Source organism: Amblyraja radiata, chromosome X (genome assembly GCF_010909765.2).
Source record: "Amblyraja radiata isolate CabotCenter1 chromosome X, sAmbRad1.1.pri, whole genome shotgun sequence".
Classification (NCBI taxonomy): domain Eukaryota; kingdom Metazoa; phylum Chordata; class Chondrichthyes; order Rajiformes; family Rajidae; genus Amblyraja; species Amblyraja radiata.
Window position 1 is genome coordinate 8082248 of NC_045999.1, and position 65000 is coordinate 8147247.

General features: G+C 45.8%; 1 protein-coding gene across 1 annotated transcript; it reads left to right on the forward strand.

The window, feature by feature from the left end:
- Nucleotides 1–20920: 20920 nt before the first annotated feature.
- Nucleotides 20921–37398, forward strand: LOC116968363 (ornithine decarboxylase antizyme 2-like). Its single transcript, XM_033015154.1, is given in 6 exon segments — nucleotides 20921–21123; nucleotides 32251–32323; nucleotides 32325–32405; nucleotides 33785–33957; nucleotides 36130–36215; nucleotides 36870–37398. Coding segments are annotated over 6 exon segments (651 nt in total). The 5' UTR covers nucleotides 20921–21016; the 3' UTR covers nucleotides 37001–37398.
- Nucleotides 37399–65000: the final 27602 nt, after the last annotated feature.

The following is a 65000-nucleotide window of genomic DNA, read 5'->3' on the forward strand; positions in this document are numbered from 1 at the left end:
CCAAAATTCTAGAGTCACTCAGCGGGACAGGCAGCATCTCTGGAGAGAAGGAATGGGTGACGTGTGAGGCTGTGGAATTCTTTGCCTCAGAGGGCGGTGGAGGCCGGTTCTCTGGATACTTTCAAGAGAGAGCTAGATAGGGCTCTTGAAGAAAGCGGAGTCAAGGGATATGGGGTAAGACAGGAACGGGGTACTGATTGGGGATGGTACACAAAAATGCTGGAGAAACTCAGCGGGTGCAGTAGCATCTATGGAGCGAAGGAAATAGGCAACGTTTCGGGCCGAAACCCTTCTTCAGACTGATTGGGGATGATCAGCCATGATCGCATTGAATGGCGGTGCTGGCTCGAAGGGCCGAATGGCCTACTCTTGCACCTATTGTCTATTGTTTATTGTTTCGAGTCGAGACACAATTGTCCCTAGTGTGTGTAGGCTTGTATTAATGTGCGGGGATCGCTGGTCGGTGTGGACTCGGTGGGCTGAAGGGCCTGTTTCCGCGCTGTATCTCTAAACTAAACTAAATCAAGTTCTACTTTTAGACGTGAACACAAACTGCGTCTCCTTGGGCAACGGCTTGCTGGAATGTGTCAAGGTTCAGTTTTCACAGCAGATTCTCCCATTTCCCATCAACATGGTCCCATGGGAAAATCCCTGTGAAAGGAACAAGCAACAGGACTACATGAGAACTTACTATAAATACCTCTCCACCCCGCTGGGATTTGCCCAGATATTTTACTCAAACAAAGTATATTTTGGTCTTAATTCTATTAGTGGGAGCTGGTGTTTCTGAATTTTCATTTAGGTTTGTTGCATTTTTTCAGGTCACATGAGGCAAGAACCCGGGTCTCTGGCGCTGTGAGGCAGCAACTCTACCGCTGCGCCACCGTGCCGTGTCGCATCTGCAGCATGTATGTCAGCCCGTACTTCAATGATGTTTCAATCTTGTTCATGCAGACAATGCACTGCAAACTCCGTGCAGGCAGCACCCGTAGTCAGCATCGAACTCAGCATCCAGCCTGAAACGTCACCCAGAGACTGGTGCTGGCACAAAGGGCTGAATGGCCTCCTCCTGCGCCTATTTTCTATGTTTCTATGAGATGCTGCCTGACCCGCTGAGTTACTCCAAACACTTTGTGTCTATCTTCAGTGTAAAGCCCCTGTCCCACTTAGGAAACCTGAACGGAAACCTCTGGAGACTTTGCGCCCCACCCAAGGTTTCCGTGCGGTTCCCGGAGGTTGCCGGAGGTTGCAGGTAGTGGAAGCAGGTAGGGAGACTGACAAAAACCTCCGGGAACTGCACGGAAACCTTGGGTGGGGCGCAAAGTCTCCAGAGGTTTCCGTTTAGGTTTCCTAAGTGGGACAGGGGCATAACCCAGCGTAAGCAGTTCCTTTCAACGCATCATCTGCTCCGTCATTTTTCAATACTGGCTCATCTATTTTTTCCTTCTCAATCCCATTCTCCTGCCTTCTCCTTGTAACCTTGAGAATCAGGGGACATGGGGAGAAAGCAGGAACGGGGCACTGATTTGGGATGATCTACCATGATCATATTGAATGGGTGTGCTGGCTCGAAGGGCCGAATGGCCTGCTCCTGCACTTATTTTCTATGTTTCTATGTTAATCTTTGACACCCTTAACTAATCAAGAACCTATCAATCTCCGTATTAAAAATACCCATTGACTTGGCCTCCACAGTCAGGCTAAAAAATTCCTCCTCATCTCCATTCTAAAGGTGTGTTCTTTTATTCTGAGGCTGTGCCAGAGGCAGTGAACCCTTCCTGGGCTTAAGGAAGACAGAATTAAGCTCCATTCCAATAGCTCCTTTCACTATCAGATCCATGAAAATGATCAGGAAAAAAGTTCTTCTGATTTAGCAAAATCTCTAAAGGGCCTGTCCCACTTTCACGAAGTTATTCACAAATTCTCCCGAGTTTTCCCCTTGATTCAAACTCGCATAATGTTCGTAACGAGTCCGTAGGAGTTCGTAGATATATCGTAGTGGCCCGTCATGCCAGCCGTAGGTACTCGTGGCATCAGGTAAGTCGGGACGTTTTTTCCAGCCCGATAAAAAATGTCCACGAGTACAAAAATGGTCGGGATGAAAGGAATTGCAACTTTTTACTCGTAAGGAGGGCATGGAAATAGTAATTCGTAGACATACTCGTAGGAGTTTGTGAACAGAGTCGTGGAAGGTCGAAGGAGTTCGTAGATTACCGCGATCTTGATTTTTTTAGGTCCTTTACACTCGGCAGAGGTTTTGAATTAAGTCGTGAAAGTGGGACACGCCCTTAAGTCGTGAACTATTTATACCATCCCCATTAAACCAGTTCAAAGGCTGGAACAATTATACACTTGTGTCTTCAAAATGTTTTATTTTAAACAGCTAGTTAATATGTAAGTAGCTGTGTTTTGCATATGGAGTTATTTATTGTAAGTTTGTAAATTTAGTTAGGTAGTTAGATAATGCTTTGGGCTAGGCTTTCTAAGTTGAGATAGAGAGTTGCGATAAGTTGAGTGCTTAACCTGGAGTTATAGCACAAGCATTTTGTGTTTTATTTGTAATTTAATTTATCAAAACTGTGCTGAAATGTTTAAAAAGTAAATGTTTTCCAAATTCACACATTTAAAGTTTAAATATTAACACTTCGTACAAGGAGACGGACTTCAAGACACAAGGAACTGCCCCGGTCCCACTTAGGAAACCTGAATGGAAACCTCTGGAGACTTTACGCCCCACCCAATGTTTCCGTGCAGTTCCCAGAGGTTTTTGTCAGTCTCCCTACCTGCTTCCACTACCTGCAACCTCCGGCAACCACCTGCAACCTCCGGGAACCGCACGGAAACCTTGGGTGGGGCGCAAAGTCTCCAGAGGTTTCCGTTCAGGTTTCCTAAGTGGGACAGGGGCGTTACAGCGCCGGAGACCCGGGTTCGATCCTGACTACGGGTGCTGTCTGTGTGGAGTTTGCACGTTCTCCCCGTGACCCGCGTGGGTTTTCTCCAGGTCCTCGGGTTTCCTCCCGCACTCCAAAGACGTGCAGGTTTCTCAGGTCTCAGTTTAGTTGGTTGTGACGTGTACCGAGGAACAGTGAAAAGCTTTTTGTTTGCAGGTTAAATGTATTGTAGGTTTGTGGGTTCATTGGGTGATGCTAGTGTGCGGTGTGATCGCTGGTCAGCACGGACTCGGTGGGCCGAAGGGACCTGGTTCCACGCTGTGTCTCTAAACTAAACTAAACATGGTAAAATCGCCGCAGGCAGCTACAAAATGACCCATGTTTGGTTGTTGTAAACAGCACACTTCAACCAAGCCCAGCCTCCCACTTTAACTGGCAATATTTAGTCTTCTGCATTACATGGATAACACTCCTCTCGGCCTGTGCGACGAGATTAGACCACATTAAGCTGTGTATTTATCTGAACACTTCCATTCCCATGCTCTCCTCTTTCCCATTCCCAACCACCTGCAACCTCCGGGAACCGCACGGAAACCTTGGGTGGGGCGCAAAGTCTCCTGAGGTTTCCGTTCAGGATTCCTAAGTGGGACTTGGGGCATTACAGCGCCGGAGACCCAGGTTCGATCCTGACTACGGGTGCTGTCTGCATGGAGTTTTTATGTTCTCCCTGTGACCGCGTGGGTTTTCTTCGAGTGCGTCATTTCTGGCTTCCTCCTGCACTCCAAAGACGTACAGGTTGGTAGGTTAATTGGCTTCAGTAAAATTGTAAATTGTCCCTGGTGTGTAAGATAGTGCTAGTGTACGGGGTGATCGCTGATCAGCATGGACTCGGGGAACTGAAGGGCCTGTTTTCATACTGTATCTCCAAAGTCTAAAAACTGAAGTAAATGTACACTTATGGCATTGAATGGTGGAGCAGGCATATGGTGTTAATCAATATATACATCATGAATGGTGTTCGTGACGTATATATTGATTAAAATATATACGTCATGCACTGCACCGAATTTGTCACTTTAGGTGGACAACCTGCCCTGTGTATCGTCAAGGAGACAATTTTTTTGTCTAATTGTAATCCTGTAGGTCTGTGTCCAAGATGGCTGCCGTGAAGAGAGAGTGGACGCTGGTGCGCTTTGGCTCCCGCTGCTCTCTCTTCACACTGTGTTTTTGATTTTCTGTTTTTGGATTGAATTCTGTTTTTAATTTGTGTCTCTGATGTCTTTATTACTTATTTTATTCCGATTATATGTTTTTATTCCGATTACTATGTAAGGTGTCCTTGAGATGTCTGAAAGGCGCCCATTAAATAAAATTTATTATTATTATTATTATAGTAACGACAGATGGCACAATGGGATAAGTGTTCGGCTGGCAACCGGAAGGTAGCTGGTTCGAATCCCGCTTGGAGTGCATACTGTCGTTGTGTCCTTGGGCAAGACACTTCACCCACCTTTGCCTGTGTGTGTCCTTGGGCAAGACACTTCACCCACCTTTGCCTGTGTGTGTCCTTGGGCAAGACACTTCACCCACCTTTGCCTGTGTGTGTCCTTGGGCAAGACACTTCACCCACCTTTGCCTGTGTGTGTGAATGTAATTATGTGAAGCACTTTGGGGTCAATGCAAGTTGACTAAAACTGTGCTATATAAATAAAGAAATAAAAAATAGTCATAGAGTCAGAGTCATACAGCGTCGAAACAGGCCCTTTGGCCCAACTTGCCCAATACCGACCAATATACCCTATCTACACCAGTCCCACCTGCCTGCATTTGGCCCATATCCCTCTAAACCTGTCCCATCAATGTTTCGATAGGGCCAGCCTCAACTACCTCCTCCGGCAGTTCGTTCCATACACCCACCACCCTATGTGTGAAAAAGTTGCCCCTCAGGTACCTATTAAATCTTTCCCCCCTCACCATGAACCTATGTTCTCGGGTTCTTGATTCGCTTCCTCTGGGCAAGAGACTCTGTGCGTCTACCCGATCTATTCCTCTCATGATTTGGTACCATCAGATGCAGGACAGAACGCCACAGGAGATCCATCTTCCCTGTGGCTGTCAAACTGTACAACTCCTCCCCCTTCTGTCGTGGGGTAGACTGACTCCCCTCCCTCATCTCCCCAATTCTCTCCACTTGTCACTTCAATATATGACTAAGATACTGTATAGTATATGAGGGTTTTTTCTTTTTCTTTTACTTTTATTTTTATTTTTATTTTTTGTATGGCTTTGTAAATATTTGATTAGTGTATAAATGTAAATAATTTGGTGTACATATAGTGGCTGGTGTACATATAGCTGCTAAATTTGTGTAAGATAATTACAAGCAGTTGAATAAGGGGTGGGAATTAATAAGCTTTGGATTCTTCCTGCTCCTTTTCGGACACAAACAATTTCATTTATTTATAGATATTGTTTATGACACTTTATAAATATTTTTGTTTTGTTTTTTGTATGCTGTTTCACACTTGCTTTTTATTCTTTTATTCTGTTCAAAATAAATAATAAAACAAATAAATAAATAAATACATTCCATGTTTCATATATTTTGTGTTGTATGGCTTGGCAGATCAATTTCCCGCATAAGGTTCCATTGCATCGTATTGTACAAGATCACCCCTCATCCTCCTGCACTCCAAGGAATAGAGTCCCAGCCTACTCAGCAGCAGCAGCTTCTTCTTCTTCTTCTTCTTCTTCTTCTTCTTCTTCTGTAGTGTGTCTTTTAGACCTGCAGCTCCGTTGAGGCGAGCCAGGCCAACGTGTCATCGCCCAGGTCAATCAGGCCTCGTTCACCATTCGGTGGCTGGTGTTTGGGGCAAATGGTGACCATGTGCTCCACTGTCTGTGTTGGGTCCCCACGCTCGCAGGAGGCGCTGTCCACGAGGCCCCACCTCTTCATCGCTACTCCATGGCGTGCGACGCCTGTCCTCAAGCGGTTGAGGGTTGTCCACTGCTTTCAGGGCAGGCCCTGTCCATGGGGTCATCGATGTATTGGTGTAGCCTAGATGGTTTCGTTGACTTCCACTGGTCTCTCCATCTCGTCTTGACCCAGGCGGCCTTAGAAGCGTCAGCCGTGTTGTGCAGAGCAGCTCTTGGGCTTGCGTGGCAATGGATGCCGTGACTTGAGGTCCCTGTAGCTCAAACATCTCGAGTCCTTTGATATCTGGCACAAGCTTCAGCGCAGCATCTCCATCAGGGCCCAACGCGACCAACTCTTCTTCTGGTGGAAGGTCAGAACAGCGTTAGATCGTGTCACTGGATCCTCCCCAAGCCACCAGCATGTGACGCCCAAAAAATTAATTACTCGGCTTTCCACAAATAAATCAAAGGAAGGCGGAGAGGATAGCGTTGCAAAGGCAGGGAGCATAAAACACGAGGTCCCAGAGAAGGAATGGTGAGCATTTACAAAGCATCAAATTTCCAGCTCCTCTCCCCCTCTCGATGGCAAGATACAGCATGGAAACCGGCCCTTCAGCCCATCGAGTCCGCGCCGAACAGCGATCTCCCGGTCACACTGGTTCTATGTTGTCCCACCTTCTCATCCACTCTCCACACACAAGGGGCAATTTTTAGGGGGTCAATTAACCTGCAAACCGGCATGTCTTTGGGATGTGGGAGACAATAGACAACAGACAATAGGGGCAGGAGTAGGCCATTCGGCCCTTCGAGCCAGCACCGCCATTCAATGTGATCATGGCTGATCATTCCCAATCAGTACCCCGTTCCTGCCTTCTCCCCATATTCCCTGACTCTGCTATTTTTAAGAGCCCTATCTAGCTCTCTTTTGAAAGCATCCAGAGAACCTGCCTCCACCACCCTCTGAGGCAGAGAATTCAGAGCACCTGGAGGAAACCCATGCGGTCACAGGGAGAACATGCAAACTCCACAGAGTCAGGGATCAAAGCTGGGTTTCTGGCGCTGGGGGGCAACAACTCTGCACCACTGTGCCGTGCATCATCTAATGTCCAGACCCCTACTAATCTAACTAGACTCTTGTTTAGAGATAAGTGCGAAACAGCCCCTTCGGCTAAACGAGTCCACTCCGTCCAGCGATCCCCGCACACCAACACTATCCTACATACTGGGGACAATTTGCAATTTTTACCAAAGCCAATTAACCTACAAACCTGCACGTCTTTGGAGTGTGGGATGAAACCGGAGCTGACCGGAGAAAACCCAACGTACAAACTCCATACAGACAGCACCAGTAGGGAGGGTCGAACCCGGGTCTCTGGCGCTGTGAGGCAGCAGCTCTTCTTGACGTAATTTTTCTCTTTGGTTTGAACACTAGCTCTGGAGAAAGACCATCGTGGACAGACCCATAGGGAGCTATTGTAGTCCTTGTAACGGTTCGTTCTCGATGTGGACTCTGCAACAACTTACGTGAAACAAAAGGAATGACCTTGCCAGGAAGCAGATTGCACCAGCAGTAGTAATTAAATAATATTTTGCAACAGGGTACAGGAAGTCAAAATAACTCCAATCTGTCAATATCTGCACAATATGTGGGTTTTATTTAAAGCACCAGCCCAGATCCATTCACCGTACAAAACCTGCACAAAGTGGTTTTGCAGATAGTGAAGATGGTTGTGAAAGATTGCAGCAGGATCTGGATCGATTGGCCAGGTGGGCGGAGGAGTGGTCAGTGGAGTTTAATACAGAAAAGTGTGAGGTGTTGGGAAGTCGAACGAGGGCAGGACCTACACAGTAAACGGTAGGCCTCTGGGTGGTGATGTCGAGCAGAGGGATCTAGGAGTACAGGTGCATGGTTCCTTGAAGGTCGAGTCGCAGGTAGATAAGGTGGTCAAAAAGGCTTTTTGCACTTTGGCCTTCATCTGTCAGAGTATTGAGTATAGAAGTTGGGAGGTCATGTTGCAGTTGTATAAGACATTGATGAGACCGTATTTAGAATGTTGTGTTCAGTTCTGGGCACCGTGTTATAGGAAAGATATTGTCAAGCTTGAAAGGGCTCAGAAAAGATTTATGAGGATGTTGCCAGAACTAAAGGGTGTGAGCTATAGGGAGAGGTTGAGGAGGCTAGGTCTCTATTCCATGGAGCGCAGGAGGATGAGGGGAGATTTTATAGAGGTATGCAAAATCATGAGAGGAATAGATCAGGTAGATGCACAGAGTCTTTTGGCCATAGGGGAATCGAGGACCAGAGGACATAGTTTTAAGGTGAAGGGGAAAAGATTTAATAGGAATCCAAGAGGTCACTTTTTCACACAAAGGGTGGTGGGTGTATGGAACAAGCTGCCAGAGAAGGTAGTTGAGGCTGGGATTATCCCATCATTTAAGAAACAGTTAGATAGGTACATGGATAGGACAGGTTTGGAGGGATATGGACCAAACGCAGGCAAGTGGGACATTGTTGGCCGGTGTGGGCGAGTTGGGCCAAAAGGCCTGTTTCCATACTGTATGACTATGACTATGAAAATTCACTAGGCACAAAATTCTGGAGTATCTCAGCGGGTCAGGCAGCATCTCTGGAGAAAAGGAATAGGTGATGTCTTGGGTCGAGACCCTTCTTCAGAGTCAGAGACAGGGGAGAGGGAAACTAGACATATGAATAATAGGTACAAAGAACGAAAGAGTGAAAGGTGTGAAAAGAACAAATTCAGGCCAGCAAGGGAGATTGAGGAAATGTGGAGCCCACAATGGTCCATTGTTGGTTGAGGAAAAGCTGATAACAAGTGGGGTACGAACAGTGAAATTAAACAAGATGACAGTGAAACTAGTTGGACGACTAGGGGGGGGGAGGAGGGGTGGAGAGAGAGGGAATGCAAGGGTTACATAAAATGTAGAGAAATCAATATTCATATCGCTGGGTTGTCTACTTTGTCTGGGCTGCGTCCACAACTCTCTGTCTCGGATGACGCTGTTCCCAAACCATGCTGTGATGCATCCCGATAAAATGCTTTCCACGGCGCATCTGTAGAAGTTGGTGAGAGTCGTTGGGACATGCTGAACTTCCTGCATCTTCTAAAGAAGTAGAGCCGATGGTGTGATGTTGAGTCACATCCCCAGAATGATCAACTTGAAATCCCACGGCACGCCCTTGCCGAAGGATGTTATCGTGCAAGCAAATGTCCATAAATAGCATAAACCACAATGTATTCACCAAGTTTAATATTGGCCTTGAAAGAAATGTAGTTCTGAGCATGCAATAATTGTTTGTCACTAGTCCCTAGGCTGGCATGTACACCGTAGAATGCCGTCACTGTCAACATTTATTACATTTTTTAAAAATTTAATCTGACGTCATAAACTCAGCCTCCCGCTGAGTTTCTCCAGCAATTTTGTCTACCTCCTTAAAGAGCCTCAGTCTTGGCTTTGCATAGTCACATTACTCGAGGCAGTGTTCCTTTAACATGAAGTAACAAGGGTGCAACCGCAACAGATGCAACACTTGTCCCTTTACCTCCCCCCTCGACTCCATTCAAGGACCCAAGCAGTCGTTCCAGGTGCGACAGAGGTTCACCTGCAACTCCTCCAACCTCATCTACTGCATCCGCTGCTCTAGATGTCAGCTGATCTACATCGGTGAGACCTCCGCTCGGTCCGCAATAACCAACCTGACCTTCCGGTGGCTCAGCACTTCAACTCCCCCTCCCATTCCCCATCCGACATCTCTGTCCTGGGTCTCCTCCATGGCCAGAGCGAGCAACACCAGAAATTGGAGGATCAGCACCTCATATTCCGCCTGGGGAGTCTGCATCCTGCGGGCATGAACATTCAATTCTCCCAATTTTGTTAGCCCTTGCTGTCCCCTCCCATCCCTCAGCCCTCGGGCTCCTCCTCCTCCTTTTTCCTTTCTTCTCCCCGCCCCCTCCCCCCCCCCATCAGTCTGAAGAAGGGTTTCGGCCCGAAACGTTGCCTATTTCCTTCGCTCCATAGATGCTGCTGCACCCGCTAAGTTTCTGCAGCATTTTTGTGTACCTGCCATAAACAAGATCCATGTTTAGTCTTCCAGCTTTTGAAGGACAGCAGCAGGAGCAGCCAGTGATTGCCGTGAGTCATAAACCAGAGTCTGAAGAAGGGTTTCGGCCCGAAACGTCGCCTATTTCCTTCGCTCCATAGATGCTGCTGCACCCGCTGAGTTTCCCCAGCAATTTTGTGTACCTTAGTGATTAACAAGACATGCTCCTACCTGCACACCTTGACAAGAAGATCGACACAAAAAGCTGGAGTAACTCAGCGGGACAGGCAGCATCTCTGGAGAGAAGGAATGGGTGATGTTTCGGGTCGAGACTTCTTCAGACTGGTTAGGGATAAGGGAAACGAGAGATAGACGTTGATGTGGAGAGATGAAGAACAATGAATGAAAGATATGCAAAAAAGTAATGCTGATAAAGGAAACAGGCCATTGTTAAGCTCTTTGTTGGGTGAAAACGAGAAGCTAGTGTGACTTGGGTGGGAGAGGGATAGAGAGAGAGGGAATGCCGTGGCTACTTGAAGTTAGAGAAATCAATATTAGACAATAGGTGCAGGAGTAGGCCATTCGGCCCTTCAAGCCAGTACCACCATTCAATGCTGGTCATCCACAATAAGTACCCCGTTCCTGCCTTCTCCCCATATCCCCTGGTTCCGCTATCTTCAAGAGCCCTATCTAGCTCTCTCTTGAAAGTATCCAGAGAACCGACCTCCATCGCCCTCTGAGGGAGAGAATTCCACAGACTCACCACTCTCTGTGGGGTGGAAGATTGCAACCTTCACGTGGTCTGCCCTGTTTTGACTAATGCAATCAACCCGGCGTGCACATTCAAATAAGATCAAATAGAACAAGTTGTCCTACAACTTTAGACTGTGCACGCCATACGCAAGAAGAAGAAGGGAACTCACTGTGTGAAAAAGTGTTTCCTCATCACCGTTCTAAATGGCTTATCCCTTATTCTTAAACTGTGGCCCCTGGTTCTGGACTCCCCCAACATCGGGAACATATTTCCTGCCTCTAGCGATTGAAACACTCAATAATCTTATACGTTTCAATAAGATATCCTCTCATCCTTCTAAATATTCATACCACTGGGCTGTAAGCTTCCCAGGCGAAATATGAGATGCTGAAGATAATGTCTGAATAGAAAGACCTGTTTAAAGCAGCACTACCAGCTGCACCACTGAGCCTCCTCGTAGAACGTTGACCTTCTGCACACCTTATCCCCGCACCCTTCTTGCCCCCCTTGCTAAGTACTCGCTCTGTTTGTTCAGCTAGCTTTGGCCTAATGTGCAGCCCTCCTTTCAGAATTTCCTCTCCACTGACCTCCAGTTTAGATCTTGACAGCTGAGCAAACACAGTTGAGGTTGGCTACAACCGTTTTGTTTGGCCTGCAGCAAGTACAGGAATACAGTACAGTCACAGCTAATGTTTTCTTACGAGGGCGCACATGGCTTTGTTTATAAAACTGTTATTGCATTAAGATCCTGATGGCACCAAACTCCCAAAGAAACCTCTTCCACATTCTGCAACGTTGAGAGGTTTTACAACAGGGCATGGAGCTAAGGGATTTTTCAATGTCTGCGTGAAAAATGTCACCTTCACCCTGACTGGTAGGAATCAGCTTAGTTCATTTTTGGAGATAATAATAATAATAATGGATGGGATTTATATAGCGCCGTTCTAATACTCAAGGCGCTTTACATCGCATTATTCATTCACTCCTCAGTCACACTCGGTGGTGGTAAGCTACTTCTGTAGCCACAGCTGCCCTGGGGCAGACTGACGGAAGCATGGCTGCCAATCTGCGCCTACGGCCCCTCCGACCACCACCAATCACTCACACACATTCACACACAGGCAAAGGTGGGTGATGTGTCTTGCCCAAGGACACAACGACAGTATGCACTCCAAGCGGGATTCGAACCGGCTACCTTCCGGTTGCCAGCCGAACACTTAGCCCATTGCGCCATCTGTCGTCCCAATACAGCGCGGAAACAGGCCCTTCGGCCCATCAAGTCTGTGACAACCACGATCCCCGCACACTGACACTATCTTCAGTCTGAAGAAGGGTCTCGACCCTAAACGTCGCCCATTCCTTCTCTCCGGAGATGCTGCCCCACCCGCTGAGTTGCTCCAGCGTTTTGTGTCCACCTGCCACTATCCTACATGCACTGGGGACAACTTACAATAATAGCAAGCCAATTATTTCATTCTTTTAATCAAAGAATTTTAATTAAAGAATTTCATTCTTTTAATCTGGATTTTTAATTCATGTATTGTGTTTTTTTTAATATATAATTAATGATGCTTTTATAAGTGATATACTAAGATTTTATATGTACTTCATGATATTTTTTAATATGTAATGTTGCCCCTTGTCTGGACCTCGAGTCTAATAAAGTATATTATTATCATTATTATTATTATTATTTCCTATTAATTAGCCTGCAAACGTGTACGTCTTTGGCGTGTGGGAGGGAACCGGGAGATCCCGGAGAAAACCCACACGGGTCAAGTCAAGTCAAGACAGTTTATTGTCATGGGGTCACGGGGAGAACGTGCAGACTCCGTTCAGACAGCACCCGTTGTCGGGATCGAACCCGGGTCTCTGGCGCCGTAAGGCAGCAACTCTACCCTGCGCTACCGTGACATTAGAAACATAGAAAATAGGTGGAGTAGGCCATTCGGCCCTTCGAGCCTGCACCGCCATTCAATATGATCATGGCTGATCATCCAACTCAGTATCCCCTACCTGCCTTCTCTCCATACCCCCTGATCCCTTTAGCCACAAGGACCACTCCCTCTTAAATATAGCCAATGAACTGGCCTCAACTACCTTCTGTGGCAGAGAATTCCACAGATTCACCACTCTCTGTGTGAAAAATGTTTTTCTCATCTCAGTCCTAAAAGACTTCCCCCTTATCCTTAAACTGTGACCCCTTGTTCTGGACTTCCCCAACATCGGGAACAATCGTCCCGCATCTAGCCTGTCCAACCCCTTAAGAATTTTGTAAGTTTCTATAAGATCCCCCCTCAATCTTCTAAATTCTAGCGAGTATAAGCCGAGTCTATCCAGTCTTTCTTCATATGAAAGTCCTGACATCCCAGGAATCAGTCTGGTGAACGGCTACCAAGAGCAAATGCTCAGCTGTTGATGTTAAGCCCAGGCAAACAGGAATCACAGGGTGAAGAGGTGGCCGATGTTTCTCACTAATGGTCTGCGTTCTCACGCTCTTTATCTGGCACGACATTACTAAGGAAAAATGTTCCCAATGTTGGGCGAGTCCAGAACCAGGGGCCACACAGTCTTAGAATAAAGGGGGGGCCATTTAAGACTGAGGTGAAAAAAAACGTTTTCACCAAGAGAGTTGTGAATTTGTGGAATTCCCTGCCGCAGAGGGCAGTGGAGGCCAAATCAATGGATGGATTTAAGAGAGAGTCAGATAGAGCTCTAGGGGCTAGTGGAGTCAAGGGATATGGGGAGAAGGCAGGCACGGGTTATTGATTGGGGAAGATCAGCCATGATCACAATGAACGGCGGTGCTGGCTCGAAGGGCCGAATGGCCTCCTCCTGCAACTATTTTCTATGTTTCTAATGTCACGGTGACGCACCTATTTTCCTCCTGCACCTATTTTCTATGTTTCTATGTTTCTATGTTCTATGTTTTACCTGAGGGAGTTCTCGAGTATCCAATGTTAATCCTTGCGAGGTCTCAGTTACCCTGTGTTTGAACAATTGGAAGCTATCCAGCTATCCTCTGTGATTTTGCTGCAAGGTTAAATCATTTTCTGCTACCAATTTAGTTGTTTTTTTAAGGGAAAACTAGCAATGCGGTGAGTTGTGCCATGGTTGAGAGAAGGTAAAATTGAGAGGAACTGCAGATGCTGGTTTACACCAAAGATAGACATAAAATGCTGGTGTAACTCAGCGGGGAACCGACTTCAGTTAAAAACAAACAGGTCCTTGAGGGATGATTCCTGGCTGACATCCAAATAACTTTGAATCTCCCCTCCCCTCCCCTCATACAACTTGTTTTGTTACATTCAGGTTGTACTGGAAATGCAACCTGAATATTTGAAGCTAGTGTTCCATCCCAATGCATCTATGTTTAGTTTTTTAATTTAGAGATACAGCGCGGAAACAAGCCCTTCGGCCCACCGGGTCCGCGCCGACCAGTGATCCCCGCACATTAACACTATCCTACACCCACTAGGGACTATTTTTTAACGTTTACCAAGCCAATTAACCTACAAACCTGTACGTCTTCAGAGTGTGAGAGGAAGTTGAAGATCTCGGAGAAAACCCACGCAGGTCACGGGGAGAACGTACAAACTCCGTACAGACAGCACCCGCAGTCGGGATCGAACCCGGATTTCCGGTGCTGCATTCGATGCAAGGCAGCAACTCTACCGCTGCACCACCCTCATGGCCATGTGGCCAATGTCACACGACATGCAACCAATGTATTTTAATTTTTGTTTTGTGTGTTGAAAGTTTGTTTGGAACTTTTGGTCGGGGAATTCAATTGTACCGGGAGTGTCTAAATAGATGAGGTCAGCCTAGCACGAACATTGTGGGCCAAAGGGCTGTACTTTTAGTTTAGTTGAATTTAGAGATACAGCGTGGAAACAAGCCCTTCGGCCCACCGAGTCTGCGCCGACCAGCGATCCCCGCACTCTAACACTATCCTGCACGCACTAGGGACAATTTTACATCTCCACCTAGTCAATTAACCTACAAACCTGTACGTCTTTGGAGTGCTGTACTGATATCCTGTGCTGTTCTATGCCCGAGGTGACAAAGAGGGTCTCGACCTGAAACGTCACCTATCCATGTTATCCAGAGACACTGCCTGATCCACTGAGTTACTCCAGCACATTGCGTCTTTTTTCGTTGTAGAGGTCACTCCTAGCTGGAAAGCACTCCTTAGTTTAGTCTAGTCTGGTCTACTTTAGTTTAGTCCAGTTTAGTTTAGTCTAGTTTAGTTTAGTTTATTAATATAGCCTGGAAACAATCACCAACCCTGGCTGTGAGTACCAGGCACACACATCTCCTTTACACATTGTCCCTCTCACCTCAAAGCTGGGCCCTCTTGTATTTGATTTTTTCCATTCTGGGTTAAAGGTTCTGACTGTCTGCCCTATCTATGCCTCTCATCCTGATTATGCACTGCGACTCTTGATTGCTACGTCACTTTTACACGCAGTACAACAAGCCCCATATGTGCTAACCAAAAATCAATCCGTTTTAATGGTGTCTGCTTTTGCCTTTGACTGTTCATCCTTGGGTTATGCAATCGAGTAAGTCTATCCTCATTACTGAGTGGAAATAGGAATTGAATCTGCAGGCACGCAACTCGTAATCCCAACGTCCCATTAAGGCACAGCTCAAGTATCTCTGGAAACGTGCCTGATGCAGTTTTCATTCCAAAGAGTGTCCAACCTTCCACAATACTGGGCATGTGGGTGAGGATTAGCTGCCCTGTATATTTTCTCTGAACAGGTCTGTCACAATTCCAGGAGAAAATAGGCATCCCAACCTCCTGGCAGCCATGTCAAGAATACAAACAAGAGTTGTCTGTACTTCATAGTGGCGCAGAGGTAGAGTTGCCACCTCACAGCACCAGAGACCCGGGTTCGATCCTGACTATGGGTGCTGTCTCTACGGAGTTTGTACGTTCTCCCTGTGACCGTGTGGATTTGCTCTGGGTGTTTCCATTTCCCTCCCACACTCCAAAGACGTGCAGGTTTGTAGGTTTTGGTAAAAATTATAAATTGGCCCTAGTATGTAGGATAGTGTTAGTGTACGGGGATTGCTGGTTGGGGTGGACTCGGTGGGCCGAAGGGTCTGTTTCCACGTTCATCTCTAAACTAAACTGAATTAAACTAATCTGCTGACCGGTCGATTGGCTCTCTCTCTGATACTGAAATAAAAATGGAAGGAATTAGCCAGACCCTCTCATTTTCTGCCATTGAGAAGAGGACAGTCTTACTTTCACAAGTCAGCATGATATAAACACAGCGCAGAAAACATCAAGTGCCAACCAAATGAGAAACATTCGCACTGCTAAACGACTGGAATTTGAAGCTGCTCTGCCAGATGCATGGAAACAGGCCCGTCGAGTACATGCCAACCATCGATTATCTGTTGATACTCAACAGACAATAGACAATAGACAATAGGTGCTGGAGTAGGCAATTCAGCCCTTTGAGTCAGCACCGCCATTAAAGGTGATCATGGCTGATCATCCCCAATTAGTACCCCGTTCCACCCTTATACCCATATCCCCTGACTCCGCTATCTTTAAGAGCCCTATCTAGCTCTCTCTTGAAAGTATCCAGAGAACCGGCCTCCACAGAGGCAGAGAATTCCACACTCACCACTCTCTGTGAGAAAAAGTGTGTCCTCATCTCCGTTCTAAATGGCTTACTCCTTATTCTTAAACTGTGGCCCCTGGTTCTGGACTCCCCCAACATCAGGAACAAGTTTCCTGCCTCTAGCGTGTCCAAACCCTTAATAATCTTATATGTTTCTATGTCGTCCCACTTTCCCATACACTCTCTGCACCCTAGGGGTAATTTACAGAGACCAATTAACCTACAAAGGGCCCACTTCAAAATGTAATCGCTACGCTACTCACTCCGATAACCACTGAGGAGGTGTTTGTGGAGTAATCAACCAGAACCAGAGCAAACTTGCACATCTTTGGGATATGGGAGGAAACCAGAGCAACCAGGAGGATGTAAGTTTAGTTTAGAGATACAGCATGGATACAGGCCCTTGAGCCCACACCGACCATCGATCACCCGTTCACACTAGTTCTATATTATCACACTTTCCTGTCCACTCTCTACACACGTGGGGCAATTAATAGAGGCCACTTAACCTACAAGCCTGCATGCCGTTGGGATGTGAGAGGAAACTGGAGGACACCCACGTGGTCACAGAGAGAACGTGCAAACTCCACACAGACAGCACCTGAGGTCAGGATCGAACCAGATTTCTGGAGTTCTGAGGCAGGAGATCTACCAACTGCGCCACTAACCTTCACATCCCATCCTTCATCTTATCTGCTATCATTTCCAATAACATGTCTTTTGGTTAGTAACGAATTAAGGCACAAGGGCCTAGTAATTGCATATTGCCTTTATACTTGTGCCCTAAATGGAAACATTTTAGCCCCAATGCCAAATGGCAAAATTCAAACATCTTCATTTTAAGAGATTGCCTTTCGCCTAAAAGATTTAATAGGAATCTGAGGGGTGACCTTTTACACAAAGGGTGGTGGGTGTATGGAACGCTGCCAGAGGACGTAGTTGAGGCTGGGACTATCCCAACGTTTAAGAAGCAGTTGGACAGGTAGTTGGATAGGACAGGTTTTGGAGGGATATGGACCAAACGCAGGCAGGTGAGGCTAGTATGGCTGGGACATGTTGGCCAGGCCGAAGGGCCTGTTTCCACACTGTATCACTCTATGACTATGACTATTGCTCAGTATCAGGAACTATCATTCCCCCTGAGAGCACGGTGGCGCAGCGGTAGAGTCGCTGCCTTACAGCGAATGCAGCACCGGTGACCCAGGTTCGATCCCAACTACGGGTGCTGTCTGTACGGAGTTTGTTCATTCTCTCCGTGACCTGCATGGGTTTTCTCCGAGATCTTCGGTTTCCTCCCACACTCCAAAGACGTACAGGTATGTCGGTTAATTGGCCTGGTAAATGTACAAATTGTCCCTAGTGTGTGTGGGATAGCTTTAATGTACGGGGATCGCTGGTTGGCGCGGACCCGGTGGGCCGAAGGGCCTGTTTCCGTGCTATATTTCCAAACTCTGCACAAGCACTCCCCTGCGTCCCTTTGTGCCTCCAAATTCTGAATCCTCGCACCATTTAATAAATAAGTCTATGCCTCTCTATCTTGCAACCTGCACAATCCCAATTCTTCCACAGCAATGGGTATGGTATGATCATCAACTTACTTGTTTCTATTCTCAAATACTTGGGAATTTCTTAACCAGAGGGTGGCGAATCAGTGGAATTCATTGCCACAGAAGACTGTGGAGGCCAAGTCAATGGATATTTTAAAAGTGTAGATTGACATTCTTTTTTTTTTCTTTTAATCAAAAAATGTATTCAATTATTAAAAATAATATTTACACTACAATAAAACAAGCCAGAACCCACCACCATAATACAATACAAACATGTATCCACAATAAACTACTATACAACTATGTTACAATCCTTATTGAGGATACATTCAACACCCTGCGGAGCCCAGCGGTCCCGGAACTTTGACACATTCTTGGAAGGATAGATCAGTCATGACTGAATGGCAGAGCAGATTTGATTGGCTGAATGGTCTAATTTTGCTCCTATAACTTATGAATATGAACATTTAGTGCAATATTTGCCTGATCCAACCATGCTAGTGAATGCAAAGGAGCAAAAGATAGAACTAAATGTTCAGAGAAATGGTAGCAACAAAGAACTCCAGACACTGGTGTATTCCAAAGATAGGCACAAATCAGCAGATCAGACACCATCTCTGAACAAAACGGATAGGTGACGGTTCGGGTTGTGACTATTCTTCAGACTAGTATCCGGTACACCCTCCCTCTTGTGAAAATAACACATTACAGACAAATAGACGTCATTTCAGTCTTAATTCCAAGTGGAATATTGTTACCTGTGATGCAAGTCAGCATTTTGATCTTGCAAGATTGCCCTTAAGGCTATGCTTGATTAGTTGAGAGTCATTTCAGGATCCTTCAGGAACTGAGAATCATTTGAGGTGCTATTCTAAGGCCCAAATTCATTCTGCAAGTCTTAGTTGAATGCCTTGTCAAACATCATCAGAGCCCCAAACTGCACTGGCCACACACTCATTTCACTCCTGTTATTGGGAAGAAGGTACAGGAGCCTGAAAACTGTAATGTCCAGGTTCAGGAACAGCTTCCTCCCTACAGCCATCAGGCTATTAAACACTACAACCTCAAATAAGCCCTAAACATAGACTTTGATTGTTATTATTGCCTGTTTGTCTTTTATGTGTCTGTCTATCTACATGTATGTGTGTTTATATATACACATATATATGTGTGTACATGTGAGTATGTGTCTATACACACACTGAACTTTTTTTCTCTCGATTATTTAATTGTTTACAGTGTAACCATGTTTACATATTCTGTTGTGCTGCTGCAAGTAAGAATTCCATTGTTCTACCTGGGACATATGACAATAAAACACTCTTGACTCTTACCTGAGGTGCATGTCAGTAATTTGTTCTTGCAAGCTGTTCTTAAGGCAATCCTGGACTAGTTCGGAGGGAGTGGGGGGGGGGGGGGGGGGGGGGGGGGGGGACGTCATTTCAGGATACATCTACAACTGAGCATCCTTTGAGCTGCTATTCTGAGACCCAAATTCCTTCTGCAAGTCTTAATTTGCAAGGAAATGTACAAAAGAGGTTGGACACAAAATGCTGGAGTAACTCATGGCAGCATCTCTGGAGAGAAGGAATGGGTGATGATACGGGTCGAGACCCTTCTTCAGACTGATCATAAGAGGTTGGGTTGGGTTAACATTGCCCAGTTTATCTTTAAGCTGCACAGATGCCCCTCCCCTCATGCGTATCCTTCCGCCCCCCCCCCAAGGAGACAAGGGGAACTCTGCCCTTGTTACGAGTGGGGGGGATGGGGAGTGAGAGCAGAGTTACGGGGTATAGAAGAGACCCGGGTGAGAGCCTCATCTACGGTAGTAGAGGGGAACCCCGTTCCCTGGAGAATGAGGACATCTCCGATGCCCTGGTGTGGAACACCTCATCCTGGGTGCAGATGCGGCGTAGACGGAGGAATAGGGAGTAGGGGATGGAGTCCTTACAGGAAGCAGGGTGGGAAGAAGTGTAGTCTAGATAGCCATGGGAGTCAGTGGGTTTATAGTGGAAGTTGGTCAGTAGTCTATCACCTGCGATGGAATATATGTGTGTGTGTTTGTATATATATATATATATATATATATATATATATATATATATATATATATAAAATCACCTTTATGGTTTATGTACATCATGTGAGAAATAAGATAAAAACAGAAATAGAGCGTTGCTTTACATCAAAATTGCTTCTGATCCATGAGAAGGAACTTTGAGATCTATTTATCTTTATCTTGCCTCTCGCACACAAACACACCGAAACACACATTTATATATATATGCACACATGTTAAATATATATATACACACACACACACACATTAAAAATATATATACACACAAGCATACACATGTTAAATATATATATATATAAATATATACACACGTTAAATATATATATATGTACACATGTTAAATTTACATATAGATATACACACATGTTAAATATATATATACACACACATACACATGTTAAATATATGTACACACATGTTTATACATAATTTATACATAAATATACACACATGTTAAATATATATACGTTAAATATATATATACACACATGTTAAATTTATACACACGTTATATATATATACATGTTAAACATATATATATATATATATACACACATGTTAAACATATATATATATATATATATATATATATATATACACACACATGTTAAATTTATACACACATATTATATATATATATATATATATATATATATATATATATACATACATGTTAAATGTTAAATGTGTGCATAGTGCATGTTAGAGCAATACCAGGGAAACGACACAAAATGCTCTCTGATCCCCACCCCTCCCCCAACAGCGAGGCGCTGACGTCACCGGCCAAAACAAAACAAACACGGCGCGAATTCCGCGATTAAAATGTGTACAAAATTACCCTGCGGGGGCCAGTGATGTGTTGGGCTGGGCGTTGGGTGGAATAATGGTGCGGTTGTGTTTTTGTTTTTTGCGTGGGGGGGCGGCCGTGGCCGTGATGCCCCGCGCGGGTATATAGGCGGCGGCGAGCGGGCGCGGCGGTGCTGAAGGTTCTGGAAGCGGCGGCGGGAGGAGGGAGGGAGGGAGGCGGGGAGAGTAGAGAGTGTGTGTGTGTGTGTGTGGGGGTGAGTGTGGGGTGAGTGAGGGCGGCGACATTACCCAGGACGCGGCCTCCGTCTGCGGCCGGATGGTGAGGAGCTCCGTCGAGCGGATACTAAACAGCCACTACTTCGGTAAAGATAGAGAGCAGAGCCCAGCGGCGCCCGGCGGCGGCATGAGGGACGGCCAGGAGAGGTGAGGGGGTTAAAGATGGGGGGGGGGGGGGGGCGAGAGAGAGTCGGCGGTTTGGGGGGGGGGGGGTGGAGGGGGTTGTCCGACCGTGGGGGGGAGGGTCGAGAGATAGTCGGCGGTTTAGGGGGGGTCGGCGGTTTAGAGGGGGGGGGGGTTGTCCAACTGTGGGGGGAGGGGAGGGGAGGGGGTTGTCCGACCGAGTGTGTGTGTGGCGGGGGGGGGGGGGGTGTTGTCCGACCGATCTGGGAGGGAGGGATGTTGTCCGGGGGGGGGGGTTGTCGGTTTTAGATGGGGGGGGGGTTGTCCGACCGACCTGGGGGGGGGAGGGGGGGGGTTTATGGGGCCAGGAGGAGGGCGGAAGGGACTTATCTGAGGGGGGGGGGGGGGTAGAAGTGGTCGAAGGTTGAGGAGGGGGATGGGGGGAGGATCCGACCGATTTAGGGGGGAGGGGCGTCCGGGTGTTGTTCGCCCGGGGGGGGGGGGGGGGGGGGGGGAGAGGGGGTCGTCGTTTTAGGGGGAGGGTAATTCACTGAGGAGAGAGGTGATTAGCGGGGGGGGGGGGGAGGGGGTTCGCCTGTTTAGGCGAGGGTCTGACCGGGGGTGAGGGTGGCAGGGAAAGGAAGAGGGAGGGAAATTAATTCGGTGAGGTAAGGGGGGGGGGGGTGTAGGGGATTGTCCGCAGGGTGGAGGTGGCGTCTGGCCATGTGGATGAAAGAGGTCACAAGGGGAGAGTGGAGGGGGTGGGGAGCGGTCGGGGGGAAGGGGAGTGAGGGGCGATGGGGGGGGGGGTCGGAGTAAAAGGCGGGTGAGGGGGAGGGAAAGGTCCGTCTTTGGGGGCGGAGTCGTCTCACTGAGGGGGTGAAAGGTCACCGGGGAGGGGGTGGAGGAGAGGTGTTTTGCGAGGGGGAGTTGGAGGAGAGTTGGATTAAGGTGGGGTGGGGGCCTCACAAGGGTAGGAGGTCGGTGGTTTGTGGGGTGGTCCGGTCTATGAGTGGGTAGGGGGGTGGGAGTGGATTCAATGGGAATAGGGTAGAGGAGTTGACCATGGGGAAGGGGGTTGTGGGATGAGTGGTGGGTGGAGGGGTGAATCGGAGGGAGGGTGGGCTTGCTGGTTGACGGGACGGGAGGGGGGCAGCGGGATGAGACTGGAGTGTGGATAATCGCATGGGGAGGGGAGCAACGGAATGAGGGGTTTGCTGGGTGGAAGGGAGGAGTGGTAGGTTGAGGGTGTGGTTACTGTCGTGGGGGGAGGGGAGGGTCACTTGGGGGACTGGAGGGTTGGGAGAACAGGGCGCCCTGGGGTAGGGTGAAGTAGAAATGGGAGGGTGGGTGGGTGAGAGGGTCTTGGAAGGGGGTGGGGAGTTTGGGTAGGGAGGTGTCGTGGAGGTAGATGGCCCCTGGGGGAGAGAGGGGCCCTCTGGAGGAGATGGGGGTTCTCAGGAAGAAAGGGGGGGGGGTTCTTATAGGGGTGAAGGAAAGGTTCTCGATGGGGGGTATGGGGGCTCGGGTGGGAGAGAATGTTGGGGGGAAAGGGATGGAATGGGCCCCGGAGTGGTGATGGGCTTGGGGGGGGATTAGGGGTGAGGTTGAGAGAGATGTGAGGATAGGGTTATTTGATAGTGAGGAGTAGGTAGGAGGGGTTGCTGTCTGAGGTGTTGTCTTCTGTACTCTGGGCATGATGATGGTCTCCTTTGGGATGTACTTGGTAATGGGAAGTGTATATGGACTTTACATTAGTCATCTCTAACAACGTGGTTTGGCTATGAAGCGGGCTTCTGGGGTGCAAAGGGCAAAGAAAAACATGAAATATTCTGTGCAAAGAATATTTCACGCATAATGGAAAAATTTATCAGAACTCAATTGTAGCGTGTAACCTGTATTGTTAATTTCTCTTACTTTACTCCAGTGGGCAACATAAAAGTTGTATGTTGAAGATTGTGGAGGCTGGGGAGTTGTGTTTGTTTGAATGAGGATTGAGCTTTGAAAAAGTTACTCTTAATAAATTTGAATTTGTTATGTGACATATTTTATGCACCTAGCTGCAGTTTTTAATCTAAAGTTTTCACCCAACACATACATTAACAATGTAGAGGCTGAAATTTTGAAATAGAAACAAAAATGTTGGAAGCACTCGGGAGGTTAGGCAGCCGCCATGGAAAGATTATTGTGCCTGAGCCAAGAGGAGAGTATAATGGCTTTTAATGAGGTGATAAATAATTTAAAGAGGAAAATTTTATTGGAAGAGGCAATTGAAATGCCGTGTACATGAGATGGATAGCACCCTGTTCTTTATAATTACTTGTTGCAATATCTGTAATCCTAACTTGTACACAGGTCCTGCCCACATTACAAATAACCAAAGATAGACACAAAGCTGGAGTAACTCAACAGGTCAGACAGCATCGCTGCAGAAAAGGAATAGGTGACGTTTAGGTGTTCAAGAAGGAACTGCAGATGTTGGAAAATCGTAGGTACACAAAAATGCTGGAGAAACTCAGCGGGTGCAGCAGCATCTATGGAGCAGCGTCTGAAGAAGGGTTTCGGCACGAAACGTTGCCTATTTACTTCGCTCCATAGATGCTGCTGCACCCGCTGAGTTTCTCCAGCATTTTTGTGTACCAGGTGACGTTTAGGGTTGAGTTTCTTCATCAGACCTGTGTGTGTGTGTAGTCCCTACATACATACAAGTGTTCAGAACATCACCAGAGAATACACATGGGATGGATTTGCCAGATGCTGCAGGCATTTTCTAGTATGTGGGAACTCGGTTCAAGGCTGCATTCCCAACCTGCGAATTGTCTGTTCAAACAGTTCACAGCAACAGAATCCTGTCGTAACTTAGAATGGACTCGTATTGTGATATACCTTTGCTTGCTGTAATATTGTATGTCAAATATTCAGGCATTATGGATGCTTCCAGAGTTGAACTCTTAAGCAGTACTCGTATTTTGTTTTTTCCTTTTTGGTTCTAAATATTTGATGTTTTGTGTTACATAATTATTACAATAGTGCTTGTATACAGTACACTTTTTAGTGTATTGTCTTGGCATAGTACTAGTAATGAGAGATTAAAAAAAAAAAAAAATAGATTAGTGTTTGATCTTGGATGATGTTTTGTTCTATACATTTGTCAGTAGGGGTAGTTTGCTACATTTAAAGAAAAGTTTTCTGTGGAATGTATCCAAGAGTATTTAACGTAGTGAATAAGTTGATTTATGTTATATTGCGATTGATCGAATAGCGAATGATTAGAGTAGAAATTGGTGTAATGAATGTTATGGTGGCTGAGTTGGAATATTTTATAGTTGCCAAATCTTGCACACCTATTAAACATTCTACAGTAATGGGTGAACTCTGGAGAACATGGATTGGTGATGTTTCGGGTTGAGTCTTCAGACTGATTGTGTGTGTGTGTGGTGGTGGGGGGAGAAGGAAGATGGGAGCGGCAGGACAAAGCTTGGTAATAGGTGCACACAAACGAGTGGGGGGGGGGGGGTTATAGATGGTTGGAGCCAAAGATACTGGAACAACGGCAAGAGATAAAATCAGAAGGTGTGTGACAGGATTAAAGAGCCTCGAATGAGTATGAAGTTAATAGTCCTCATGACATGATACAGTTCGAAAAGGTGAAGGTTTTCCTTCATCTTGCGATCAAAGATTGCCCTGATTTGGCAATTTAAAAACCTCCAGTATTATTACAAATAGCTACAGTAGGATCTAGTTTCTGTTTCACTGATACTAGCAATGCTATGCTTATTTAAAAAAAATGTTACGGTAGCAAACTGCGTTACTGCAATTTGTTGTGGGGTCTGAGGTTGGGTACTCGGATCAACTGCATTGCTGAGTCATGCAGAACAGCTGGGGTATAGATGGCAGACTTCCTTCTATGAAATAAACCTGCACCTTGATGATGGTTTCATTATTACTGGTTAGAAACTATTTTAACTTGTATTTGTAAACTGGTCTAAATTGTGGCGAATGTGTATTTATTCATGAGCCAATCAATATCTATCTAATTATATACTGTGAGCACTTTATTCACGTAGGGTTGCAGTAAAATGCATTTCTCATTTGCATGAGGATCAAGGACTATCATTTGGTCACAGCCAAACCATGCAAATTTGCATGAAATAAGAAGAACAAACTCATTTTGATAAATAATGCATTTGTTCAGCTGTTGCAAATATTTATTTAAATGTACAGCTTTATGAAATCATTCAGCACAAATTCTGAAGCTTGTTCTCTTCGATGCCTTTCTATTTAGGCAAAACTGGTGTGTCAAATGGTTCTTCCAATACTGTGATCATATTTATGCTGTGATAACCTGTGCAGATTCTGAGTTAAATTGATTAGCTTCATAGTTATGAACAAATAAAGCAGTACATTTTTTTGTTGTAATCCTCAACATTATAGTTGTACCTCTACCTTGCTGATAGGAGATTCATTGATGCGCGTTTTTTTTGCAGATAATGTCTATTGCTCTGTTTTGAGTGTGCTGTTATATGTTCTCCTTTCAATTGATTTTGAGTTAATGTTGCTCAATGGGCTACAAGATTATTTGTATACAAATGAGCATTTGTTATAGTTAACAAATCATCCATTAAAAGATGATGTCCTGCACTTGCCAGCAATATCTGCCCTGTTTGCAAAGAGCTTGTGCTTAAAGACATTAAGAGAGAGCAGCAAAGTTGGATAGGAGTTTTGAGCAGTATGTGTTTATTGTTTGCCAATTATTCAAATTTTTGACTGATTAATACTACAGCAGCATACAGTTGCCATACTGGGCAGGAAAAGTTTCACAGTACCCTCCATAATGTTTGGGACAAAGATCCATCAATTATTTATTTGCCTCTAAAATTATTTGCCTTAGAAAAAAAATCACACGTGGTTATAGTGCACATTGTCAGATTTTAATAAAGGCCATTTTTGACATTTTGGTTTCACCATGTAGAAATCACAGCAGTGTTTATCCATAGTCCCCCCCCCCCCCCCCATATCAGGGCACCATAATGTTTGGGACACAGCAATGTCATGTAAATGGAAGTCATGTTTAGTATTTTATTGCATATCCTTTGCATGCAAGGACTGCTTGAAGTATGTGATTCATGGACATCACCAGCTGCTGGGTGTATTCTCTGGTGATGTTCTGTATTGCAGCCATCTTTAGTTTATGCTTGTTTTGGGGGCTAGTCACCTTCAGTGACTATATTTTATATTCTCTTCAGCATATAAAAGGCATGCTCAATTGGGTTCAGATCGGGTGATTGACTTGGCCACTCAAGAACTGACCTATTTTTGGCTTTGAAAAGCTTCTTTGTTGCTTTAGCAGTATGTTTGGGATCATTGTCTTGCTGTGGAATGAACCGCTGGACAATGAGTTTTGAGGCATTTGTTTGATCTTGAGCAGATAGGATGTGTCTATGCACTTCAGAATTAATTATGCTACTACCATCAGCAGTTGTATCATCAATGAAGATAAGTGAGCTGGTACCTTCAGCAGTAATACATGCCCAGGCCATAACACCCCACCACCGTGTTTCACAGATGAGGTGGTTTGCTTTGGATCTTGGGCAATTCCTCCTCTCCTCCATACGTTGCTCTTGCCATCACTCTAATATAAGTTAATCTTCGTCTCACCTGCCCATTAGACCTTTTTCCAGAGCATTGGTTGCTCTTTTAAGTACTTCTTGGCAAACTGTAACCTGGCCATCCTATTTTTGCAGCTAACCAGTGGTTTGCATCTTGCAGTGTAGCCTCTGTATTTCTGTTCATGAAGTCTTCTGCGGACAGTGGTCATTGACAAATCCACACCTTACTCCTAAAGAATTTCTGATCGATCGGACAGGTGTTTGGGATTTTTCTTCATTATAGAAAGAATTCTTCTGTTATCAGCTGTGGAGGTCTTCTTTGGCCTGCCAGTCCCTTTGCGATTGGCAAACTCATCAGTGCTCTTTCTTCTCAATGATGTTCCAAACAGTTGATTTTGGTAAGCCTAAGGTTTGGCTGATGTCTCTAATAGTTTTATTTTTGTTTCTCAGTTACATAATGGCTTTTTTGACTTTCATTCCTCGTGTTGATAAACAGCAATAAAAGTTTCCAAAGGTGATGGAAAGACTAGGTGCTGAGAGATCTCTTATACCTTCATTAAGGAGGCAATTAAACACACCTGAGCAATTACAAACACTTGTGAAACCATGTGTCCCAAACATTATGGTGCCCTGAGATGGGGGTCTATGTATAAACACAACTGTAATTTCTACATGATGAAACCAAAATGTATAACAATGGCCTATATTAAAATATGACAATGTGCACTTTAACAACTTTTTTTTCTTTTTTTTTCCTTTCCTATTACAAATTTCAAATTGTGGAGTACAGAGGCAAATAAATAAATGATGGGTCTGTCCGAAACATTATGGAGGGCACTGTCAGACTACATGTTTAAAAGCCAGACTGATAGTTTTTCTTTATTAATAATATAATTCAAAATTCCAAGTACTGCTGAAGGATAATATATTCGATCCTTAAATTCAGGAAGCAGCTGTGAGCTTTTTTTTCCAGCTTGCTATGGGCAATGAGTGTGGATTTAAAATTGCTGAGAACTTGTGTTACATTGTTGCAGTACTTTATTCCTTATTTGATTTATAAAATCTCAAGTTCTAGTAGATTTTAGATGTGACAATACTACTTATAACACTTTAAAGGGCCTTGACGGCACAAATGCTGCAGAGATTCTTATTGTGGTTAGAAACTATCATGTATGTTGACATCTTAAAACAATGAATTCGGCATGGATAAACAAATTTCTTCACTATTGTAACCTTGGGAAATCTGCCCCCAAAATACTCCAGATTCTCAGAGAAAATAGGTGCATGTGTAGGTGATCATGGCTGATCATCCTGTTCCTGTTTTCTCTCCATATCCCTTGATCCCTTTAGCCCTAAGAGCTAAATCAAACTCCCACTTGAACACATCCAGTGAATTGGCCTCCATTGCCTTCTGTGGCAGAAAATTCCACAGATTCACAACTCTCTGGGTGAAATGTTATTCCTCATCTCAGTCCTAAATGGCCTGACCCTAATGCTTGAAGAAGTCACCCTGCAGCCTCATAGCATCTTCCTCGCAGCTCACACTGCCACCACCCAGCTTTGTGTCATCCGCAAACCTAGAGATGTTACTGACATTTTCTGACTAATGTTAGATTCTCTTCAGTTCTTCCCTCTCATTAGATCCTCGGTCCCCTAGTATTTCATCTGGCCAATTTATATGCCTCTTTCTTGGCTTTAACACTGTCCTTGACTTCCCTGGTCAGCTACGAGGTTGAGCCGCTTTCCCAGATTTTTTTTGCCAGACGGTGATGAACAATTTCTGGAGTTCATCCATGCGGTCTTTGAATCTTTGCCATTGCATCTCCACTGTCAACCCTTTCAGTATAATTTGCCAGCCAATTCCTGCCTCATACCTTAGGTCTCCTTTATTCAAGTTCAGGACCGTAGTTTCTGAATTAACCGTGTCACTCTCCATCCTAATGCAGAATTCCACCATATTATGGTCACTGGTGCCCAAGGGGCCTTGCACAGCAAGATCGCTAACTAATCCTACCTCATTACACGGTACCTAGTCTAGGATGACCTGCACTCTAGTCGGTACCTCTACATATTGGTTTATAAACCCATCCCGTATACATTCCAGGAAATCCTCCTCAGCATTGTTAAGAATTTGGTTATCCCAATCTATATGTAGATAAAGTCACCAATAATAACCGTTGTACCTTTGCTACATGCATCCCTAATTTCCTGCTTGATGCTATCCCCAATCTCCCTACTGCTGTTTATCATATGTCCAGACACTTGTGTGTGTGCTTCAGATTGAGGCTAATGTTAGAAGTTGAGGTTGAAGCTTCTGGGATCTTGATAAATAGTTGAGCTAAATTAAGAGACTAGTTTATTCCTGCTCACTTGTTGATCAAAATGTTTTTAATTTCAGCCCCTTAACTAACTCGGCTGCCTTCATCTAGCAGTTTGACGAATAAAGCAGGATTTAAATGCACATTGAATTTTACAGAATCTTAAACCATTCTACAGAAGGATTTATTTTTACTTTACATACATTGGAAATGTTGTTAATAATGTGGTCAAGTGTTTTGTTTTCCACTCTATCTCAACAGAGAATTACTTTGTGTACTGTGGTCAGTCAACGTGGTTGAGGTGCTACACTGACAGTCTTTAGATGTCTGGCATGAAAAATATTTATAGCTTAAATTTGCAGTGTGTCTAATTTTATCACTCATCAAGGGTTTCATGAGTGTATTCTCACTCATTCATCATCGGCGGTCACTCGAAACGAGTATGACTGTCCTCTCCTCTCCATAGGGTCGTCTACTTGTGGGTCTGCAGATGTCTGTAGAGGCTGACGTGGTGCAATGTGGGCAGTGGTGACTGGTGGTGGTTGGTAGTCGTCGAGCCCCCTTCTCTCTCTCCTTACAGTGTTGTTGCTTTGTCTCTGCGACCCGGTGTAGTTCTATTTTGTGACGTGCAGCTCCTTCCCGCACGGAGTTCCTCCAGGAGCGCCTGTCCAGTGCAATATGCTCCCAGTTGCTTGATGTGATGTGGAATTTCTTCAGACTGTTCTTGATGTTGTCCTTGAAGCGTTTCTTTGGCCCACCAGGGGCTCACTGACCTTCCTTCAATTTTAGAGAGCAGGATGTGTTTATGGAGACATGTGTTGGACATGCGGATGACATGGCCAGTCCATCGAAGTTGGTGCTGCATTATTGTGGTGATGCTGGTCATGTTGGCTTCCTCCAAAACGCTGTTGTTGGTGCGTTTGTCCTCCCAGCTGATCCTCCTGACAGTGCCGTGGGAGGACCGTCTGGATGAGGCCCACAAGAGGAAGATGACCAAGTATGAAGGGCTGGTCATAGACTGCTGTAAGCAGGGCAAGAAGGCAAGGTGTATGCCCATCGCGGTTGACTGTAGAGGTTTTGCAGGGCAATCGCTCTACAAAGCCTTGAATGCACTGGGTATCAACAAAGTGGCGAGGAGAAAGGCCATCAAGAACACAGAGGCAGCGGAGAGGGCCTCGAGATGGCTCTGGATCAGGAGAGAAGGTCCATGGGGAGGAGCGAATGCCACCTGAACACAAGTCGTGGTCTGATCAACCACGGCTGGGTCGCCTGGGTGAGGGTGTCGGATGTTGAAAGACCCGAAACGCCCAATGACCCCAGGTTACATCACTGATGATGTGTTCAGGAGCATCAAGAGAAGTGTTTTTATCAATCAGAATCTTTTGTAAGAATCTTTGATGGTATTATTCCAGTGCTCTCAGGTGCCTGCTGTAGGTGGTCCATGACTCAGCTCCATACAACAGGGTGGAGAGGACAACGGCTCTGTAGACCAGCAGTTTTGTTTGAGCTTTTAGGTCTCGGTCTTCAAAGACTCTTTTCATGAGTCTGGCGTAGGGTCCGCTGGCGCAACTCAGGCGATTGTTGGCCTCAGAGTCGATGTCAGCTTTTGAGGAAAGAATGCTGCCTAGGTCTGGGGAAGTGGTCAACGTTTTCAAGAGTGGTGTCGTCCACTTTTATAGTGGGCTGGGTAGACGGCTGGTTGGGTGGAGGTTGATGTAGGACCTGGGTCTTCCTGAAATTTAAGGCTAGGCTCATGGCTCTGTATGCCTTGGCAAAGGCATTCAGAATGCCCTCAGGGCATCTCACTCATTACTGCTAGTTGGACTAAAACTCATTAGCAAGCTTTCTTAAAGATCAGGTTGTGCAGGATAAGAAATGTGAGCTGTCAGTTTCCCCAGCTCTGCAACATTTTTAAATATTTTTAAATTTTAATTTTCAGCACTGAATTATGCTCATCCCTATTTCATATCTCATTTATTGTTCAACTTGATATGGTGAGCCGTCTTGCATTGCTGCAGTTCAACTTTGGGTGAATGTAGTTATCATAGGGAGACAAAAGTGCTGGAGAAACTCAGTGGGTGCAGCAGCATCTATGGAGCGAAGGAAATAGGCAATGTTTTTTTTCCTTCGCTCCATAGATGCTGCTGCACCTACTAAGTTTCTCCAGCACTTTTGTCTACCTTCGATTTTCCAGCATCTGCAGTTCCTTCTTAATCAATAAGTAGTTATCATAGGGCATTTGTCTCAACAATCTTTTGACAAACCAGTAATTTAAGGTTCAATTTTGTCTCTGTCATTAATCTCATGGTCATTTATGTGCATGTAAGGGGAAACTGGCTATTATATTTACCTACTAAACAATGTATTACAAAAGCATCCATGATAGACCGTTTAAAAAAAAATCCCTGTGCTCTGGCCTTTAGATTACCCAAACGGTTTCTGGGTGGTATGGTTTTGATCATTAGCTATAGGGTACATTTTTCTTTAATATATTTAATGGCATGTGGACCTTTTGTTGTTTTAATTTATATTTTTGACAAAGCTTGAAAGCATAATTGAAAGGACTAGTTTAAAGCATTATATATCCTACTAGGTTGGTGATCAGGATAAGTAGAATTGCTTGTTGTCAGAGCAATAATTCAATTTGTCACATTACTTATCTACTCGTATTGTACTTGTGCGCTGACTTTTTTAAGAAATTAATTATTTGAGGTGATCACAATATTTTGTGATGGAAGAACATTTGAATCCATATCATAACCCTCGTAGGTAGCCATTTTGTACTCTTGTCAGTTGACATCGGAGGGTACTTGCTATGTTGCGATGTTTGCTAAGGAAGCAAATGTCCATTATTTCCTGGCAATTAAATGCTGTGACCTTTCTATTATCATAATTAATGTCAACTGAATTAAAATGAAACATTAGAACATATTGGCATTTGTCCTTAAAGCTTGGACTGTCCTTGTGTAAGATGTTTGTTCACTCTTTGTAACCTTAGTTAGCCAGAGTATGTAAAATGAAGGATATGTACACACACGTTTAAGCAAATGATTCTCAATGGGCTGTATGTTCTTAAATGCAAAGGTAGAATTTGCTTGAAATTAGTATGTGTTGGTGAGAAAGCTTGTGGGTGGCTGGGTTTCTGCTCAAACATTATTACTAATAGTGCATATGTGGTTGTTTTGAAATGCAAGTTCTTGACACTTTTGTTTGTTTTGTTGCAGTAATATTCCTTTGTGTAGTACCTCCCAGCAACAATACTGCAGGCACCTCGGTCCAGGGCCTCTGTGGTGCTCCTGATGCCCCTCACCCATCTTTGAAGATCCCGGGTGGGCGAGGAAACGGAAGGGATCACACTCTTACAGCTCTCTTGCATGCGGTCAGTATATTTTCTGTACATAAAATTATCTGTGGAATGGTGATGTATAGGAAAGTGTAATCCAGAAATGTGGAGTGTTGGGTGGATCTACGTAGTTGAAAGCAGTTACGGTGAGGAATGTAAATTGGTTGTGTTAGCAATTTAAAAAAAAAAAAAAAAAATACACCAAAGATTTGAGACACATTAATATGAGTTGCAGCGCTAAAGCAGTTTCAAAGGTGTTCCTGTATCACGCAGTGTGCATTGTATAACATGGGTGTGCTTGCAACAGGATGTCAAACTTTTCCTTAATTGTGTTCTCGTGTTATTTTACAAGAGATCATGTGGCAGAGGTTATCTTGAACAAAAATATCAAAGGCTAAGGGCCCACTGCTATTGTTTGCAATGAGATGGAGATCTACAATACAGCAGCCAATAGTGAAATATTGAAATCATATCAACCCATAGTCTTTGCTTGTAGATTCTTGGAACTAAAAGGATCTAATTAGAAATCTTGCAGTGCTATTTTATAGATGTGCTAAACTGTAATGGTTGGTGCTTTTCACGACCAGCGTCCAAGCAAAATACATGAATATTGGGAATGTTAAATTCCCAAACCACCTATTCTTAGTGGCTCTAGTACGACCATCTTCGCCGACTCCCTCCAACCTCTCTGGTTCCTGGTCACTTGGGTGAGCTGGGGCCGGGCATGTTGCCTTACCTCCCGGTTCCCAAGCGGGTGCACCAGACCTGCTGCTCTATGGCTGTGGCTCGCTGAGACCTTCAGCTTGTTGGAATATTGACCATTCATCCCTTTTTCTCTCAATTTTAAAGCTGTAATGTTTCATTATAAGATGAGGCACTATTTTATTAAGCAAGGTTGAACTAGTATTCTAAAAATGTTGCTGTATCATATCCCATCCGGATTGATATTATTGAATATGGAGTTAGTAATTGTCCTATAGAATAGGTGTGTGTAGGCTGTTTGGATACTACTTTGGCTTTGACCTTGGTTTTCTTGGTTGCGTGCTTATCCTGGTGTTATAACATGTACTTTGGATTTTAATTTATCATTGCTAGTTGATAATACCTCATTACTGACTTCTGCACTAAATCAAATTGGACTCCAGTCCCTATAAAGTAGTCTGCCATGGTTTCAATAGCTGTACCAAATTTGTGACTATTGCTGCATACTATGAATGGGATTTTCAAGCCCTTAAAATTAAGGGAAATTGGAACTTGATCTTTGGTATGCACTGCTTTGACCCTGAACAACAACAAATATAAACTAAAGCAGTGATTTTGGGGGGTGAAAAGCTAACATTGTACATTGGGACCAGTGATTAACACTGTAAGATAGTGGAATACCCTTTTCCAATTAGTGCCTTCCCTATTTGCAGGATGAGAAGCTAACCGTAACACAAGATCTACCAGCAAATGGAAAACAACACATCATCCACTTTCAGTACAAGTTGACAGACTCCAAGGTCTCCAAATGGAATGCAGTTTTCTCCAATAATAATCTCTTTGTGGAGATTCCTGATGGCATTTTGGCAGAAGGAAGCAAAGAAGGGTGAGTGCTGTGAAACCTGTCATGCTCTCCAAGTCCTTGCCTTTGCATTGAAGCGTGCAAAAATATTTTTCCTGTTATAACTTTCAAAGTCATCTTTTTAACACCCTCTTTCGTAAGTGTTGCCTGGGAGGAGGAGCTTGTCTGATGCAATCAGTTTTAGCATTGAGAGTGGAACTGGTAGAAGCAGGATTTCTCTTTGCAGCAAAATAGAGTGGGATGTTGATTCACTTCTGTTGCTTTGACTTTGGAAAATGAATAACGTGGAATGCCTAAGGCATTGTGATTGTGTATTGAATTTGGTCTCATTACGAGAATTTAGTCAATAAATAATACTGGATGTTTGTACTTCCAAATGGCTCCTTCTGACTAAATTAATATCTTAAACTGGTCTTGTGCTTTTTTTTACTCCATTAGAATGGTATTGATACTATCCATTTAAATGCATTGGACAAGCTTTCCTATGACGTATCTATTAACCATCCACCATTAAAACATTTGACCTTGCTCAAACACAGTACTAAATTGGGAGAATTCAATGTCGCCTATTTCCTTCGCTCCATAGATGCTGCTGCACCCGCTGAGTTTCCCCAGCAATTGTGTGTACCTTCGATATTCCAGCATCTGCAGTTCCCTTTTGAACACTATAATTAAGCTAGTTTTGATTATGTGCTTGGTTTGTTTGCTTTATTCTTTGGCTTTTCTTTGACATGTTTTGCAATAAATGAGTTCGGTATTCCGATTGCGCATGCCCAGGTCATAGGTCACTCGCCATAAACATTGTTGTTAGCAGATCTGTGTGTTATCAACTTTCATTTCATCCGTATTTTCCAGCTTTGTTTCTTCTAGGTAAGAAAATGCTGCGTTCAAACTATGAATTAGTGGTGTTTATTGTTCCTTTGTATAAAGCTATTTTGTTTTTATTGCTTTTTGCTTTGGTGAGTGCTTTATGCTTCATGCTGCTCCGTGGGGTCGGGGTCCGTGGTCGAGGTTGGGCGGGGGGGGGGGGAGGCGTTGGCTCCAGCTCTGCTCCGGGGGGCCGTAGGCTGCGACTCTCTCCTTGTCCAGTGGCTGTCGGTTTGCCCCCTCGGTGGAGTGCATGTGTCTTTACAAACAGTGAGTTAGTCAGAGCTGGGGATAGGCAGCCCCCATCTAGGTGGGGAGCCGTTTCCTCGGGAGTAGGAGCGGGGTTAGGCTGGTGTAGGCGCTTCTTGTCCACGCTGGCTGTGGGCCTGGGGCCGCCTCTGCTCCAGGGTTGGCCCCAGGCCAACTTCTCCCGCCGCCCCCTGGGCGGGACTGGGACACTGGGGGGGGGGGGGGAGGGGTCTCAGAGGTGGTCCAGCAGGGCCCGGGTTCCATCCTGGCTGCGGATAAGGCGCGGGTCTGCACGCTCTCCCCTGTCTCCCACTCTCATCTGCCCCCTCTCTCTCGCTGTTACACCCCGCTCTCCCCCTACCTGGCACCCCTGTTCCTCAGATTAAATATTTTTACACATAAATTATGAATAAAGATATGAATTTATACACAGTTTCATCAGCCAGCGGTTTGTTCGCTTTTTCTTTATGGCAAATGACCTTTTACAAATCCCATGATTCCTTGTGTTTTACGGAATACCGAACTCGCTTATTCTCGCTCACTTGCGCAGAGTGCCTTAATGAAATATAAGCATCAATTCTTAGAAAATTAAAATGGAATTTGCAAAATCCTCTTGTGCGCTATGAACCATTTTGACTTATGCTGTAAACCTGTGGTTAATCATTTTAGTTTGGATATAATGAAAGTAAAAAATATAGGGTGGCACCGTCACCTCACTAGCTTCTACAGATAGTAGAATTGCTGCCGCCTCATTGTACCAGAGATCTGTGCCAGGTTTAATCCTGACCACAAGTACCGAATGTGTGAAATTTGTATGTTCTCCCTTTGACTGTGCCCTATGTGCACTGGTTCCATCCAACATCCACAAAATTTGCAGGTTGTAGGTTAGCTGGCCACTGTAAATTGTTGCTGGTCCATCAATGAGTGGTCGAATCTGTGGTGAGAACAAAAAATGGAATTGAGATAGGATGATTACGAATGGGCATTGGTTGGTTGCGGACTCTGTTAACATACAAAATCACTATTAATGGAACAGGTCAAAAACGTTCAGTTCCTTTAGACATGTTTTCTTTTGCCCAGGTTAACGGTGCTGTTAGAATTTGCTGAAGAGAAGCTGAAGGTGGAGTATGTATTTGTCTACTTCTCCAAAAACAGAGAAGATCGAGGTAAGGGCTTTCTACATTTGTTCTGTAATCATAAACACTAGCAAGTAACAATGTCTGATGCATGACAGTCATGATTAAACATTAGGCCATTCGGACCATCAAGTCTTCTGTCATTCTATCTTTCACTCTCAATCCCATTCTCCTGTCTTCTCTCCATAATGTCTGAAGAAGGGTCTTGACCCGAATCGTCACCCATCCTTCTCTCCAGAGATGCTGTCTGTCCCACTGAGTTACTCCAGCATTCTGTCTATCCCTGACACCGTTGCTAATCAAGAATTTGTCAATCTCCGCCTTAAAAATATCCATTGGCTCGGCCACTGTCGTCTGTGGCAATGAACTCCACAGATTCACCACCCTCTGACTAAAAAACTCTTCATCTTTCTAAAGGTACATCCTTTTATTCTGAGGCTATGACCTCTGGTACTAAACTCTCCCACTGGTGGACACATCCTCTCCACATCTACTCTATCCAGGAATGGAAGGTGATAGTTAAGGAAAATAATGGGCTTTGGATAGTTTAATCAGTAAATGACTGATCATTGTCAATGTTTTGAAATGTATGTAGTCTTGGTTTAGAATAATTTAATTCATTGTTGCATTGGTTAGCTATTTCAAGAATTATTTGACTAATATTGGATCATTTTCCCTTAACAGCCTTTCTTTTGAGGACATTCAGCTTCATGGGCTTTGAGATTGTGAAACCAGGCCATCCGTCAGTTCCAGCTCGGCCTGGTGTCTTGTTCATGGTGTACTCCATTGATCAGTCGTTATCTGAGGAGGAGTAGCCGCAAACTGTGTTTTCCTTTCCCACCTTTTTAATGTAGCTCAATTGGGAGAGGGTAGTCCTTAGTATAAGCGCTGTGTAATACCCATAGCAGCCTGTAAAAGGCGCACATTTTTGTTGTCTTTTGCGTAAGCAAAATTTGATCATCTTGCCTAGATGTTCTTTAGGCAGCCTGGGCTGAATTCAGCTTCATGGATTGATACTGAGCAGTAATTGTTGTTTCCAATTACAAATCTGTCAAGGTTTATTTGGTCCTTTGTTTCTTGAACTGTGTGACTATTTGTCATTGCTGTTTATAGAAAATGTTGAAAGCTTGTGCATTCCTTTCACATACTGTGTTTTTATGTAACTTCTTGAAAGCTGTTTAAAAAAAAAATAAAATAAAATATTTCAAATTTACTTTTGCATGACATTGTTTTCATGTTTGGCCGAGTTGCCTTCTGTGCCAGATGCATCACCCATCGTGAAGAGGGATTTCCATCAGAATTTATGAAAAGCTACCAATTGGAGGTGACTACTAGCCCTCTGATCGGGAATTGACAGCGCGCGCTTCACTGAAAATAGTTTAAAACCTCTGAATAAAAGATCCAAATGTAAAAAGCATTTTGAAGAATCTGTTGCGAAGGGTAAAATTGCAATAAAGTGGCAAAGGAAGAAAAATGATTTTAAACTGGCTCTTGATATGAAAAAGAGTTTCTTCTTGCAACATAAACGTGCTTTTTTTTTGTAGAATAGAAGATTCCTCAAATGTGGCATTTTATTGGGGAAGGCGGTTATAAATTTTATAATAAGTGTACACACTGAGACATCAAGATACAGATTTTGCATTTTGAAGCATAACTCTTCATTGTGCAAGACTACACTTGCCTTTAATTGCCCATGTTATGTAATAATGTAAATGAAGAATGTTGTGCTTTGTGGACATCAGTTTTCTCATTTCCTAGTATGTCTCTGCAGTGTTTGCTGCTGTTGCAATTGACCAAACAGTTGATTAATCCTTTGAGGGTTCCTGGACATTGACGGCCATTGCTTTGAACAAAGCTGCTACACGTAACTGTGCCCTAGCTTAGAGACCACCCTGCACACACCTTTAACCATGATGGTAGCTCTTCCTATGGATGGATAGATAGTAAAATTTTCTGTTGAGTTTGTACATTGTTCAATCCCAAGTTTGTTTCTTTAATTTTTAACTGCCACCCTCTGTCAAATCACCCAATATTTTAACATGTTAGGTAGTTCCAAATGTTTATTGCCCTCTTGACTAAAATGCTTAATGGTTAGCTGTGCTTCTCACTGTAAATATATACTCTTACTCTGACTGTTGTTCAGGTCATCTATCTTAATGGGAAAGATGACCTTAGTAATCAGTAAAAGTATACATGTACAGTGAAAAGCATAGTTAACCATTAAACATGTAGCCAAAAGGGAATAAACATTCAGAATTGGTTGCTAAGTGAAAATATTGGAAGATTAGACAGGGTGGCAGTTAAAAATTAGAGCCAAGTTTGGAGATGAAACAATGTCCAAACTCCAAGGAATGCAGCAAGACCATGGCACTATCGTGGCTTGGGCTGATGGGTAACAGGTAACGGGCAAGAGAAAATCCAACTCTCACCAGCTGACATCAGTGAATTACCCACTATCAATATCCTGGGGGTTTCCACTAGCCGGAAACAACTGCAGCACAGTGGTAGAGTTGCTTCCTTACAGTGCCAGAGACCAGTGTTGATCCGGATTGCGGCTGCCATCTGTACAGAGTTTGTCCATTCTCCCTGTAGCCATGTGGGTTTTCTCCAGGTGCTCGGCTTTCCTCCCACACTCTAAAGACGTACGTGATTGGAGGTTAATTGGCTTCAATAAAGACAGTGTATAGGATAGTGCTAGCGCACGGGGATTGCTGGTCGGCGCGAACTCGGTAGCCGAAGAGCTTGTTTCCATGCAGTATCTGTAAAACTGCAAATAACAGTTGTAGCTACACAATTGTGTCAGAGGCTAGGAATCCTGTGGCAAGTAGGGATGCCACCTTGGCTCAGTCGTAGAGTTGTTGCCTTACAACAAAGGGTCTGTTTCCGCGCAGCACCTCGCCAAACTTTCCCAAGCCTACCCACCATGTATAAAGGTCAAGTCAGGAGTGTGATGGAATACTCTACTAGCCTGGCTGAGTGCATCCTCAACAAAGCTCAATATCCCACAGTGCATAACACATCAGGGGCATAAAGCCTGCTTCATCGATGCCCTATCCACAGCCATTCACTCCCTCCACCAAGCCACATTAGCAGCAGTTTTCCTGACTGGGCCCAAGTCACAAATTTAATGCATTTTTTGCCATAAAATGTCTCTCATGCCCACACGGGTGACTGTTTTGATTTGAGAGAAGCCTAGCTTGATTGGCATTCAAACAGTTTAGATAAAGACCCAATAGATGTAGAATATTTGATTTCCAAGGCTGATTTTGTTTTTAATAGCCCTCGAGGGCTGTGGGAAGGATTGAGAGTTGTGGGGTTCAATAAATGATTGGAGATGAGACTTGAGATTAAATCAATCACGATCTATCTACGCTCATGATCATAAGATTGACAAACTATGTTAATTATTTGTGTAATTGAAGGGATGTGCTTTCTGCTCTATTTGGTCATAACCGTACCACGTTGAGGTAAACTTTCCACATGGCAGTTCTGGTTGCAAACATGCATAACATCTTGTAGGTACGTATAGGTTGCTTAAATTATAAATTCAATAGTCACAGAGACTCGTAGAGCCATGTAGGATGGAAAACAGGCCCTTCGACCCAGCCCATGTCCACCAAGATGCCTCATCTAGACTAGTCCTACCTGTCTGCATTTGGCCCATATCCCTCAGCCTTTCCTATCCATGTGCCTGTCCAAATGTCATAGTGCCTGCCTCAACTACCATCTCTTGTAGCTTGTTCCATATACCCACCAATAAGGCTGCAGTCGTGTGCAGTCTTAAAAATGACAAGCAATCAGCTGCACTAGTAACCTTGATGTCTCAAAATTATACTGTCAAAATGAGATCTGGTGAAGTTTTAGATGAAGGTCTTATATGTTGTATGCAGATCATTTAGCGTTGATGTACGAGGCCCTTGAGTTTTGATTCCCTCTAGGGAGTTGATCATGGCAATTGTTAATCCTGAAGCTGCCGTCTTCAAATAGCCTCTTCCATCTGCTCAAGAAGCAATCGTAACTCCACAGTTCCACTGCACTGACCATAGCAAATCAACACTTTGAAACAGCCACTGAGTGGTGCAATGTTTTAGACTGGCGTGTAGGAAGGAACTGCAGGTGCTGCTTTAAATCAAAGATAGACACAAAATGCTGGAGTAACTCAGCAGGACAGGCAGCATCTCTGGAGAGAAGGAATGGGGTGGCGTTTTGGGTCGAGACCCTTCTAATGGGTGACGTTTCGGGTCGGGACCCTTCTCGAGTCCTGAGGGTGTCGACCCGAAACGTCACCCATTCTTTCTCTCCAGAGATGCTGCCTGTCCTGCTGAGTTACTCCAGCATTTTGTGTCTGCTTTGAGACCCACGTGCTTGATATAGTGGCACATATTGTAAGTATAATGATTAACAGAGACCAAATAAACTTGCATATTCAGAAGCTCCAGCTACATAAATAGAATAGTGATTACCGTTCAGCTACTTGTGTTAGGCATCTGCTCAAGTCAATGCTTCTTTTAACCTTGAGTTATAGAACTTGTCCTTCCATGTTGCCTGTGACCCTAAGAACTTGGAATTTGATTTAAAGATTTTGTTGTTCTCAACTTGCGACTTGCAAATTAACTGGTTTAAATTATGGATTAAGAAGGAAAGAAAGATTCAATAAGAACACAGGACGGCACAGTGGTGCAACTGGTGGAGCTGCTGCCGAACAGTGCCAAAGACCCAGGTTCGATTATGGCCTCGGGTGCTGTCTGTTTAGTGTTTGTACATTCTCCCTGTGAGGATGGGGATTTCCCTTGGGTGCTCTAGTCACCCCCCCACTTCGCCCCCCAAAAATGTGTGGGTTTGTAGGTTAATTGGCCCTCTGCAAATTGCCCCTTGGGTGTACGGAATGGATGGGAAAGTGGGAAAACAGAACTCGTGCGAATGGGTGATTGTTGATGGGCTGAAGGGCCTGTTCCCATACTCTTATCTCTAAACCTGTGCATGTCTTGAAGTCAGTTTCTCATCAGAATGTTGGCGGGCCAAGCAGATTATACGTAAATGGCAGATAGACACAAAATGATGGAGTAACTCAGCGGGGACAGGCAGCATCTCTGGAGAGAAGGAATGGGTGACGTTTCGGGTCGAGACCCGTCTTCAGACATAAATGGCATTGCATTTGATTAACAACTGCAATTACAAATCTTGATAAATCATCCTGGCATAAGCAAACCAGAATTTGACATTATTGATTCCCATTTTAGTTTTAATTTAGATACAGCATAGATAGATATAAGATTATTAAAGGTTTGGACACGCTAGAGGCATGTTCCCGATGTTGGGGGAGGCCAGAACCAGGGGCCACAGAATAAGGGGTAAGCCATTTAGAACGGAGACGAGGAAACACTTTTTCTCACAGAGTTTTGAGTCTGGAATTCTCTGCCTCAGAGGGCGGTGGAAGCCGGTTCTCTGGATGCTTTCAAGAGCGAGCTAGATGGGGCTCTTGAAAATAGCGGAGTCAGGGGATATGGGGAGAAGGCAGGAACAGGGTACTGATTGGGGATGATCAGCCATGATCATGTTAAATGGCGGTGCTGGCTTGAAGGGCCGAATGGCCTACTCCTGCCCCTATTGTCTATTGATACAGGCCTTTTGGCCACTGAGTCCATGCTGATCATCGATCACCCATTACCATTAGTTCTGTTATTGCACTTTCTCATCTGTTCGCTACACACTAAGGGCAATTTACAAAGGCCAATTAACCTGCAAACACACACACACATCCAGAGATGAAGCCTGACCCGCTGGGTTACACCAGCACTTTGTGTCTCTTTTTATTAACGGGGAATCCTTCCTCAATTCTTATTGTTGAGCAAAATGGAAGGGATTCGCTAGGTTCCTTAGTGTTCCTCAGTTCTTCCCACCCTAACCATCAAAATAGCACAAGCTTCAACAGATACATTGGACACACAGTCTAAATCTAAATTCAAAATGTTCTTGTTTCTCTTGTCGAGTTATCAACGTCTACAGATGCTGTTGAAAACATTGATGCAATGATACAACTTGTGGAGGGATGTAGGCTTAATGATCCAAAGTAAGAGAATTTAATCATTCATCCTGTTCTTGATCTTAACCCTCCTGGTCATAAATCCTCTATTTTGTCACCATGGAAGTCACCTTCCTTTATCATTGACACATCCTACAAAACCAAAAATATGTCTTTGATTAGTTTTTTTTCCATTATCCCATCTCATCCAGTTTTAATGTACTGTACATTTCCTTTTGCCTGTTTGTGAAATGCCTTTGGACATTTTTTCATGCGAAATTCATGCTAGGACAGGTTTGGTGGATTATGGACCAAACGCAGGCCGGTGGGGCTAGTGTAGCTGGGACATGTTGGCCAGTGTTGGCCAGTTGGCTGAAAGGCCTGTTTCCACGCTGTAATTCTATGACTAAGAGCTCTCTTGAAATATCAGACCAGTGCTGGCAAATAGACCCAGCAGAGGTTAGTTTGGAGATACAGTGCGGAAACAGGCCTTTCGGCCCAACGAGTTTGCACAGACCACCACATTAACACTATCCGACACGCACTAGGAACATTTTACACTTACAAAGCCAATTTACCTACTAACGAGTGTGGGAGGAAAGCGAACATCTCGGAGAAAACCCACGTAGGTCACAGGGAGAACGTACGAACTCCGTACAGACAGCACCCGCAGTCGGGATCGAACCCGGGTCTCCGGCTCTGCTAGCGCTGTAAGGCAGCAACTCTACCACTGCACCACCGTGCCGCCCTTAGTGAAGATGGACATGCTATTTTCTGTCACCACCATGGTTCACCATATATGGTTCATAATATGAAGAGAAATTACTTTTCTTGAAAACAAATGTTTTATTGAACTTTAGTTTGGTGATACAGCATATCTGTCCTTCAGTTGAATTGAAAGATACATAATGGAAACAGGCGCTTCGGCCCACCAATTCCACACCGGCCATCGATCACCCGTTCACACTAGTTCCATGTTATCCCACTTCCTCATTCACTCCCTGCACATTTGTTACATCCTCATAAAATTCCAGGAGATTTGTCAAGCATGATTTCCCCTTCGTAAATCCATGCTGACTTGGACCGAAGGTACACAAAAATGCTGGAGAAACTCAGCGGGTGCAGCAGCATCTATGGAGCGAAGGAAATAGGTGATGTTTCGGGCCGAAACCCTTCTTCAGACTGATAGGGGGTGGGGGGGGAGAAGGAATGAAAAAGGGGAGGAGGAGGAGCCCGAGGGCGGGGGGATGGGAGGAGACATCTCGAGGGTTAAGGAAGGGGAGAAGACAGCAAGGGCTAGCAAAATTGGGAGAATTCAATGTTCATGCCCCCCGGCCGAAGGCTACCCAGGCGGAATATGAGGTGCTGTTCCTCCAATTTCCGGTGTTGCTCACTCTGGCAATGGAGGAGACCCAGGACAGAGAGGTCGGATTGGGAATGGGAGAGGGAGTTGAAGTGCTGAGCCACCGGGAGTTCAGGTAGGTTCTTGCGAACTGAGCGGAGGTGTTCGCCGAACGATCGCCCAACCTCCGCTTAGTCTCACCGATGTAAATCAGCTGGCATCTAGAGCAGCGGATACAGTAGATGAGGTTGGAGGAGATACAGGTGAACCTTTGTCACACCTGGAACGACTGCTTGAGTCCTTGAATGGAGTCGAGGGGGTAGGTAAAGGGACAGGTGTTGCATTTCTTGTGGTTGCAACGGAAAGTGCCCGGGGAGGGGGTGGTACGGAAGGGAAGGGAAGAATTGACAAGGGAGTTGCGGAGGGAGCGGTCTTTGCGGAAGGCAGACATGGGGGGAGATGGGAAGATGTGGCGAGTGGTGGGGTCACGTTGGAGGTGGCGAAAATGGCGGAGGATGATTTGTTGTTTTTGCCGGCTGGTGGGGTGAAAGGTGAGGACTAGGGGGACTCTGCCCTTGTTGCGAGTGCGGGGATGGGGAGAGAGAGCAGTGTTGCGGGGTATGGAAGTGACTGGTGCGAGCCTCATCTACGGTGGAGGAGGGGAATCCCCGTTCCCTGAAGAGCGAGGACATTTCCGATGCCCTGGTGTGGAACGTCTCATCCTGGGAGCAGATGTGGCGTAGACGGGGGAATTGGGAGTAGGGGATGGAGTCCTTACAGGGGGGCAGGGTGGGAAGACGTGTAGTCCAGATAGCCATGTGAGTCAGTGGGATTGTAGTGTATGTCGGTCAGAAGTTTATCCCCTGCAATGGAGATGGTGAGGTCAAGGAATGGCAGGGAAGTGTCGGAAATGGTCCAGGTGTATTGGAGTGCCGGATGGAAGTTGGTGGTGAAGTGGATGAAGTCAGTCAGTTGTGTGTGGGTGCAGGAGGTGGCCCCAAAGCAGTCGTCAATGTAACGGAGGTAGAAGTTCGGGGATGGGGCCCTGGTACGTATTGAACAAGGATTGTTCGACGTACCCGACAAAGAGGCAGGCGTAGCTGGGGCCCATGCGTGTGCCCATAGTTTAGGTATGTTGCAAAGCCTACCTGAAGCGTCCTTGAAAATCTTCCGTTGCGGGTGTGCGCGATTTTGGCGCCGTTTAGAGGGGGCGGGTTTAAAACGCGATTTTCTCTAAGCTGTTCCAATCGAAAATGTTCAGCCTAGTTAATTATTAACGAAAAATCGCTGGAAGACCCCGTCGCAAAAGCTATTATTAGGTTTAAAGGCCTTGAATAATAGTTATAGTAGTTTAAAAATCAATCTCTAAACCCGCGACCGTCAGCAACCGCAGGGTCTCATAAAGCAAATAGCAGAAGTTAGGTTGTATATTTTTACATTAAAAAGGGCTTCTAAAGATCCCTTTATACAAAGTTTACTATTGCGAGTAGCTCAATTTGGGCCCATTATATCGCGCAGTATTTTTCTGGGCATTTGGGGCACAAATCTACCGCAATGTGAACGTTCTAAACCAGCGCGTTCCACAGGGACCCACTGGAAAGCTGATTTAAATGGGCATTTATTTACAGCAATTAAACACTAAATTCCTTCCATTTGGCCTATAAATTAATGTAAATGAGATTTAAAAATCATGTTTTATTGTGAATTATTTGTGAATATTATTTGGACATTTAGGCTATTTAAAAATGTTAATCATTTATTAAGAAATGGATAGATGTTTAGATCTAGTAATTGAAGTCTGAAATTAGCTACAATTAGGTAACTAACTAATTATATGCTTTAATTTCAGGTCATCCAAGTAAGATTATTTTATATTTGTTTCAGAATGCTTCAATCTATGATAACTGAAAATTTCATTCAGTTCTCTTAATTTTTAAGAAAGTTATGGGCTTTTGACTGTTCACGATCACAGCTTTTTTGTTATGTCCATAGAAAATCAATAGGGAACAAGATGCTCATTTCCCAGTATGAAAATGGCCATAACCTTTTAAATACTTGAGATATGAAAGTGAATTAGGTGTCAAATTAAACTTATTTTTATGCTTTATCTGATGGGATAAATTACAGACTTGATTTTTAAAATCTCAAAATTTTGTAACATTGCTACATAGTTACGCCTTGTGTTTGGAGAAAATGGGAGGAGTCAAATGTAAAGTTGTTGAGGGTGAGTACCAACTCCGCTAGGCGGAGGAGAGTGTCAGTGGCTGGGTATAGGTTGCTCCTCTGGTCGAGGAAGAACCGGAGGGCTTTGAGGCCATCCTGGTGGGGGATGGAGGTGTAGAGTGACTGGACGTCCATGGTGAAGATGAGGGGGTGAGGGCCTAGAGAGTGGAATACGCGGAGGCGGCGGAGAGTGTCTGGAGGTGTCTAGAACATAGGTGCGATGGGATTTGACCAAGGGGGATAGTATGGAGTCAAGGTATGTGGAGATGAGCTCGGTGGGGCACGAACAAGCAGAGACAATGGGTCTGCCGGGAGAGCCGGGTTTGAGTTTCTCCAGCATTTTTGTGTACCTTCGATTTTCCAGCATCTGCAGTTCCTTCTTGAACACTCTGACTTGGACCGATCCTGTTACTGCTATCCAAATGCATCTTTTAATAATCGACTCCAGCAACTTCCCCACCACTGATGTCAGGCTAACTGGTCTATAATTCCCTGCTTTCTCTCTCCCTCCTTTCTTAAAAAAGTGGGCTTAACATTAGCTGCATCCTATGGGGAGAAGGCAGGGGAATGTGGTTAGGTGGGAGAGATAGATCAGCCATGATTGAATGGCGGAGTTAACTTGATGGGCCGAACGGCCTAATTCTACTCCTTCCTATTCCTTACATACAAAATTCTTAAGGGGTTGGACAGGCTAGATGCAGGAAGATTGTTCCCGATGTTGGGGAAGTCCAGAACAAGGGGTCACAGTTTAAGGATAAGGGGGAAATCTTTTAGGACCGAGATGAGGAAAACATTTTTCACACAGAGAGTGGTGAATCTCTGGAATTCTCTGCCACAGAAGGTAGTTGAGGCCAGTTAATTGGCTATATTTAAGAGGGAGTTAGATGTGACCCTTGTGGCTAAAGGGATCAGGGGGTATGGAGAGAAGGCAGGTACAGGATACTGAGTTGGATGATCAGCCATGATCGTATTGAAGGGCCGAATGGCGTACTCCTGCACCTATTTTCTATGTTTCTATGACCAAATAGTTCAATTAGCCATAAAATTATCGCTTGCATCAACATCTTTCAGTGTGAAATGAGGGAGCTCGCCTCCTCTGTCCATTGAATGGTTAGGGCAGAGAAAGTTCATGATAATGTGCGCTGTTGAGATCGTCTCCCAGTACAAGCAGGCTTCTGTCAGTTACAATTCGCCTACACACCATGGCTTATTAATAATCTTGACATTGAGTTATAAGATGGGTTATCTTGCAGTTACTGCAGGGAATTCACATTACCACTGTGACATATAACGACTGTGACAGCCTTCATCTCCAATCTTTCTCTCCAAGATAATTGGAGCAAATGTTAAATTAATGTCTTAAGATTTTAATAATTGAACCTGTGTTGGATTGGGACTGTCAGAGAAACGGTGCTTTGCAAATGTATCTGCTCAGACAATGTTCAAATGCTTCGTGTAGGAAGGAAATGCAGAAGTGTGTAAGAAAGAACTGCAGATGCTGGTTTAAATCGAAGGTAGACACAAAATGCTGGAATAATTCAGCGGCTGAGGATTAACTCTGGAGAGAAGGAATGTGCGACGTTTCGGGTCGAGACCATGCTGGTTTACGCCGAAGGTGTAAGACATTTGGACGAATATATTGTATAGATAGGAAGGGTGTTGAGGGCTATTGGCCAAATACAGGCAAATGGGATTAGCCCAATATGCCAGCTAATTTTTTAGGCAACTACAGGCGACTGCCGAAAAACTGCGACAGTGGCAACAATTTGGGCTGTTGTAGGTTGTCGCTGGTGAATTGCATTGTCCTAGTCGCTGGCAGGCACCTTAAAAATCGCCTAAGTGGGACAGGGACATTAAATGAGCCAAAAGCCCTGTTTCCATGCTGTCCCTCTAATCTAAGCTAAACAAATACTCAGCCATTCTTGGCTGACGTGGTCCCATCTTTTTTTCTCTACGTTTAATGTTAAATTCAATAATATTGTGTTTATTATATTTGAGTGCTGCAATGGCAACTCAAATTTCACTGCACCTATTGGTGTATGTGACAATAAATGTCCTTTGTCCATCTATCTAGAAGATAGATATCCCTGGAAATAGATAGGGTGGCAAAAAGTAGCACAGTGGCGCAGCAGGTAGAGCTGCTGCCTCACAGCGCCAGAGACCCGGGTTCAATCCCGACTGAGGGTGCTGTCTGTACGGTGTTTGTATGTTCTCCCCGTAACCGCGTGGGATTTCTCCAAGAGCTCCGGTTTCCAAAGATGCGCGGGTCTGAACGGTTAATTGCCCCTGGTGTGTATGGAGCGGATGAAAGAGTGGGACAACTTAGAACGAGTGTGAACAGGTGATCGATGGTCGGCGTGGACTGGGTGGGCCACAGGACATGTTTTCATGCTGTATCTTTCAATACAAACCCATACACTCATACAGCACAGAAACGGGCCTGTTGGCCCAACTTACACATAGCAGCCAAGACCAAGATAGTCTCGTTTACCCTCATAGAAACATAGCAAATAGGTGCAGGAGTAGGCCATTTGGCCCTTCGAGCCATTCAATATGATCATGGCTGATCATCCAACTCAGTATCCTGTACCTGCCTTCTCTCCATACCCCCTGATCCCTTTAGCCACAAGGGCCACATCTAACTCCCTCTTAAATATAGCCAATGAACTGTGGCCTCAACTACCTTCTGTGGCAGAGAGTTCCAGAGATTCACCACTCTCTGTGTGAAAAATATTTTTCTCATCTCGGTCCTAAAGGATTTCCCCTTTATCCTTAAACTGTGACCCCTTGTCCTGGACTTCCCCAACATCGGGAACAATCTTCCTGCATCTAGCCTGTCCAACCCCTTAAGAATTTTATAAGTTTCTATAAGATCCTCCCTCAATCTCCTAAATTCTAGCGAGTACAAGCCGAGTCTATCCAGTTACAAGCCGAGTCTATCCAGTTACAAGCCGAGTCTGCCCAGTTACAAGCCGAGTCTATCCAGTTACAAGCCGAGTCTATCCAGTTATAAGCCGAGTCTATCCAGTTACAAGCCGAGTCTATCCAGACATTGTCTATCCAGTCTAGCCGAGTCTATCCAGACTCATGAGTCTATCCGACTCATTTCGCCCCTGCCCCTCTGAATGACACATACTACTCTCAATTCTTCAATCAATTCTTTCAATTCAGTTGAAGAAGGACAGTGATCTTGATGATCTTGTATCCAGTGTGGAAATAGGCCCTTTGGCCCATCGAGTCCGCACCGACCAGTGATCCCCGCACATGAACACTGCCCCACACACACGAGGGACAATTTTACATTTCTACATTTATACCAAGCTCATTAACCTACAAACCCAGTACGTCGTTGGAGTGTGGGATGAAACCAAAGTTCCCGGAAAAAAAACCCCACGCAGGTCACGGGGAGAACGTACAGACGGTACCCGTAGTCGGGATCGGACCCGGGTCTCTGTCGCTGTAAGGCAGCAACTCTACCACTGTGTCACCGTGCCACCCTTCAATCACTTCTGTGCATAGATTCATTGGTAGGTTTTCATTTCATAACAGGTACAGCAAATAACCTGTTGCCTGTGAAGCATCTATGGGCAACCAGAGACCTGTGGGGATGCTACATAAATGCACAGTATCAAGATGTACATGATCTAGGAATAGAGTCCCAGCCTACTCAACCTCTCCCTATAGCTCACACCCTCTAGTCCTGGTAACATCTTCCTAAATCTTCACTGTACACTTTCCAGCCTGATTTAGTTTTTAGTTTTAGAGATACAGCGCGGAAACAGGCCCTTCGGCCCACCAGGTCCGCACCGACCATCGATCCCCACACATTAACACTATCCTACACACACTGGGGACAATTTTTACATTTACACCAAGTCTATTAACCTACAAACCCGTACAGCTTTGGAGTGTGGGAGGAAACCCAAGGTCTTGGAGAAAACCCTCAGGGAGAACGTGCAAACTCCGTACAGACAGCACCCGTAGTTGGGGGATTGAACCCGGGTCTCCGGCGCTGCAAGCGCTGTAAGGCAGCAACTCTACCGCTGCGCCATCTGATATATCAGGATGAGGCACCAGCCTTGTAGCTGACCACAATTTGGTCAGAGTGGTTCAGAGCGGAAGTCTCGTTGCCGGCAGAAGTCACTCGCCTGGCAACAGCGTTATAAATAGATGCTGCAACTGAGTGGCAGTGCAGGCGGAAGGACTGTCAGTGTTAAACTCCAGCGATATAAATCATCCCTTAAATGGGTTTACAGTCCGCTGCATCAGAGACTTATTTTTGCAAGCGAACAATAAAATGGATGAAAACTAAAGTGCTCCCGGGGCTTCTTGCCTCCGTCTTGTGTAAGATTCACTCATCCTTGTTCAGAGAGGCTCGATGCCAATAACATTAACAACAACACGATCGGGGCCCTGAATAAACTCTAATCCGAATCATAATCCCATTATCTTTAACTCAAGATGTATAATTAGAAATGGGCAGCATGGGTATAGTTGCTGCCTCACAGCGCCGGGGACCCAGGGTTCGATCCTGACTACTGGTGCTGTCTGTACGGTGTTTGTACGTCCTCTCTGTGACTGCGTGGGTTTTCTCCGGGTGCTCTGGTTCCCTCCCACACTCTGAAGACGTACAGGTTTGTAGGTTAATTGGTTTTGGTAAAATTGTAAAATTGTCCCTACTGTGTAGGATGGTGCTAGTGTACGGGGATCGCTGGTCGGCATGGACTCAGTGGGCCGAAGGGCCTGTTTCCTCCCTGTTTCTTGAAACTAAACTAAACTAAATTTTTTTTAATCTCCACTGTCAATGTGTAACTTCAGCCCTAAAGCAAGCTCTTAGCCAAGCCTAACCTTAGCGTTAGTGGAGGAAATCGAAATCTAGAAACAAGGAACTGCAGACGCTGGTTTACACAAAAGGACACAACATGCGGGAGTAACTCAGCGGGTCAGGCAGCATCTCTGGACAACATGGACAGTTGACGTTTTAGGTCGGAACCCTGAAGTTCCACGCCCCTGCAATCTGTAGAAGGGTCCCAACCCAAAATTCTTAAGGGGTTGGACAGGCTAGATGCAGGAAGATTGTTCCTGATGTTGGGGAAGTCCAGAACAAGGGGTCACAGTTTAAGGATAAGGGGGAAATCTTTTAGGACCAAGATGAGAAAAACATTTTTCACACAGAGAGTGGTGAATCTCTGGAATTCTCTGCCACAGAAGGTAGTTGAGGCCAGTTCATTGACTATATTTAAGAGGGAGTTAGATGTGGCCCTTGTGGCTAAAGGGATCAGGGGGTATGGAGAGAAGGCAGGTACGGGATACTGAGTTGGATGATCAGCCATGATCATATTGAATGGCGGTGCAGGCTCAAAGGGCCGAATGGCCTACTCCTGCACCTATTTTCTATGTTTCTATATCACCTATCCATGTCCTCCAGAGATGCTGCCTGCCCGCTGAGTTACTCCAGCACTTTGTGTCTTTAAGGAGTGACATGTAGAGGCAAACCAGATAAAATATTAATCAAAATATTAATACTACTAACACTCTTATCATAATTTTTTTAAAGATTGACTTTGTGTCCTGAATTGAATATAGACCAGAACACCAAAGTAATCTTGCAAATGTTGCATGCACTGGGCATTTTTAAAATGAGATCTCAAAGACAGACGCCCTCAGCTTTTGAAAGTGAACATATAAAGTCCATCGTAGGAATGAGGAACTGCAGATGCTGGTTTACCAAAAGGGACACAAAGTGCTGGAGTAACTACCAACGTGAAAGCCAATTTTCAAAGGTTCAAAGGTCAGTTTATTGTCACGTGTACCAATTAAGGTACTCAAATTACCATACAGCCATACTAAAAAAAGCAACAAGACACACAACTACATAAAAGTTAACATAAACATCCACCACCGTGGATTCCCCATGTTCCTCACTGTGATGGAAGGCAATAATGTCTTATCTTCTTCCTCTTTATTCTCCCGCGTCAGGGCGATCGAAGTTCCCTCGTCGGGGCGATCGAAGTTCCTGTGGTGGGAGCTCCCGAAGCCGGTCTCGAACCAGAGACCGCAAGCTCCACGATATTAAAGTCAGTACAAGCTCATAAGTCAGGGTTTATGGGGAGAAGGCAGGAGAATGGGGGTGAGAGGGAGAAGATAGATCAGCCATGAATGAATGGCGGAGCAGACTTGATGGCTTAGCTCTGCTCCTAGAGCGTTGTGGGCGGTCACGTTGGCTAGAGTTGCTGCCTTACAGCCAAGACAGCGCCGGGTTCGATCCCAACTACGGGTGCTGCCTGTACGGAGTTTGCACGTTCTCCCCCTGACCTGCGTGGGTTTTCTCTAAGATCATCGGTTTCCTCCCTCGCTCCAAAGACGTGCAGGTTTGTACCCTGTAGGTAAATTGGCTTGGTGTAAATGTAAAAAATGTGAGTGTGCGGGGATCGCTGGTCGGCACGGACCTGGTGGGCCGAAGGGCCTGTTTCCGCGCTGTATCTCTAAACTAAACTTATGATAGAGACACAAAGATAGGAGCCGTCCACACACACGGAGCACTTATCTTTGTCTGTCTGCTATAACAATATCCCGTCTCAGGATGACCTCGCTGTAGAGAGGTCATCCCTTATGCATTCGGAGTATGTTGACTGTTGCCCAGACAAAGACAAGACCCAATTGTTAATAACTCCCACAGCACGTTGTATAAATAATGAAAACTTCCGCCTTGGGCTCCAACCCAACATTGTTCCGACATCTCTGGACTTTGATCGGACTTAACTGGTCTTTATCTTGCATTCAACGCTATTCAGGTTAATTCCTTTATCATGTATCTTGTACACTGTGGATGTAATCACATGCAGTGTGCTGTATGGTGGGCTCTGACCCTATTGAGACCGTTAGGCTGTTATCAGGCAACTAAACCATTCTACCAACAACTAGAGAGTTGGTCAATAGACAATAGGTGCAGGAGTAGGCCATTCGGCCCTTCGAGCCAGCACCGCCATTCAATGTGATCATGGCTGATCATCCACAATCAGTACCCCGCTCCTGCCTTCTCCCCATATCCCCTGACTCCGCTATCTTTAAGAGCCCTATCTGAAGGGCCTGTCTCCAATGAAGTGGATAGTAGCTCAGGACCGAGAGAGAGTTAAGGGCCTGTCCCACTGTACGAGTTCATTCAAGAGTTCTCCCGAGTTTCCCCTGATTCGAACTCGGAGAATTACGGTAATGGCTGCTCGTAGGTACTCGGGTCTCTCGTGGACATTTTTCAACATGTTGAAAAATCTTCACGAGTCTTCACCAGCTTACTGAGTTTCCCGAGTACCTGCCGTTAGCGTTACGAGCCGCTAAGAGACGTCCCCGAGCTCCGACGTACCCGCTACGTACATTCTACGTGCTTACCACGAGTTTGATTTTTTTTTAAAACTCTTTTGCGCTTGAATTACCTCGTACAGTGGGACAGGCCCTTAACTCTCTCTCGGTCCTGAGCTACTATCCACTTCATTGGAGACCCTCAGACTAGCTTTAATCGGACTGGACTGGACACCTTGCATTAAATGTTATTCCCTTTAGCTGTACCTGTGGACGGCTCGATTGTAATCATGTATTGTCTTTCCACTGACTGGTTAACACACAACAAAAGCTTTTCACTGTACCTCGGTACTCGTGACAATGAACTAAACTCGAATCAAATTCAACGGGAGGCACGTTGGCGCAGCGGTAGAGCTGCTGCCTCACATTGCTGCCCGTGGAGAAGATAACGAGGTGATACAAAAAGTGAAACTCAGCCCCTCTCTCTCCGTCTCTCCCCCACCCCTAGTCGTCGTGCTAGTTTCACTGTCGTCCAGCGGAGTTTCACTGTACCCACCCGCTATCACCTGCTCCACAGCCAACAATGGAGCATTGTGGGCTCTGCCTTTCCATGATTATTGTTGCTGGCTGTGATCTTTTTCCTTATCTTTCAATCACTTGTCCTGTGTTCCTTTTTCATGCCTCTAGTTCCCCTCTCCCCTGAGTCTCAGTCTGAAGAAGGGTCACGACTCGAAACGTCACCTGTTCCTTTTCTCCGGAGATGCTGCCTGACCCACTGAGTTACCCCAGCACTTTGTGTCTATCTTGTCATGTTGATAATGGTTCCTAGTGCAGGGCTGTGATTCTAGTTTCCAGGTCTGTGGGAAGTTGACACTAAAGGGCCTGTCCCACTTGGCTGCCATTTGCGCGTCACGCAGGTGGCGGGCAAATCCCCAAATCCTGCACGTCACTGCCTACGCCACCACGCCTCATCCCGCTCCATGTGCGTGTAATGCAAGCCATGCGCGCATCACGTGTGCGTCACGATGCGCGCGTCGTGCATTGTGACGCGTAAATGATGTTGCGTAAATGACGTGCAAATCACGCCCAAGTGGGACAAGCCCTTGAAGCTTCCCTGTGGTGTCGTGGTCTCTGGTTTAGAGTGACCAAAGATCCTATAGCGAGCAAGATAGATCACTCGACGAAAAAGACATAGTACGGTCATGGGCAGATTCGTGGGTAATTTTCGGCCCCATTTCCGTAACCGGCTTCCGTCTCCGCACCAAAGATCCCATAGCCACGGGGGAAAATGGAGGAGGACCGGCCAAATTTTGTGCCTTCCACCACCGTGATGAATGCTGTGGTGGATGTTTGTGTTAAAATGTTATTGTGGTTTTGTGTGTTCTTTCTCATTGTACCGCTGCTGGCAAATTAATTTCACTTGCACTTTATGTGCAATGTGATGAATAAAACTGATTGATTGATCGTAGCGGAGCAAAGATACTAGTGCGAAGACGGAAGTCGGTTACGGAAACATCCTCGTAAAAATAAAAGTTAATTGATAAAAATCTTCTCCTCATTTTCAGAATTATAATTTATTAACACAAACTGTTCCCCCGCAACGTTGATTACACTGCGGGTCGGGTCGGGTCCGGTTACGGAAATCGGTGAAAAAAAGGCCCACGTTCCGTTCCATTGCATACTACACGTCAGCCCATTGCATTTAGCAGGTGTGGTCTATCTTGCTCCGCTATAGGATCTTTGCCAGTGACCCCTTGTCAATTCCCAGCAAGCTGCCAAAGTGTACATCATGTCCTCTGGACCACACACACAGACATTCCATCATGCTAATCCTATCCTGACATTTCCAACCGCACATCCTCGTATTTCTCGTGGCGTAGATGAGAGGCCACGTGGGCTGCTGAGTATGTGCCAACTCCCAGAGTAGACGCTAGACGCAACCCTTCCAATCCCCTCCCCCCAATCCCGCAGCCCATTATCCCGAACGTCCACCTACGACAACCTACGACCGCACAGGCAACAAGCGAAGTCAACCTACGTCCACCCGCGACAAGCTAGGACCCTGTCGGCGACAACTGTACTGGTACCTGTCGCCGGTTGACGTGGGTAGTCGCCAATGGTGCAGCTGGTGGAGACACTGCCTCACAGCGCCGGAGACCCGGGTTTGGAAACAGGCCCACCCCGTCCACGCCGACCAGCGATCCCCCCGCACACTAACACTATCCTACACACATTAGGGACAATTTACACTTACACCAAACCTGCAAACCTGTGCGAAGATCTCGGAGGAAACCCACGCAGGTCACGGGGAGAACGCACAAACTCCATACAGACAGCACCCGTAGTCGGGATCGAACCCGGGTCTCTGGCGCTGTGAGGCAGCAACTCTACCTGGCCCTCTCTCAGCTTTCTTTCCCACCCCCCCCCCCCCCCCCCCCCCAGTCTGAAGAAGGGTCCCGACCCGAAACGTCGCCCACCATTCTTCTCCAAAGATGCTGCCTGACCCGCTGAGTTACTCCAGCACTCTGTGTGTCTTTCCAAGCCCAATCCCCTGGACACTATATAAGATGCGAAGGCTTTGTGCTCCATCAACCGTTGCCATGCCAATGACATTTAGTTACAGGCTTTCAGGGAGGCAGGGATGTGAATCTGATGTCTTAACATAGAAACACTTGTCTATAGAGTCTTCGCTAATGATGTGTCTAGACAGGACGAATTCTCCTTAGCAACCGTCAGCTCAGCCCACACGGCATTGGTTGTTCCTTGGCAACACCTCGTGATAATTCTAGCCGATTAAATATATACCTTTGCGTGGGACGCTCATCAAAGTGACAGAGGGACACAGTGAGAGAGGACCACAAAATGGTGGAGTAACTCAGTAGGACACTAGGGTCTGAAGAAGGGTCTTGACCCGAAACGTCACCTATCTATGTTCTCCACAGATGCTGCCTGTCCCGCTGAGTTACTCCAGCACTTTGTGTCGACAGTATCTTCACCTTTTACCTGCCTTGGCTTTTCCCTGACCCTCCGCTCTTCCAGCTGACTCCCCCACCCCCCCCCCCTCCACCCACCCCATCAATCGGTCTGGTCTGGAGAAGGGCCCCGACCCGATAGGTCACCTATCCATGTTCTCCAGAGATGCTGCCTGACCCGCTGAGTTGCTTCAACAATTTGTGTCCTTTTGTTTTGCAATCCAGTTTAACCTTTCTAACTCCTCTTCCCATTCCTACACTGACCTTTCTGGCCTGGGCCTCATGGCCTGAGTAAAGCTACACGCAAACTGGAGGAACAGCACCTCATATTCCACTTAGATAGCTTACATGCCAACGGTATGAATGTTGATCCCAGGAATGAGTAGGTTAACTTATGATGAGCGTTTGTCGGCACTGGGCCTGTACTCTCATATGAAGAAAGACTGGATCGACTCGGCTTGTACACGCTAGAATTTAGAAGATTGAGGGGGGATCTTATAGAAACTTAGACTCGGCTAGACTGGATAGACAATGAGTCTGGATAGACTCGGCTTGTAACTGGATAGACTTGGCTTGTAACTGGATAGACTCGGCTTGTACTCGCTAAAATTTAGGAGATTGAGGGAGGATCTTATAGAAACTTATAAAATTCTTAAGGGGTTGGACAGGCTAGATGCAGGAAGATTGTTCCCGATGTTGGGGAAGTCCAGGACAAGGGGTCACAGTTTAAGGATAAGAGGGAAGTCTTTAAGGACCGAGATGAGAAAAACATTTTTCACAGAGAGAGTGGTGAATCTGTGGAATTCTCTGCCACAGAAGGTAGTTGAGGCCAGTTGATTGGCTATATTTAAGAGGGAGTTAGATGTGGCCCTTGTGGCTAAAGGGATCAGGGGGTATGGTGAGAAGGCAGGTACAGGATACTGAGTTGGATGATCAGCCATGATCATATTGGATGGCGGTGCAGGTTCGAAGGGCCTACTTCTGCACCTATTTTCTGTTTCTATGTTTCTACTCGCTGGAGTTTAGAAGAATGAGGGGGGGGGGGTGACCACATTGAAACATACAGAATAGTGAAAGGCTTGGATAGAGTGGATGTGGAGAGGATGTTTTTACTCGTGGGAGAGTCCAGGACTAGAGATCATAGCCTCAGAATTAAAGGACGTTCTTGTAGGAAGGAGATGAGAAATTTCTTTAACCACAGGGTGGTGAATCTGTGGAATTCTTTGCCACAGAAGTCTGTGGAGGTCAAGACAATGGATATTTTTAAGGCAGAGGTAGATCGATTCTTGATTAGTGCAGGTGTCAGAGTTTATGGGGAGAAGGCAGGAGAATGGTGTTAGGAGGGAGAGATAGATCAGCCATGATTGATCACCTCTCAATCTTTTGCACTCCAAGGAATAGAGTCCCAGCCTGGACAACCTCTCCCTATAGCTCAGACCCTCGAGTCTTGGCAACATCCTTGTAAATCTTCTCTATGCCCTTTCCAACTTGCCATCCTCTGTGCTATAACCCGGCGCCCAGAACTGAACACATACTCTAAATACGGCTTTACTAACGTCTTATATAACTGCAACATGAACTCCCAACTTCTATAGCTATTGTAAGAGTCAGAATGCAAAAGAATGCACGCTTTCTCTGCTGCTGTAACACTACATTCTACAATCTGTTTACTTTCTCTTTTGCACCACATGTTGTACTGATGTAAGGAATTATTGCACTCGTGTGGAATGATCTGCACGCAAAACAAAGACGTGCGTTGTATCTCTCGGTACACATGACAATAATACCAACAAGGTGGCGGGAGGCACGGTGGTGCAGCGGTAGAGTTGCTGCCTCACAGCGCCACAGACCCAGGTTCGATCCCGACCGCGGGCGCTGTCTGTACGGAGTTTGCACGTTCTCCCCGTGACCCTCGTGGGTTTTCTCCGAGATCTTCGGCTTCCTCCCACACTCCAAAGACGTACAGGTTTGTAGATTAATGGGCTTGGGGTAAATGTAAATTGTCCCTAGTGCGTGTTGGGTAGTGTTAATGTGCGGGGATCGCTGGTCGGTGCAGACTCGGAGGGTAGAAAGGGCCTGTTTCCGCGCTGTATCTCTAAACTAAAATGGCGTGTGAAGGATTGGAAGGCTTGCAGGATTGTCGGTTAATATTGGCTTGGTATGAATGTATGAATGTAAAATTGACCCTCGTGTGTGTGTGTAGGGTAGTGTTAGTGTGCGAGGATCAGACTCCGTGGGCCGAAGATCCTGTTTCCGCGATGTATCGCTAAAGAAACCGAAACTAAACTCAATGATTAGATTCTAAATCTCTTCCTGTGATCTAGAAGTGCCTGGAGCGCAATGTGGTCACAACACTTCCTCTCCTGACTCATACATGATTAGTCTGATTGGTTTGTGGTAGGCTGGTTGTGAAACATAGACAATAGATGCAGGAGTAGGCCATTCGGCCCTTCGAGCCAGCACCGCCATTCAATATGACCATGGCTGATCATCCAAAATCAGTACCCCGTTCCTGCTTTCTCCCCATATCCCTTGATTCCGTTAGCCCTAAGAGCTATATCTAACTCTCTCTTGAAAACATCCAGTGCATTGGCCTCCACTGCCTTCTGTGGCAGAGAATTCCACAGATTCACAACTTTCTGGGTGAAATAGTTTTTCCTCATCTCAGTCCTAAATTATCTACCCCTTTTTCTTAAACTGTGACCCCTGGTTCTGGACTCCCCCAACATGGGGAACATTTGTCCTGCATCTAGCCTGTCCAATCCCTTAATAATCTTATTTTTTAATTTTTGATTACATTTTTTTTTAAATGAAGATTGGTTGGAGATGAACAGAGGTACTCACACCAACTCCGTCTGCTCCCAGAGATTTAGTTTAGTTTAGTTTAGAGATTCAGCGCGGTAAAAGGCCCTTCGGCCCACCGAGCCCGCGCCGACCAGCAGTCCCCGCACATTAACACTATCCTACACACACTAGGGACAATTTACACTTATACCAAGCCAAATAACCTACAAACATGTATGACTTTGGAGTGTGGGAGGAACGTGAAGGTCTCAGAAAAAATCCACGCATGTCACAGGGAGAAGGGCAGACAAGCGCCTGTAGCCAGGATCGAACCCGGGTCTCTGGCGCTGTAAGGCAGCAACTCTACCGCTGTGCCACCGTGCAGCCATATACATTTACAAAATGAATTGTACATTCATCCCCAGGCGCTAAATATTCCTTGCCAGCGTCCCATCTGCCAAATGACCATGGTCCTGTGGACATGTAGGCTTCATCTGCATAAAACCATCTCTGGAAATGGATCCAAATACCAAATCTCAACAGTCTATGAGCGTGGCCTAACATCGCCCGGTGCGGGTTAGTGGCCACGGGACTTACCAGCGCCCGCCGGGGGCTCTAACATCGGAGCCCCAGTTCTCCTAGACGCTGCAGTTGGACTGTTGGACCGCTGGTTGGTCTGCTTGAACCGCGGGGTTTAAAGGACTCGGAGCGGGGCCTAACATCGCCCGACTTTTGCCTTCCATCACAGTGAGGAGGTGATGGAGATTCACTGTGATGGATGTTTGTGTAAATTGTGTTAAGTGTGTGTCTTGGGTTTGTTTGTAATGTACAAAACTGTAGTAAATGTAATTTTGTTTAAACCTGGGTTTGAATGACAATAAATAGCATTCCATTCCAAAAGTCTCGCGGACTAAAAGCAAAGGTGGCTTTGGATCATGGTGGGCTGAGCCTCGGGGCAAGTGGGTGGAGGGCGTTACAGTGGCGCAGCGGTAGAGTTGCTGCCTCACAGCGCCAGAGATTTTAGATTTTAGATTTTAGCCATGATCACATTGAATGGCAGTGCTGGCTCGAAGGGCCGAATGGCCTACTCCTGCACCTATTTTTCTATGTTCTATGTTTCTACATCTTAAGGTTTCTACCTCTACGGTGGTGCAGAGGTAGAGTTGCTGCCTTGCAGCGCCAGAGACCCAGGTTCGATCCTGACTACGGGTGCTGTCTGTACTGAGTTTGTATGTTCTCCCCGTGACTGGGTGGGTTTTCCCCGGGAGCTCCGGTCTCCTCCCACACTACAAAGACATGCAGGTTTGTAGGTTAATTAGCTTCTGTAAATTGTCCCTAGAGTGTGGGATAGAACTAGTATATGGGTGATCTGTGGGCCGAAGGGCCTGTTTCCCCGCTGTTTCCCTAAACTAAACTAATCTTCAATCGATACTGTGTAGGAAGGAACTACAGAATCTGGTTTAAACTGAAGATAGACACAAAAAGCTGGAGTAACTCAGCGGGTCAGGCAGCATCTCTGGAGAGAAGGAATGGGTGACGTTTCGGGTCGAGACCCTTCTTCAGATCAACACTGCTCTTTGTTCCCTGTGCAAGCACTGCCACCCAGTGTTATCACACTGAACTGCAGGTCCAAGCCTTAGTCCCAGGCTAAGCGATGGTACAAAGCCCAAAATACCCTTGTATAATATCATCTGTTTACTAGCCCAGTGCACACTCACCTATCTCTGTGGTTTCCAGTTTAAAAATTGGAAACTTTATTGTAAATGCACCAAACTGAATGACAAGACAGACTCAAGGCCATCTTAGATTTTTTTGTTTGCTACTTACCCTTCCTAATTTATTTTTTAATTGCAGTGTTGTGGAACGCAGCCCAGACCATCACACAAACCAACCTCACTTCTACTGAATCCATCTACACCTCACCTTGCCTCGGCAAGGCCAGCAGCATAATGAAGGGCAAGTCATAATCAACGACAGGCCCTTCAGCCCACCGAGTCCGCCCCGACCAGCGATCCCCGCACACTAACACTATCCCACACACACTAGGGGCAATTTACATTGATAACAAGCCAATTAACCTACAAACCTGGTTACACAAAAATGCTGGAGAAACTCAGCGGGTGCAGCAGCATCTATGGACGAAACGTTGCCTATTTCCTTCGCTCCATAGATGCTGCTGCACCCGCTGAGTTTCTCCAGCATTTTTGTGTAACCTTCGATTTTCCAGCATCTGCAGTTCCTTCTAAACCTACAAACCTGTGCGTCTTTGGAGTGTGGGAGGAAACCGAAGGTCTCGGAGAAATCCCACGCAGGTCACGGGGAGAACGTGCAAACTCCATACAGACAGCACCCGCGCTGTAAGGCAGCAACTCTACCCCTGCGCCAGCGTGCCGCCCTTATCATTCATTATGATTCGTAGTAATCTGAAGAGTCTCCAATCCCTGAGATCAGGATATCCAACCGTTACCCCATTGTGTTAGAAATGTATTGATATTGTATCTGCTTGTGGTGGATTTGAAACTCTATTGATCCGCACATTGAAAAGAAACTAATCAAACAAAGTAACCCATTAGTAAATATAATGTCAATACAGTTTTATCAAAATACGATAAGGTTTAGCTATGCTAATTTATATTCTAATATCCTGTTTCTAGTCCATCGTCTAAATCTTCGAAATCTTTGTCCTTTAATTCTGGCAGCAAGGTGGGACAGCGGTAGAGTTGCTGCCTCACTGCGCCAGAGACCCGGGTTCGATCCCGACTACAGGTGCTGTCTGTACGGAGTTTGCACGTTCTCCCCGTGACCTGCGTGGGTTTTCTCCGGGATCTCCGGTTTCCGCCCATGCTCCAAAGACGTGCGGGTTTGTAGGCTAATTGGCTTGGTTTAAAGGTCAAAACTCGTCAGGGAAGAAACTGTCCCTGAATCTGGAGGTGTGCGTGTTGGGAGAGGGGCGAAGAGGGAGTGAGACTGGTCCTCGATGATGCTGCTGGCCTTGCCGAGGCAGCGTGAGGTGTAGATGGAGTCAATGGATGGGATGCTGCTTTTGTATAAGCTTCAATGAAGTCCACCTTCATTTTCCCACAGTTGTAGGTTTGTCTAAAACCAAAAAAAATTTGAAGTTGCTGAAGAACAAAAAAAAAATCTGTCCCAGCGCGAGCGATCCTTGGCCTAAATGGTCCACTGAAAGTTGCTGTTGATCCCAGTGGAGTGGGTCTGCAGTTCCACTGTCCGACACTTGGTGGCAGTGCTTGCAAGGGAATGACAGATTCCGATGAATTCCACCAGCCAACTAAAGTCATGTGTAGGAAGGAACTGCAGGTAGACACAAAGTGCTGGAGTAACTCAACGGGACAGGCAGCGTCTCTGGAGAGAAGGAATGGGTCAGAATAACATCTTGTCTGAAGAAGTGTCCCGACCCGAAATATCCCCCATCCATGTCCTCCAGAGATGCTGCCTGACCCGCTGAGTTACTCCAGTACTTTGTGTCTTTAAGGAATGACATGTAGAGATAAAATGTTAATAAGGATGGCGGCACGGTTGTGCAGCGGTAGAGTTGCTGCCTTACAGCGCCGGAGACCCGGGTTTGATCCTGACCACGGGTGCTGTCTGTACGGAGTTTGCACGTTCTCCCCGTGACCTGCGTGGGTTTTCTCCAAGATCTTCGGTTTCACCCCCACACCCCAAAGGCGTGCAGGTTTGGGGCGTCCTCGATCCCACACTCTTTGGGATTTTCTTCGCTCTGCTCCTGAAACATGCCTTCAGCACTGCAACAGAGGGGATCTATCTACCTGCGTACTAGATCAGGTGGCAGGCTCTTCAATCTCACCCGCCTCAGAGCAGAGACAAAAGTACGTGAAGCTCTCATCAAAGACATGTTGTTTGTCGACGATGCTGCAGTTGTGTCCCACACCCAGCAGGTACTACACTCACTGATGGATCTTATAGAAACTTACAAAATTCTTAAGGGGTTGGACAGGCTGGATGCAGGAAGATTGTTCCCGATGTTGGGGAAGTCCAGGACAAGGGGTCACAGTTTAAGGATAAGGGGGAAATCTTTTAGGACCGAGATGAGAAAAACATTTTTCACACAGAGAGTGGTGAATCTGTGGAATTCTCTGCCACAGAAGGTAGTTGGGGCCACAGTTCATTGGCTATATTTAAGAGGGAGTTAGATGTGGCCCTTGTGGCTAAAGGGATCAGGGGGTATGGAGAGAAGGCAGGGATGGGATTCTAAGTTGGATGATCAGCCATGATCATATTGAATGGCCTATGGCTCGAAGGGCCTATGTTTCTATGTTCTATCGGGCATGCGCGGACTTCGGGCTGACCATCAGCCTGAAGAAGACAAACATCTTGGGGCCAGATATAGAGGCACCGCCTGTCATCACCATCGACGACTACGAACGCGATGCCGTCCATCAGTTCACGTACCTCGTCTCCACCATCGCCCACACCCTCTCCTTGGACACAGAGATTGACAAGAGGATCGGGAAGGCAGCTACAACTCTCGCTCACCTCCCAACTCGAGTGTGGACCAACCCAAAGCTGACAGTGAAGACAAAGACAGCAGCCTACAACGCCTGTGTCATCAGCACGCTGCTGTGTGGCAGTGAGACATGGACTACATATGCCAGGCAGGAGAGAAGACTCAACACCTTCCACCTGAGAAGCATCTGCCGTATCCTGGCAAGACAGAGTGTCCAACGCCGAGATCCTGTCTGGTGCTGGCCTGCCCAGTATGTACACTCTACTCAGGCAGCACAGACTGCGATGTCTGGGCCATGTCCACCGTATGGAGGATGGCCGTATTCCAAAAGACGGGTCGGGTACTTTTCGGCGCCTCCGTTTATAATATCTGTACTCATCAGAACCCTAACCCTAACCCTAACCTCTGTAAATACCTCCAGATAAATAAATGTGTTCCATGCGTCACAATACTCCGGGATAGTGAATTCCAGAGATTCATCACTCTCTGCAAGAAGTTCCTATGCCAAGGATATTGCAAGTGAGATCAGCTTTATGTTAACAAGTGTGGAAATTGGTTTCCACTGGCCCACCACTGTGGCACCCTAACCCTAACCCTAACCCTAACCCTAACCCTAACCCTAACCCTAACCCTAACCCTAACCCTAACCCTAACCCTAACCCTAACCCTAACCCTAACCCTAACCCTAACCCTAACCCTAACCTTAACCCTAACCCTGACCCTAACCCTAACTCTAACTCCCCGAAACGGTGGCGCCGAATGGTACCATTCCGCCAAAAGACATCGTCTATGGAGAGCTGACATCTGGGAGGAGAACCATTGGCCGCCCTCAGCCACGTTACAAGGATGTGTCTGCAAGAGAGATATGAAGACGGGCGCTCAACGTCGATGTGGAGTCTGGGGAGAGACTTGCAGCTGACCAGCACGAGGTGGAGAGGTGGGGTACCCTGAACCAACGTCTCGAAACGGGTGGAAGAGAAACTGTTGAACGCAGCGGCAGACACGTGGGCGCGTGGAACGGAGCGCGGCAACTTCAACAAACCACAGACCACACACACACACACACACACACACACACACACACACACACACACAGACACACACACACACACGCACACACACACACACACACAGACACACACACACACACACACACACACACACACACACACACACACACACACACAGACACACACACACACACACACACACACACACACACACACACACACACACACACACACACACACACACACACACACCACACACACACACACACACACACACACACACACACACACAGACACACACACACACACACACACAGACCACACACACACACACACACAGACCACACACACACACACAGACCACACACACACACACACACACACACACAGACCACACACACACACACACACACACACCACACACATACCACACACACACACACACACACACACCACACACACACACACCTCCCACACACACACCACACACACACACAGACCACACACACACACACACACAGACCACACACACACACACAGACCACACACACACACAGACCACACACACACACACACAGACCACACACACACACACACACAGACCACACACACACACAGACCACACACACACACACACACAGATCACACACACACACACACACAGATAACACACACACACA